Source organism: Amia ocellicauda, chromosome 11 (assembly GCF_036373705.1).
Source record: "Amia ocellicauda isolate fAmiCal2 chromosome 11, fAmiCal2.hap1, whole genome shotgun sequence".
Taxonomy (NCBI): Eukaryota; Metazoa; Chordata; class Actinopteri; order Amiiformes; family Amiidae; genus Amia; species Amia ocellicauda.
The window spans coordinates 30,263,445-30,324,392 of NC_089860.1; the positions used below are offsets into that span (position 1 = coordinate 30,263,445).

A 60,948-nucleotide genomic window follows, 5' to 3' on the forward strand; every position below is an offset into this window, starting at 1 on the left:
AGGTACACTAATATAAGTTAAGACAGTGGGTGTGAAAAGCTTTGAGTTGACCCGTCTTGACTCAGTTCAGTCAAAAGGAATCTTCAGTTCTCTGTTTAAATATGGAAATAAACTCTAAAAAAGTATACATGATACATAAGTAGACAAACAATATTTATGAATCTAACCAAATATATGGTTTCATATGAAAGGTGTTGATACTTTTGATACAACTACCTTAAAACACAATTGTTCCAAGTTTGTTCAAGGCCTTCCTTAATTTAGTCCAAATATTTTCTATCAGTTGCAGATTAGGATTTTGACTAAGTGTCTCCATAAAATAAAAAGATTTTATAAAGCACACACAGAAAAATAATTTTACACCAAATGCTTGGCAGAAGAGATTGTATTCTAATCTTTGTACAGCTCACAACACTTCCTCCAAACTCAGGATGTTATTCTTAACCCTCATCATAAGTCTTGATGTGGTTCTTGGTGAAGGAGCTCTCTTTCTTCCAGGGAGGGAGCTTTAAGAGTCTAGTACATATACAGGTAGGATTGGGTGCTGAATTATCAGATTGGAATTTCTAGGAGGTTTTGGACAAAAGAATCATGGCTTCAAGAGTACATATATACTATAGTACTGTAGATATGTTTCAGTATTCATTGCACTATAATGTTTTCAGCTGCCATTCTGTGTATTTGACATACTGATGAATTAATAACAAATTCTATTTATGCATTTGTAGATTACTTGAGGTTTTCCAGTAAATCAATGTCTTCTTTCTCACAGCTTGTAATTCTTTCCAGTGCCTGGTACACCTTTGAAATTGCAGCTCTGGCTTCCTGTTCCACATCACTGCCTGAAAATGAATAATTCATAGTAAGCCTTTTTATCAGTGCCTTGCTGCATTGATTCAACATCATTATTTTGTTTTCTTACACTTCATGCATACTACAGAGCATGTAATCATAGAGACCATTCCTGAGAGAACTTATTTTGTTTATATTTCTTAAATATACTTTTCCCTCATTTTACCAATATATTAAATATATGAAATTAAAAAGAAACTACTTATTTGTGCCTTAAAAATATTTATTCTTGTTCTTTTTTCCAGATGTTTTAGTATGATTTTTTTCAGGGTTTTAGTATGATGGTATAAGGATGTATAAATTATATACAGGTGCCCCCTCAGGATTTATTTGACATCTAAAGTGGTTCAATTCCTCGGTGCATGAAACTAACATCACCGTGTTCAGAGTTTGATGTCATGGCCATTTCTTCAGATCATAGAGAGAACAACTTCCACCAGCTTCATTAACCACAGTATGTGTGAGTGTGTGTCTGTATTGTTATAATAAAGTTAGTTGAGTCCATTCACTGTCACATTTCAGTGACACAGCTCACTTACAATTGTTAAGCAGATCTTCGATTTCACAGGAAAAAACAGGATGCAGTCTTCTCTTTTTGCACATCTTTGCAGGAGAAGTGTCTTCACATTTTCGTTTCTTTCCTTCTGTTCAAAAGATATGATTAGTATTCCACTTTCCATGAATTACAGGACTCACTCAACCCTAACATCCCAACATGTACAGTGAGGGAAAAAAGTATTTGATCCCCTGCTGATTTTGTACGTTTGCCCACTGACAAAGAAATGATCAGTCTATAATTTTAATGGTAGGTGTATTTTAACAGTGAGAGACAGAATAACAGCAAAACAATCCAGAAAAACGCATTTCAAAAAAGTTATAAATTGATTTGCATGTTAATGAGGGAAATAAGTATTTGACCCCTTCGACTTAGTACTTGGTGGCAAAACCCTTGTTGGCAATCACAGAGGTCAGACGTTTCTTGTAGTTGGCCACCAGGTTTGCACACATCTCAGGAGGGATTTTGTCCCACTCCTCTTTGCAGATCCTCTCCAAGTCATTAAGGTTTCGAGGCTGACGTTTGGCAACTCGAACCTTCAGCTCCCTCCACAGATTTTCTATGGGATTAAGGTCTGAAGACTGGCTAGGCCACTCCAGGACCTTAATGTGCTTCTTCTTGAGCCACTCCTTTGTTGCCTTGGCTGTGTGTTTTGGGTCATTGTCATGCTGGAATACCCATCCACGACCCATTTTCAATGCCCTGGCTGAGGGAAGGAGGTTCTCACCCAAGATTTGATGGTACATGGCCCCGTCCATCGTCCCTTTGATGTGGTGCAGTTGTCCTGTCCCCTTAGCAGAAAAACAACCCCAAAGCATAATGTTTCCACCTCCATGTTTGACGGTGGGGATGGTGTTCTTGGGGTCATTCCTCCTCCTCCAAACACGGCGAGTTGAGTTGATGCCAAAGAGCTCGATTTTGGTCTCATCTGACCACAACACTTTCACCCAGTTCTCCTCTGAATCATTCAGATGTTCATTGGCAAACTTCAGACGGGCCTGTACATGTGCTTTCATGAGCAGGTGGACCTTGCGGGCACTGCAGGATTTCAGTCCTTCACGGCGTAATGTGTTGCCAATTGTTTTCTGGCGACTATGGTCCCAGCTGCCTTGAGATCATTAACAAGATCCTCCCGTGTAGTTCTGGGCTGATTCCTCACCGTTCTCATGATCATTGAAACTCCACGAGGTGAGATCTTGCATGGAGCCCCAGACCGAGGGAGACTGACAGTTATTTTGTGTTTCTTCCATTTGCGAATAATCGCACCAACTGTTGTCACCTTCTCACCAAGCTGCTGGGCGATGGTCTTGTAGCCCATTCCAGCCTTGTGTAGGTCTACAATCTTGTCCCTGACATCCTTGGACAGCTCTTTGGTCTTGGCCATGGTGGAGAGTTTGGAATCTGATTGATTGATTGCTTCTGTGGACAGGTGTCTTTTATACAGGTAAGGCGCTGAGATTAGGAGCACTCCCTTTAAGAGAGTGCTCCTAATCTCAGCTCGTTACCTGTATAAAAGACACCTGGGAGCCAGAAATCTTGCTGATTGATAGGGGATCAAATACTTATTTCACTCATTAACATGCAAATTAATTTATAACTTTTTTGAGTTTTTCTGGATTTTTTTGTTGTTATTCTGTCTCTCACTGTTAAAATGCACCTACCATTAAAATTATAGACTGATCATTTCTTTGTCAGTGGGCAAACGTACAAAATCAGCAGGGGATCAAATACTTTTTTCCCTCACTGTATTGCTTCACATCATCCCATCCTCTCGCGTTATTTCGAAAACCACTCCTTCTATGGGCAAGCTACGCCCCCACACAATACAAAGCGCTGTCATTGGTCATTGGAGTAACATTTTTTGCAGCCAATCAGAAAATAATTATCTATTATCTATCTAAAAACTATTTTTTAATACACCAAATGACCTGCAGATGGAACTTGTCAGTTATTTTGTATGTGGCCAATCGGATTCTTCATTTATAAAAGTAAAACGGGAGACAAATTGAAGCGAAGGGAACAAATGTGTCTCGGTGGAGTGTTACAATCACGTTGATGTTCGCAAATGAATAGAGAATGGTATTTAGGTCATTAATTAGGATATGCAACTACAGCAGCATACTATATTTACAATCAAATAGGTTTAAAAACTTGTATGCTATTTTTACAATCAGACGGGTTCATGGAATCATGATGATTTTCAATGTTTGTCTTGCTTAATTTACATTATTATGTAAGTTAGCTGTAGGCAAGGCTTGTTTTATTGGACAAACAAACCAATGTGACATTGAACGTCCCATGTGAAAAAGTAGTGCATTAGAAGTATACTTGGGTCAAAATAGTATACCCAAGTATACTTTGAGTACACTGCTTTTTAACACTGAATACATGAAATTTCACTGTCAACATATCCTCCCCAAACTCCAGCTTTGCAGCAAAATCCCCAGACCATTCCAAATTCCTTCATCCAAGCCAAATCATTTTTCACTTAAAAAAAAAGTTTTTAATTACCATTATTCATCTCCAGATTCAGTCCTTCAGGCCACACAGTACCAAGCTCATGGATCCAGTAAGCTTCTCTCTCAGCCAATGATTTCAGATCATTTACTTTGTCAATAGGAAATATGGTCAGGTCCACTAGAGAGTGGTCTTCACTGTTGAAATGTTGAGCAAGTAGCTGGTTCTTTTTGTGCTTTATGCTACTTTTGTGGTCTCTGAATCTTCTTTGCAGTGAAGTGATTGTCTTCCCAACATGCTGCAAATTGCACTTTTTACATTGTATAACATAGATAACTGTAGAACTTTTACATGTTAAAACATGTTTGATGTCATGATCGTTATTTCTAGTTGTGCTCTTGAATGTATTAATGCCTTTCTTCATATAGATACAGCAGTTGCAATTGACTGCATTGCATGGATATACCCCTGGGGCTGTTTCTGAACATTGCTGAGGAATTTCAAATCTTGCGGTGTCAATTTGTGTCAGAGGAGTAAATTTACACAGTCCGGTGATTTCCTGTGACTCATCGGTTCCACATGAAGGTGTCCAAGAGTATTTACATGAGTCCTGCAGAGGAGAACACACACAACAATAAACATGCAAAGGTCTTATCTAGGTAAGAAGTTTACTCGTAGGATCCCTTGCACTTAACAAATATTACCAACTTGTGAACCTGGTGCTAAATATGTCAAATTGTATTCTTCAGTTAAATTAATGTAGAGTAACCATGAAAGTGTCCACACAGTAGTGTAGGGAGTTGGTCTCCTTGAGCCAGGGGTTCCTAAAGTGCGGCCCAAATGTGGCCCCCGAGGATGTTTGGTGCGGTCCCCCAAAACCAACCATCAACCACCCATTTTCTGAAGCTTTTCTATATTTTTACCCTTCATGACAATTTTCTGTAACAAATTGCACATGTAATTTGGTGGAAAATAGTAAAACAACAATTAAAGTTAATAAATGTTCGCTAACAGAAATGTATAGGAAATAAAATTGGTGGATCATTTTTTACTGTGGCCCCCCATCCCATGCAACCTTGGAAAAATGGTCCTCCATCACCAGACATTGGGAACCCCTGCCTATCCAACACAGGTGTAGTTCAAGAGTGCTTCCACTATATTCCTCTTAATTTCTGTCTGTGTCCAGGTTAACTGCTTTTTGTATTATTGGTGTTACAGTCATCTTGTTGTATTCTTGTCTTTTCTATAATTTCTCATATTGGTAATAGTAACAGCTTTATCCATTTATCCACTAATTACTTTATCCACTTTTGGCATAACCCTACCTAGCACAACCAAAATTTACACAAACACTTATGCTTCCTATTTTAGTGGTTTTAATTTTACATTTGGTATAGTGAATGTAGTGTTTATTAATTAATAAACCACTCTTTAATTACTTCCAGGGTAGCCTAAACACGTATTTATATATTCAGACATTTATGACAGCTTTCTTCTAGGGACTGGTCATTACAGGGGAAAATATAAAAATGTATTTTACTACCTCCATGATAGAGATCCTAGATCATCAGCTCAGTACAAAGATGGCTCAGCTTCTAGAAATAAAAAGATGAATCCATAAAATTTCTTTTTAAATGAATCCATTTATATACAGTTATGTGCAAAAGTTTTAGGCAGGTGTGAAAAAATGCTATAAAGTTAGAATGCTTTCAAAAATAGACATGTTAATAGTGCCAATAATGCCATTGCAGAACATTATACTTCTTCAGCATTTGGCTGAATCCAAGCAGATAATTTAGCCCTAAACACTTCAGAATTCATCCTGCTGCTTTTGTCAGCAGTTACACCATCAATAAATACAAGGAAACCAGTTCCCTTGTCAGCCATACATGCCCATGCTATAACACTACCTCCACCATGCTTCACAGAGGACGTGGTATGCTTTGGATCATGAGCAGTTCCTTCCAGTTACTAGCCACTGCTGATTTGCCAGACAATTCATCCACAGCCCCGCACTACAGTCTACCCCCCTGATACACTACATAGAGAAATAAATAAACAAATGTATAAATAAAGGCTCCTTCAAGACATCACGATTAAAAAGTAGACTATCAATTTGCCTCTCCAGGGGATCAAATGAAAGGCGAGAGAATAAGGCTGAAGCAAGTGAATAGCAGCTTCTAGAAGCGCGGAGGCCGTGGGCTATAGCATGCCCTGCCACTGCACAAACAAAAAACCCGTGATGTTTTTCCTGTACTTTGTTTCTGACACACCCTTACTTTAATTTCACAGTACACACAGTAAGCCAAGGTATTCCAACCAGGAAACTACTGCAATCAAACACACAGAAGGCCAATATACCACACTGTCCTAATCAGCTTGAAGTTTCAAATAAACGATAATCAAGAGACAATCTTGTTGGTCCATTCTGTACAGTACACTGACTGAGTGGGATAAAACCCTGTTTGCAACCGAGTAATATGCAGCAGTATTGTCTGAAGAAACATGTATTTGAAGGAAAGGAAGGGGGAAAAAAACATGTATTTTAAAGATCTTTGCCCTTGTGTTGGTAAAGGCAGATTTGCTTCCCGAGTTGTAGCCCAGTCTGGCTACTTTCCAGCACGTGTGGGTCCACACGGTCAATATACAAGTCTAAACCTGAGATGCATTTCTATAGCTTTTTCTGTAAAGAACTCTTGACTAATTATTCTTCTCCTTCTTCAGAGTATACTGATACATTTTCTAAATTCAGCCAAGAACAATACCTGCATATTGCAATGCATTCTTATATAATTATATTCAATGTCACTTTAAGTAAATTATTAATTATGCAGCATTTATTGAAAAGGAGTTTGACTTACATGCAAGTGATCAATCAGATCTTCAGCCAGCCACAGTCAGATCTCTCTTCTCCAGTGTTTCCAGTGACAGATCACCGAGTGACAAATAGGCTACAAACACAAATCCGCTCCACACTCTATAGATACCCGTTTGATTTTCAGTTTTACCTTGAAGACATGCTGAAAGTAAAAGTAGCAGATACATGAACTGAACAGGGAAATAGAAACCTAAGTGTTATCACATATTTGAATCCGCAAACTCACTAACAGCCCCACCCTCTGTACAAGAGCAAGCGTGTCGTCAGCTCTCCAAATAATGATGTTGCAACATTGCATTCAAGTGTCAATGGAACAATATGACATGGTCAGTAGACTCCAGGGACACTCAAATCGTTGAAAAACAATCATATTAAATTGCATTTAATGCGTTTACTTAGTGTTGTGTTAGTACAGGTTTTATTTTTTCTTTGTGCCTTAAATTGCCACCACACTTTCCTATTGTTGCCTTACAACGCACTTTGTTTCCAGCATTTGGTTATTTCTCAACATTTTCTTTCAGCGGCCATTGCTGGGTTATTCATCTCTCCATAATTCCTTTCAGAAATCTTAAGCATCTGTTGTTTCCTCATATTTTCCAAACTCACTTATTACATTAATCTGAAATGATCGTTTCCCATAACACACAGATACACTTGTATTGTAGTCTGGGTTTTATTAATTATCCCCCAAAAAAGTCTCTCTCTCTCTCTCTCTCTCTCTCTCTCTCTCTCTATATATATATATATATATATATATATATATATATATATATGCACAGGTAAGACTCAATAGTGAAGTTGCAGAAAAGCAAGGTATATATATATATATATATATATATATATATATATATATATATACACTCACCTAAAGGATTATTAGGAACACCATACTAATACTGTGTTTGACCCCCTTTCACCTTCAGAACTGCCTTAATTCTACGTGGCATTGATTCAACAAGGTGCTGAAAGCATTCTTTACAAATGTTGGCCCATATTGATAGGATAGCATCTTGCAGTTGATGGAGATTTGTGGGATGCACATCCAGGGCACGAAGCTCCCGTTCCACCACATCCCAAAGATGCTCTATTGGGTTGAGATCTGGTGACTGTGGGGGCCAGTTTAGTACAGTGAACTCATTGTCATGTTCAAGAAACCAATTTGAAATTATTCGACCTTTGTGACATGGTGCATCATCCTGCTGGAAGTAGCCATCAGAGGATGGGTACATGGTGGTCATAAAGGGATGGACATGGTCAGAAACAATGCTCAGGTAGGCCGTGGCATTTAAACGATGCCCAATTGGCACTAAGGGGCCTAAAGTGTGCCAAGAAAACATCCCCCACACCATTACACCACCACCACCAGCCTGCACAGTGGTAACAAGGCATGATGGATCCATGTTCTCATTCTGTTTACGCCAAATTCTGACTCTACCATCTGAATGTCTCAACACAAATCGAGACTCATCAGACCAGGCAACATTTTTCCAGTCTTCAACTGTCCAATTTTGGTGAGCTTGTGCAAATTGTAGCCTCTTTTTCCTATTTGTAGTGGAGATGAGTGGTACCCGGTGGGGTCTTCTGCTGTTGTAGCCCATCCGCCTCAAGGTTGTACGTGTTGTGGCTTCACAAATGCTTTGCTGCATACCTCGGTTGTAACGAGTGGTTATTTCAGTCAAAGTTGCTCTTCTATCAGCTTGAATCAGTCGGCCCATTCTCCTCTGACCTCTAGCATCAACAAGGCATTTTCGCCCACAGGACTGCCGCATACTGGATGTTTTTCCCTTTTCACACCATTATTTGTAAACCCTAGAAATGGTTGTGTGTGAAAATCCCAGTAACTGAGCAGATTGTGAAATACTCAGACCGGCCCGTCTGGCACCAACAACCATGCCACGCTCAAAATTGCTTAAATCACCTTTCTTTCCCATTCAGACATTCAGTTTGGAGTTCAGGAGATTGTCTTGACCAGGACCACACCCCTAAATGCATTGAAGCAACTGCCATGTGATTGGTTGGTTAGATAATTGCATTAATGAGAAATTGAACAGGTGTTCCTAATAATCCTTTAGGTGAGTGTATATATATATGGACCTTGCTTTTCTGCAACTTCACTATTGAGCCTTACCTGTGCATGTGCCAGTCATTGCACATTTCCACACTTAACTGCTGAACTATACTTTCCCTGTCACTGTGCAGGGTCCACTGTTAGGTTTTACTTTGTCCTAGAATCACAAAGCATCCTCTCCATTTCTTGATTTCCTACAGTTTTCTACACTCTCAGTGATCTGTGCACAGATCAATTATAACACTTCACCTGTCTATTGTCTATTGTAAAACAGCGCACTATTTTTTTCACACATTTAACTTAAACCTCCTGGGGTTTTTTTCCCCACATTTATTAAATACTTAAGCCGTTTTTTTCCACATTTATAAATATTTATTAAACGCTAAATATAAATATACATGTTAAATATAAATATAAATGTTAAATGTAAAAGTTAACTATAAATGTTAAATTTAAATGTTAAATATAAATATACATGTTAAATCTACATGTTAAATATAAATATAAATGTGGAGTTTGCAAAATATATATATAGCTAACATGCAAATCCAGCCCCGCCCCTTTGGCGTCCCCTTCAATGTTAAAAGTAAGCGATTTTGTCCCCCCCAGTATTTTAGCTTTGTGGGGGGAAAATGACCGCATTCCACTCCCGGTTCACCCCGACGATCTGCTGACCCGGACAGAGCTTTTTCACTCAAAATACAGGCTGTCATTGAGTCACACATACACACACACACACACACACTCACACACACTCACACACACACACACATACACACACAGACACACACACACACACACTCACACACACACACACACACACACACACACACACACACACACTCACACACACACACACACACACACACAGACACACACACACACACACACACACACACTCACACACACACACACACACACACACACACACACACTCACACACACACACACACACACACACACACACTCACACACACACACACACACACACACTCACACACACACACACACACACACACACACACACACACACACACTCACACACACACACACACATACACACACACACACTCACACATACATACACACACACACAGACAGACACACACACACACACACACACACACAGACACACACCCACACACACACACGGCCGATGATCCAGAGCAGTTGTCAAAGCCGAACAGACCGCAGACCTAAAGCTTTTACAGCTGTGTGTAGGATTTGGTCTCAGAGGTGCGTTAGTTAATGAAAAAGTCTTGCCTGCTGGCTGGCGTAGGATGGCACGTTTTGTTACAGCAGACAGACACAGTAGCTATTCTAATTTTCTCCAGCAAATATGTAGCGAGGGCTACTGGGCGGACAATTCAGCTACGCCACTGAAGCCATCGCCGTCAGTTTAGCTTAATTCAGTCCTTTTTATCTGGCACTGGAGTACGGTAATGGAAGTTCATCTTTAACAATACAAGTTTATGAAAACACACTAAATTAAACTTCACGTGAATATGTAAAAGTGCTCTGAGAGTAAAGATTAATTGGATAAATAATTAAGATAAAAGAATATCAAAACTTGCACAAAAACAAGTGTTACACATTGTCTAGCATGAACAGCAACTCAAAACGTAATAATGATCAGTGACATTCGGAAAAATGCATTTGGCTCATTCTGCTAATATCCCACCCTGGCATGGTGGCAAGTGTCGTTGTGTCAGATAGATAGGGAAGGGGAAAATTGTACGGAAAGTAAATAACAGATCAACTTGATAATAATGATATAATGAAATCGAAAAAGGTTACTACATATTTAGTTGCATTTACTTCAGATTTAAAGCCATGCATATTTTGCGTATTCTTATTGCTATAAATATTGTAATCCAACAATAAAGTAATGTGTAAAATACATACTGTAATAATCATTTAACATAATTAGAAATCTACTGTTTCTCAAGCATACACCCCACCTTGTTGTCAATTTCGCATGCAGACTTCTCCTGTATTTCCGTAATTATGTAATTTACATAATTTCCCATTTGTTGACTTCCCCAAACTCCTTAATAATAATAACAATGTAATGTAACCATTTCACATGCATGTGAATATTCACACAGGCATACTGTTTAGTTTTACCCAATATGTGACTAACTATTTCCCTCTTGAGATCCTCAACAAATACTAGATTTAGTGTTTAAATGCTTTAAATGCACTTCCTAGTGAATGGAAGTGAAAGTATTGTTGTACTACAAAACTCAGTCAGTTCCCAATTCCTAAGTTACTCCTCATATTTCCATTTGAAATTAAAACCCATTAAGGCAAAGTAGCAGAATGCAAACAAAGAAACATTGATGGCTGATTTCATTATGAAATGAGCCCTCTGGATCTGTTTAACAAGCTCAGTCCTTATGACAACAGAAACTGTTAAACAAGGGAAAATGAAATCAGGCTTAACAAAGATTATAATAAGAGCAATTTGTCTCATAGTCCCTTTGTAACAACCTCGGGGACAAGGATGGTAGATCCAAATGCAGGCTCACTAATTAGATGGGAGATCCAAAAGGCAAAAACAAGAACAGTCCAGTGGTCAGTCAATCAGGCTAGACTGGGAAATCCAAGAGTGGTAGATGGGAACGAGAAGGCAATGGTCAACACACAGGCAGCTACAAAGATAGACATGATGCTCAGAAATGACCACCACTGAGAGCAATTAAAAAGGGACTCTTCAACATACACACACACACAAACAGACAGGGTCCCTGAACTGACCCTCCCACCCTCCATACACACTTTTACAACGGCCCCACATCCCTTAGGCTGCCCTACTGGCACACACACACTCTCTCACACAGACACCTGCCAGGATCGCTACAGTATTTTAGCAGTGCGCTCAAACGCAGTTTTTCTTGTAGGCTTGTATTGTGTATTTGCTTTTTATTTTTACTTTATCATCATCCGTCATCGTTCTTCGCAGCGAATCGAATTTCTTGAGTTTTGTTTGTAGTTATTTCGTGGTTAATTCGCTCTTTAATTCGCACAAGTTTGATTTGTAGGCTATATTGTTTGTGTGATGGGGGGGTCCCCATTAGGGCCCCACCCATGTCACTAAACCTCCTACGTGACTACACCACTTTGTATTTATTTACCGTGAGTACAAATAACTCACTACCACCCTCTTTACTCACGCTTTCCCTTTGCAGGTCCAATGCATTAGGCACCCAACACGGAGACAGATTAATAATTGTTTAAACTGGTTAGTATGGATCATTATAAGGGTCAAAATTAAATATTTCATTCATACATTCATTCGTCAATTCATACATCAATTAATTAATTAATTAATTAATTAATTAATTATCAATTCATACATCAATTAATTAATTGATCTTTCAATTTCATTTGGCAAACGAACTTCTTTTTAATGCTTGTGAATCAGCCGAGGGGGCGGTTTTTGATCTTCCCGAGGCACCGGTCGCACGCAGGGGGGGGGGGGGAGTCCGTTTTAAAGTACTTAAAAGTGCTGTATTATTAATGTCCAAAAAGCATATGTAATAGAGTGCTGTAACCCCATACACTCATCTTTTTCTCAATTTATGCATTTCTGCGCCACAGACATTGGAGTTTTTTTGTGTGAAAAAACTGCTCCGCCTGTCAAGAGTAGACGTGGGCGACAGGGACTTAACTTCGCTAGCAGGTCCTTTTAACTGTGCGCTGTGTGGTTTTCCAGCTGCGGGTTGCCATTGAGGTGCGCTGGACTGTGTGGGTTAATAGCGAAGCGACAGGACGGGACGGGACGGGACGGGACAGGACGGGACGGGACGGGACAGGACAGGACAGGACGGGACGGGACGGGACAGGACAGGACGGGACGGGACAGGACAGGACGGGACGGGACGGGACAGGACGGGACGGGACGGGACAGGACAGGCTGGCTACATTGTCAACCCTGCCACCCCTCCCGACGCGCCCTGGGTCCGCGCTGCGTGGCACTGAAGTCAGCAGGTGAGGAGCTGTACTGTATCCCCCCGTTGCTTTTGTATTTCTATGCTGTGTTTAGAAAATAGTAGACATAAATGTTGCTCTATAGGTGTTGTTAATTACAATGTTAAACCTCCTATGGTAGTATAAATATTTTGGTGATAGGAAGAAGTCCTTTTTTTAAAAAGGTGAAACTATTGTTTCTTTAGGAAAGCTTACTGAACAGTGAATGTTTTATTTTATTTTAGTCCGTACAAGGATTATTTGAACTGATAAGGGAGTCATTGGCGATACATTCAAAATTTGAACTAACCTCGTTTTTTCCTTTCTATAACATAAGTGCTTTAAAAATAGACAATGAACTGTAAAATGTAAAATAGAGCTTTAAAGAGTTTCATATGTTTATCTCGGAGTCTCACCTGTTCTGTGGGATTTGGAGAGAGAGGCAATGCTGACATAGTAATCACACTTTATGCTGTTGCTATCAGGTCAGGTAGTCACAGTGTGTATAAATCCTGACCCCAACCTTGTCAAATTCAGAAGTCAAAAGAGCAGTTGTTTCTAGTTTACGCAGAATAGGCACATACTAGGCGAACTGGTTCAGGATGAGGACCAAGATCCTTTCGCATCTCAACCGTCCGAGGTAAATAGATGTACCGAGAAGCCCTGCAAAGGCGGGACTGCTATTTCCCCGCTACACACGCTATACACCCATGCATTACAAGTTTCTATCCATGAGAAACGCAGTCACCGGTTTCAAATCACCAGCACCGAAAACGCACATAGAAATCAATGCAATTAGGGCGTTATTTTTTAAGTATCAACCCGTGAGGAATGATATGCACCTTGTTTCTGCAATGAACACATTATTGATGTCTTACCTTCTTTTAAGTGATAACGTTTAAACTTTAAAGGGTTTGACTGGTGAGGATCCCCTGAACGCATGCTCGGTTAAAGTCCTAACTGGGTTCGTCAGTGCGAGGCTGAATTTGGCTTCTTATTGGGGGCTTCCATTCAAAGTGCACACATTTATTTATACAATTGAATATTTAGCAGTGAAATGAACGGGTTAAATCACCGTGCGACACGGATTTCTCTACGGATTTGACGAGGAGCATTTTCTCTACCAGGTTCAAGTGTATTTAGCCCGGCCCAACCTGGCTTTCATTGGCAAAACAGCACGTAAACATGCCACATATGCCAACCTATCTCTACAAGTTAAATAACTAACATTGAAACGGCTTCATCAGATTCGCGCAATTTCCTGAAACTTGTGCACTTTCATGTAAATGATGTACAAGTAATTAGTAATCTATTACTTAAAAAAAAAGTATCGGTAATCACAATACTAGTCTGGCAGGAGTAACTGTAACAGGAATACAAGTATAACAGTTCTGTAATCTGATCACATAACGCCGGTACTTGTATTCCCTTACTCCCCAACCCTGTGTATAGATAATGCCAATAATCCAAAATCTCATCTATGCTGGTGGTATGACATTTGGCATCCCAGGGAATCCTGCATCCCCTGACGGATTGCCCATGCGCAGTAAAATGACACATTAATGACTTTTAGGCAAACTGCATGCTTTATTACATTAAAAGGTAGATTGTTTGCATCCATTTACAGGTGGTTTAAAGATAATGTATGCACATTTTGCCAATTGAAAATAATCCTACACACATTGTGATATGAATTAAAATCTATTTTAGACTGAAGACTGAATTATTGTTCACAGTAGTTATATTACTATGTTTTAATCAGTCAGGGCATTCAGGATTGCTGTTAATATTCTCCATGTTCGTATTTGTATATACTTGTGAATATTTTGTACTTGACCCTTCTTTGATTTTTCAACGTAATGTTTTGTAAAAATAATTGCACTAATATTCCTTCATGTCTGCTTGTACAAATAATAATTGAAAGATGTAGTAGATTTAGATTTTTCTTCTACATGCCAACCACAGGAGTTTTTCATTTTCTCTCCTCTGTGCATAATGGTTTATTTATTTAATGTTCGTTTACTTTATATTAGATAATTTCAATTGTTAATGGTCTATTTGTATTTATTGTATTGTATTTATGTATTATTTTCTTTTGCTGTAGTTGTGTTGTATGTTTAGCACTCTGTAAAGCACTTTCTGGCTACCCTGGGAAGGGCGCTTTACAAAATTGATTGTATTGTTCACGGAGATGATGGAGGGAGCTTCCTGATGTCTTTACTATGAAGGTAAATATTTGAAATTATGAGGTTATGTTTGTCATTACCAATAATTTTGTAACTTGTGTAAATTAAACATTTAAACATTTATCATATATTGTCATACAATTAAAGTTTACCAAAATATACTTATTATGCAGTATTATGTAGTAGGTCTGAAATGTGTTAAATGTCATTGCTGCGATATGTCATTACCATCTCACATTAGATTGATAGTAATAATACAATCAGTGTTATTGTGAATTTAGTTTATTGTGGAGAAATAACAGATCTTTATTGAAGGTCATTCAAGGCATTGTTGTTTGTAACTTACACCACATACACCCATTAACATTATGGTGTGGAAAGAAATAATACAACTAACATGTACAAAGTAAATGTTTTTGAAATTATCAGACCATTCTTGTCATTACCAGGACAATCACTACCCTGAAAATCACATTTTTGGGATAATCAACTCATTTGTGGTTCTAAAATGCCTTGTATATAATAGCCATGCTAAAACACATCAGGTAAATATTAAGGTGACAAAAAATAAAAGGAATTTAATATTTTAAACTGTAAACCACTATTAATTATACAAAAATCTTAAACTATAAAGTGTCATTAAAACATTTTTCAAAGCAGTATCCCTTATCTTTGCATCTAAAGTTTCACTTTATTACATTAATTTTAACTTTGTATATTTAATTAAAATGCTTACAGTTGTGTTTTTCACATGGACTTAATAAAAATGTAGGTAAATATTTGAATGTATTTGTAATGATTGTGTTGGTCAAAATGATCACCCTACTGTGTTCCTAAAGCTTCAACTATCCCAGTCTTGTTTCATCATACATGTAGGACCTCTGGTATTTTATTAGATGCTGCAGCTTCTCCTACTGCATCTACTATTTGTTTGGTGTTGCATACAGTGTATTGGTTCTTGTAATAAATCATTCTGAAGACTGCACTTTGGTGTGCTAGCTCATTTAATATAGGGGGAGCCTGTTGTAGAAACCAAAGACAATTGTATAAGCACTTGATAGGGTGATGAGTGGAAGTTCGATTTCTGCCTGACAACTGGTTAGGAACACCCATATATGGTTAAACCAGTGTAAAATGAAGGCATAGATATTGTTTAATATAAGGGGGACTTGCATGATGTATCAAGCCCAAATTGCTGTGAAAACTGGTTCTTATTAGGCTTTGTTCTTCTGGGTAACAGGGTTGAACAATAACTCAGTTCCGTAGCACAGTGAGACAGTGACCTCGTTCAAAGACACACAGGGAAAGACTTGCTGTTCACAACAGAACCGGTATGTATACTGCACAGAAAGTAACTAAACTTCACAATGATTGACCAAAGGTGAGACTTGTATTAATTTTCATCTAGATTATTTGAAGTAAATATGTATGGCTATTGAAGTTTAATTTTTTTAAGTAGTAGAAAGTGGTTTCTTAAATAATTGGGTACAAGTTTGTAAATTGCATTTTGTAGGTTTGTCAATTTGTATTTGTTACAGGCCATAGTTAAAGATTTAAACCAGTCATAATTCATAATGAATATTATTATTATTATTATTATTATTATTATTATTATTATTATTATTAATAATAGAAAGCCCACTTTACCCCACATCTTCAAAAGTTTTGTGTTCATCTCCTCACAACCAAACCTCTAGAAGTGTATTAGACTAACTAGTTACAGTATGTGAAGCAATTCCCTTACAACTCACAACCATATTATGTATAATAATGTCCCTAACTATTCAAATCACACTGCAGTTTACACTGGTTATTTGGTGACATTGAATAAAAACAAAGACAAATGGCAACTAGACAATACAAAAAACAGTCCACAAATAAGTGTGTTAGAGGTTCTGAAAAAACATTTCAGATTGATGAATCTAAATGAAATATCCAATGAAAACTGTTTTACATTTAAAAGGAAATAAACGTAAGAAAGGCTAGATAAACTCAAATTAACTGCATGTCCAAGGAGCCCAAAACAATAGGCAAAGTAAAATAAAGAAAATAATAAATCCAAACAATCCTTCTTTTTTTTTTTTTAGCTAGCTATACAGTTGGCTTGAAGCACTTGGCAATTGGTAAAGTTTTTTTCTTCCACTTACTGCTATGGGGAGTGTACCTACTCATAGTGGAATCCCTAAAGGGACATATACTAAATATATTTGCTTATGTTGTATTGATATACCTTCAGACCAAAATGTAATGGTCAGAATGTGATTGTCTTTGTTGTTAACTGTATTGTCAGCAGCACTTTTTTATCTATAGTCCCTATCTATCTATCTATCTATCTATCTATCTATCTATCTATCTATCTATCTATCTATCGATATGTGTATATACAGCTCTGGAAAAAATTTAAGAGACCACTTAACGTTGATTTCTGAACTTGCAGTGAACTTGGAACTCCGCACAGAGATGGGCAGAAAAGGTTTTAGGGTTGCTGCTCCTACTGCATGGAATGGTCTTCAACCTGACTTAAAAATGCAGGAGCTTGTAGCACTGGGTGTGTTTATAGCTAAATTGAAAATATTGGAGGAGGGCCTATCTGGTTATCAGTGCTTTTGAAGTTGTGCATCTTTTCTTGAATTGTAGCTGTGTTGTTTGGTTTTTTGTTGGTGCTGGATGGTGTGGTTGCTGTGTTTTGGTTTCTCTATGTTGTGTTGTGTGTTTTGGATTGGTTTTTGTTTGTTGATGATCGTTTTGGCCAGGACACTCCTGTAAAAGAGATTTTTAATCTCAGTGAGTTATTTTCCTGATTAAATAAAGGTTAAACAAATACATCTTTCCATTCTAATTTTATTTATGTTTGGAAATACAAGAAGAGTTCAAATGGAATGGATCCGAGAACAAACGAAAACAGGGCTGTGCGATATGACGATATATATCATGTGACAATAGAAAAACGTCTATCATTTCATATTATGCTCTATCGTTTCATTTTCCTTTTATTAAGATGGTGAAATTATACAACAGTTTTTATAATAATAATAATATTATTATTATCATTATTATTATTATTAACTAATTTACTGTACCAGTAAGCAGAATCGAGACGCGACAGTCAGAGGAGAAATGTACCTGTCCAGCAGATGTTAAATGCGCCACTATAAACCCAAATGTGGTAAATCTACCTGGATCTATACCATTTTACAGCACATGTGTTGCGTTATTACTATTACTTGTGTTATTGTTGTTATGTGACAGTAAATCACACTGTGTATATCCCATAACAACATAACACACATAATAGTAATCACACAACACTTGCGCTGTAATCTGTTGCATTCTGCATATATTTACCATGACAGCCTGCATGTGGTATTTGTTAGTTTTGCATATTTAATGATTAATGAAATACTTGTAGTTTGAATGTCTTTGGTCTTATTTGGAGCTTGATTGGATAAAAACAAGAAAATATCGAGATATGTATTGTGTATCGCCCCAAAATATCGAGATATTATTTTTAAGTCATATTGCCCAGCGCTAAATAAAAATATGAGACATCATTGAAAGAGTGAAAATGTTAAAATGGCAATTGGCTGGACACATTGTAAGAAGAACAGATCAAAGATGGACAAAGGAAGCTATCATATGGATCCCAGGGGATGAAAAAAGACCTAGAAGACCACATAAAATGAAGGATTGTGAACCCCTGATATAGATACATAAATAGACAAACAGATATGTGTGTGTACAAGTTTGTAACTCGTGTTTCATGGGTACTAGTACCAGCAGTGTGGGGTAGTTATTAGAGCTGTGGACTGCTGTGTGGAGGATTGTGGGTTCAATACCGGGGACACTGCTGTTGTACACTTAAGCAAGGGACTTTACCTAAACTGCTCCAGTAAAAACGGCTGTATAACTGTGTAATTGTATATATAAAATAATGTGATATATTGTAAGTATAACTTTATGACTAAGTTGTAAAGGAAAACCAGTCCTCATTCTATGCATAATAAGTCTTGGTGTGGAATGTGAGTGTCAAGAGAAAGCAAACCTTCAGGTCATTGAACTTTTCCAACATCTTTTTCTTGGCTTTCCGGAACATTATAGATTTTGATGTTTCAATTTGTTCTTTGAGAGTTTCTCTAATCGCTTGTAAGGCGTTCTTGCCAGTTTTCATTTCTCCTTCTAAAATAAAATGCAGGGTTTCGCTTGTATTAATAATAAATACATGGTTATTGCTCTAATATTAAGACAGCAAATCTAGAATTCAAACTGCAGGATTTAACACTTGTATACTATATGATTTACAAGAATATATCCTGAGAAAGCAAACCTACTCACCTGAATATACTCATAAATATATGATTCACATGTTCATGCACTTTAGGCCCCTTAGTGCCAATTGGGCATCGTTTAAATGCCACGGCCTACCTGAGCATTGTTTCTGACCATGTCCATCCCTTTATGACCACCATGTACCCATCCTCTGATGGCTACTTCCAGCAGGATAATGCACCATGTCACAAAGGTCGAATAATTTCAAATTGGTTTCTTGAACATGACAATGAGTTCACTGTACTAAACTGGCCCCCACAGTCACCAGATCTCAACCCAATAGAGCATCTTTGGGATGTGGTGGAACGGGAGCTTCGTGCCCTGGATGTGCATCCCACAAATCTCCATCAACTGCAAGATGCTATCCTATCAATATGGGCCAACATTTCTAAAGAATGCTTTCAGCACCTTGTTGAATCAATGCCACGTAGAATTAAGGCAGTTCTGAAGGCGAAAGGGGGTCAAACACAGTATTAGTATGGTGTTCCTAATAATCCTTTAGGTGAGTGTATGTTCCCAGCTAACACACAACTCTGTAGCAACGTAATTTACTAGGTTATAGGCACATTTTCTATTCCAAATTAAACCTTCTGGTTAATATACGTGAACGTATTAAGTTTAGCTCATGTGCCGGATTCACTTTACACATACAGTATTATGTGAACTGTAATGTTTTAATCTTCAGTTAATACAAGTATGATGTACTTCATTAATGTGAAATCAGTCCTCTTATTTCTGTGGGTTTATAGTTTGCAAAAACTATTTTCTATATTTACATTAGTTATTGTTTCTATTAACTGAGCAACGCACTCTGCATGGTAATTGCTTTAAGAAACACTTAAAGTAGGCTATTTTTGGTTTATAACCTATATAATTAGCTATCTGTCATACAGTATACAATTCAAATTCATTACCGTTACCATTAATTACCATTAATGTGAGTTAAGCTCCCTGTTTGCACAGTGTTTATTTGTAATGTAAAAAGTGATTTGGCAAAAGAACTGACCTGCATTCTATATTAACAAGTAGGTCTGGTTTGGGATATGAAATTAGCCTATAGGACCTATGGAGCTCCATACAGTGTACTTATACTTGCTTATATGCTTTCAAAACTCAACTTGTCAGAATATAATTTTAAGCGTAATATCACATGGTTTTGTTTGTCCTATCAAACTAGCCTTGCCTAAAGCTAACTTCGATTGCTTTTAAATATATATAAATATATAGCGAATTATTGTAAAAATAATATACAAGTTATTCAAACCCGTCTGATTGTAAAAATAACATACGATTTATAAAACCTGTCCAATTGTAAGAATAACATGCTGCTTTACAGTTGCCTCTCCTGATTAAAGACCTCAAAACTACTAGCTATCCATTTACTAACATCAATACAATTCTTAGAAAGAAACACACCAGGAACCCCGTTCCTCGCAGCTGCTAACCGAGAAAGACAGAATTATAGTATATTTAAATTAATAAATAATAAATAATAAAAATGGCAAATAAATAATATGGTTCCTACTAGTGGATTTTAAATATAGGTTATTCTCCTTATCGCATACATTTTCTAGTAAATATTTTCCCTTTGGACTTTACGGTCAGGGTGGAGAAGTGATGGACTGATATGCAACGGATTACTGTATATGTAAATAAAATAAGTGACTAGTGTAAAGGGTCTTTGTGTAAAGAAACTGAAACTGAGCTGAGGCAGGGTGCAGACAGCACAGGACAGTGTTAGTTAAATACTCAATAAATGAACACACAAGACAAATATGAATGTAGCAACTCGGTGGGTGGTAGTACTAATTGTAAATCCAGCCAGACGAAAAATGCAGTTTTGTGCTTTTTTTAAAAGATAACACAACACAGAGAGGCTCTTGCTCATGTCCTTGAGGTCCAGAGGTGAAACGGCAGTGTTTGTGTCACGTTATATACCACCAGGAAACGGGAAGATCACTGTTTTAGTGACTCACTCGAGGGTTTATGGCAGCTTTGATAGAAAAATGTTTCGATGAGGTTCCTATGGTAATGAGCTAAGCCCCTCCCCCCTTGGGCAGTGCTTCTGACTAAAAAGCAACTGATTCACTCCTACAACCACGATTAACACACAGTGCATGCAGCTAGTTTCTAAAACATCACTTACCAGTTCCAGCACTTCTTCTGTGGCTCTTTTCACACAGTTTTCTTCAGCTTTTTGGCACCCTCTTCTTGGCCTTTCTTAAGATTGTCGGAACCTTTTGTTTAAACCTCTGTAATTTTTTTTCTCTCTCCTTCTAGGTCTTTGTTTAATTTCTCATACAATGGTTTATCCTTATAGGGTTTATAAAACAAATGTCAATAGTTTTCCATGGCATGGTTAGAGTATAGTAAACATTGTATACTGACTTTCACTAGGGTTACACATAAGCCTGAAGAAATAAATGTATATAGAGATTACTGTAAATAGAAGAACCTGATGAAATGCCCTAGCTCACATGCCTGTTAGGCACATACTTCTTAATACTGTCTGTTCTAGAAATAGATTTAATGTAGTGGTTAAACACCACCCCTACTATAGAAAACATTTACCTTTTCCCCACTGCTTTCCTTTGCCATGTGAAGATATGAAAGAATCCTAGCAACATCAGATACATAGTCTTTCACTTCTTTCTCAGAGTGGCGGATGTACAGGGTCTTGATGTGCTCTTTAAGTGATGACAGCTCTTGAATGAAAAATTTAAATAGAGAAAGTGTATATTTCATGTATAGCTTCAATATGTATTCATTTAAAATAATAATGTTTTGATTTAAACAAAGTAAGTGAGCTTAAGTCTATCAACTCTTGGGCCACTGAAGCAATGAACAGTGGAAGTATTGTGTCCATGATATTGATTCACCCGTCACGTTCCCTGCCAGGTCATCACTGGGCAACATACACATACACACCACACTTACGCAACTACAGGGCAACTTAGTGTAGCTAATCAAATGAAGCAGTCTTTTATAGCAAGAAGCAAGAAGTCCTCAAATCATGCATTTCCAGATCATGCTTCTTTGTTGATCAATATCTCTTCATACCTCCTGTAGGATTTACATCAATTTTCCTTTTCCAGGTATACTCTACATCCCACCCAATCAAACTATAAAATGTGTTTTTTTTTTGTTTTGTTTTGTATGCATATGAAGTGATTCATACCAGTTTCACAGAGTTCCAGATGGTTGCATTTTTTTCCTTATTATTCCAGAACTCAGTTGCACTAACCGTGTACTGTACGTGTCAAAAACATTATCAGAATCCTTTTTACTTTCACCATGAACACATTTCTGGAAAAAAACAACAACAACTTATAATTATCTGTTCTGGAGAACTACATGCATAGTAGTAGAAGTAGTAATGACAATATTTTTCTATTATTTATTTATGTTTTATGTGCACCTCATTGATATACACCGATCAGCCATAACATTATGACCAGTGACAGGTGAAGTGAATAACACTGATAATCTCGTTATCATGGCACCTGTCAGTGGGTGGGATATATTAGGCAGCACGTGAACATTTTGTCCTCAAAGTTTATGTGTTAGAAGCAGGAAAAATGGGCAAGCGTAAGGATCTGAGCGACTCTGACAAGGGCCAAAGTGTGATGGCTAGACGACTGGGTCAGAGCATCTCCAAAACTGCAGCTCTTGTGGGGTGTTCCCGGTCTGCAGTGGTCAGTACCTATCAAAAGTGCTCCAAGGAAGGAAAAGCAGTGAACCAGCGACAGGGTCATGGGCGGCCAAGGCTCACTGATGCACGTGGGGAGCGAAGGCTGGCCCGTGTGGTCCGATCCTACAGACGAGCTACTCAAATTGCTGAAAAGGTTCATGCTGGTTCTGATAGAAAGGTGTCAGAACACACAGTGCATCGCAGTTTGTTGCGTATGGGGCTGCGTAGCCGCAGACCAGTCAGGGTGCCCATGCTGACCCCTGTCCACTGTCGAAAGCGCCTACAATGGGCACGTTAGCATCAGAACTGGACCACGGAGCAATGGAAGAAGGCGGCCTGGTCTGATGAACAACGAGTTCAAGGTGTTGATTTTGGATATCAGAAATTTAATTCTTGATATAAAAAATTAAAACTAAGTAGCATCCGGTTCTATTTTTGATATAAAAAATGCATACTAATTAACATCCATTGACGTGTAACTTAACCATTTACACTCTGCCCCATTATTTTCAGATCATTATAAAGACATGTATCAAATATGTTTATCAAAATATAAAAAATAAAATAAAATATAGAAACTAGAGACCAAGAACTTTCAAACGATGTCTGACTCGCGTATGTAGGGTCTTCCTAGCTTGATCAACAGGCTTGATCAACATTTCTCACAGTGTACAGGACTCATTTGCATCTGCTCAAGTTTGTGTTTGTACTCTGTCAGTCAATTAGCCCTTAAGGCCACAACTTGTTCTTTCATTTGATATACGATTAATGCATATGGTACAAACTATCAAGGAAAAGAAAGGAGTACCCGCACACCCGCAAAACATAAAAAATATATTTTTTAGCCCATGCTTCTCAGGTTTTTAACACATTGTATCAGCAATTGTATTCGTGATATCAAAAATGCATACTAATTAACATCCGGTTAAGGATTAAATGTCACAACGGCGTACCATGAATTGCTGATATCAGCAATTGTATTCTTGATATCAGCAATTATGGATTAAATGTCACAACAGCTTGTCACAATCTCCAGCCCTGGCTCCACAAACAAATGTAAACCTGGCATCCACATCTAATTCCTGTATTCACTATATAAACACAATTACATTGTCTATGTATTATCAAACTTACAGATGCTGATAATTTGTTCTGATTCAGGAGAAAAATATGGATGTTCTTCTCTCTTATTTTTTTTCCTTTTTTAGGATTATTTCTTCTTCCTTTAACGAAAGGGGGAAATAAATAATGTATTAATAATAATAATAATAATAATAATAATAATATTATCATCATCAAATTAGTTTAGATAATTGTAATTAAAATGTGAAGACTATAATTAAAAACATCTATGAAAACATTCTGTATGTATCTTTTAAATGTTCTTAATAAAAGGTTTGATCAGAATCTATAACCAACACGTGCAAAGTGTCAAAAGGTGACCAAATATAGTTTATTATTTACTTGCGTTATTGTTTGTATGTCTCAGTGTTTTGTATGGTTAACACAGTATTATAAAAATATTATTAATATTATTAATAATAATAATAATAATAATAATAATAATAATAATAATAGTAATAATAATAATAGCATTTCTAACTGATTGATTGTTTGAGTTTTGCACTAATCATTTCCTTTGGACACCAATCGAGTTAATCTGGCTACGAGGAGGACCTTAAACGGAATGAGTTCTAATCATGATTGACAGTGACGTATTGCAGGACTGGAGAGCATTTCATCCACTAATCATAAGCCGACTCCAATATGGTTGAATGTATATGAATGATCCCGGTTGGCAAAACAACCAACAATTAGGTCATTTGGGCTAATATTTTGATGCAAATTTAACAATGTGCACAGTGGGGTATTAATACAAGAGTATATTATTCGGCCCTGAGTGAACATTGAATTGAATGCCCTTTTAAACTGAGCTCTGCCCTGCTATTTGGATCACAACTGACTTTAAATTGAGCTCTATCCTCTAGTTTTAGCCTGCTCTTTTTAATTGACCATAACCGATTTTAATTTTACTTTTTTTTAACTTTGATTTATTTGCATTGGATTTTAGTGGCGAATTTTAGATATTGGTCTGATTTTTCTTTTGGTTAGAGAACTTTGAACCAGTGCGAAGTGGAAGGACACTTCTTTTGAATCATGTGAACTTGCTGTGGACTGATCGGGAGTAGAACTGTGGCTGCATGCAAAGGGAACACTTTTGACTCGTATAAAGACTGTTCCCCTTATTTCATTATTTTATGTGGGCCTAATTGATTTTATGTTTGTAACATAAAAACGGCGTAATCAATTAAATACATTGCTAGTACTGAAACGCTGGGTGTGATCTCGCCTCTTGACAAACCTTGAAGACATTTTGTAGGAATGCCGCCTTTTTGTTAATGTTACAACAGTTTTTAACCTTACACCTTCATCTGTGTTTGTGGCATTTCTTGTCCACTTTTTTTTAAGGTTTCTCATTAAGCCGACATTAGATAATTTAATCCATAAACTATCCACATTGACAAACGTGCTTAAACCACACAAAAGGAAGTAAACATTGCACTCAATTTTGGACAGTGGTTTAAAAACAACATCAAACTAGAATCACCATACTTGTCCGAGAATACCAGGCTTCTTGCTGTTCATTTATCAGTTAATACAATAGTTAATAAAAATAAATGCATTCATTTAATAAAATAAACTGTCAGATGAGAAACTGCGCATAAGGAATACAATCTGACAGTTTTTTGCTGAATATGAAAGTTTATTGTGGTTTAAGCACATTTTGCAATTTGGATAATTTATTTAATCAATTATCTGAAGTTACACATGCATTGATTTAACTGTTAACACTTGAGAACCGGAAGTGTACAACAAATGCCACAAACACTTAAGATGATTTGTCATTATTGTGTGTATATATATATATATATATATATATATATATATATATATATATAACCAGTTTTTTTTAATGCAGCAGCTTGACTTACGTTGGTTTCCCTCAGAAAGAAACCAATATGCTTATTATGCAATAGTTAAAAAGGTTTGGGCAATTATCCAACATTTGCGATTTTCAGATTTCAGATTGTGAATAATTACACTTATTTTTTTAACTATAGTAAAATAATGGTCATGTTAAAAATATGTAATGCAAAGCATGTTATCTGAAAGAGAAATGTGATCAGATGACCTGTATTGCTCTGAGTAAAGCTCGCATATTAACCATAGCACAAAATCAAACTTGCAAATACAAACTAGACTGTGTTCTCTCATCTGTTACACATGGATATATTGTAGAATTGACCTCTAGACAGATTCAGTTCTTGTATCCAGTGAGACTCTCTGACAGTCAGCATTTTCTGGTCAGTAACTTGCTCAATAGGAAAAATCGACAGGTCATTCACAGAGTGGTCTTCACTGTTGAAATGTTCTGCAACTGGTCAATTATGTTTATTCAGTATCTCACTTTTGTGATTTCTGAATCTTGAGTGCAGGGTGTTGATAGTCCTCCCAACATAGTGCTTGTGGCATCTTTTGCATTGTATAACACAGATGACGAGATGTTTTACAAGTAAAAACACTTGTGATTTCATGAACTGTATCACTAGATTTCCCTTTAAATGTTTGAAAGCCATCCCTCATATACTAGCAACATTTGCAATTGGGTGTTTTACGTTGATATATCCCATACCTGGATCTGTACTGTAAGTACAGTTCTATGTTGTGCTGGAGAAGTGACCGGTTAACACAGTGCAGTGTTTTCTGATTGACCACGTCCACTTGGGAGTTCTTCCAGCGTCTTCAAGTCCTGCAGAGTAGTACATTTAACAATGAGACTTTCTTTCCTGGGCAGGTAGTTAATTAATGTGATTTTTAAATATATTATAGAAACAGCTACTGAAGAATCCAGTATAATTATCTATATTTTAATTAAACATTAAAAGTAATATTGACATGATAACAAGCAAACTGTTATTTTGCTAACCAGGCTGTTTCTCAGAGGCTGGCCTCTCAGTGCCTGTGGGTTTTCTGTTTTCCCACTTAAGGCCGGACGTTTCACAAAGCAGGATAAATCTGTTTCAATGACACAGGAACCCAAAGACCAGAGACCTGACCCCAAGGCAACACTTCTTGGGAGCATGTAACTGGACCCTGCCCACAGCACTACATGTCATGCTTTCTATAAATGCTGTTACATTTTGTTCAGGGAGACTCCACTGAGGTTGGGGGGCTTCCATGTCGGGGCCTTCCAGGCTGGGCATGTTAAATATATTATTCTCTGTACTTCGTCTGCTTTTTTAAAGAAGGGTGCAACAGCTACATTAACTTTAACATTCAAATGCCACATAATATAGAGGATTAAGTAAGGATGTTCTTTGTACACATTTGTTTAAGAATGCTTACATTGTCATTATCCACTCAATACGTCAATCTCTCCACCAGGTTCCTGTATCTGCACTTGAATCCAGATCCCATCTGTAATTCCAGGAGTACTGCTGCTAGTTATATTTTCATTCAGTATAAAAATTAACCAGTCCTCCAAAAAACAAGGAAGCAATGATGGTGGATTTGATCAAATCAGCTCCCTGATGTTCAGCCGCTTTTTACAAGAGAATTTGACATGCACCAAGATGAGACTTCTCTCTCTTTTTTCCCTGTACTCTTGTGTTTCCGGCACACTCAGGAAACCACTGCAAACAAACACACAAAAGGGCGATATGCCACACTGTCTAAATCAATTTGTAGATTGAAATAAATGATAATTGAGAATCTTGTTGGTCCCTTTTGTACAGTACACTGACTATGTGGGACAAGAACCTGTTGAGTAGTATGCAGCAGCATTACATGAACAAATATTAGTTTGACGGACAGGGAGGGAAAAAAGCATTCATTTGCTGTTCTAATGGTGCAGGTAGAATATTTGCTTCCTGAGTTTTGTGTTGTTCTAAGTGCACAGAGTTTGAAAAGCACTTGAAATTAACGTGTGGCAAGTCTGGTTACTTGAAAGTGATCAGATATAATATACTGTGTACATACAGAAATTACAGTGATGAAAAAGTGTGGGGGCGGGAAATGTTTTTTTGCAGTTTCTCTCATCATATTTGTTAAATCCAAAATACAACCAAGCTAACTTCATGCATAATTAAATATTTGTACTGGGTTGTGCCTAGTTAATATAGGTTTTGTTTTTTCTTTATGCTTTAATTTGCCTTTTCCATCCCACTTAACTATCGTTATTATTATTATTATTATTATTATTTCTTGGCAGACGCCCTTAGCCAGGGCAACTTACAATGCACTTTGTTTCCCACTCTTATTGCTCAACCTTTTCTCTCAGGGTCCATTGCTGGGTTAACTCTCCAAAATTATTTTCAGAAATCGAAAGCATCTCCTTTTATTTGTTGTTTCCTCAAATTCAATACCTATTAATTTAAAATCATAGTTTTCCCACACACTTGTAGTGTATTCTGGGTGTGAACTAAAATATTCAGTAAATAATTCTGGATTTTATATACTGGTTGCGATTTATACACAGATTAATCTGTATATAGTATAGTATAGTATAATAGCATGAGTTTTACTTACATGAGTGCTTGAGTGATGAGATTCTCAGCCAATATGTTTACTCTATTTTAACTTCCATTAATTTAAACTGATTATTTTTTCTACGTTATTCCAGATACACTTAGATATGTATCTCGGGGAAAACAGAAGAGAGGGAGAGATGTCCCTATAAAATCCAATCAGTTCCACACTCCACGATATTTGTTAAATTGTCATTCACAATGAAAATGAACCCTGGCTCCGTAGAACAAATAAGCGATTAAAACAGATTTTACGTTGAAATAAGCATTCTGCAGCTGTTTAAAAAGCTCAGTCCCTTTCAACAAACAATCTGTGATGCAGCAAGATGAGATATCCCTTCCCTCTCTCTGTTCTGTTTTTGGCACGCCTTTGTTATTAAACTTTTTGGGCTGAATGCATGAAATGCACAAAACCAAGTTTTATTAAAAACAGGCTTGAAAACAGACTGCAATAACTGCAATGTCGCTTGTAGTCCCTGATTCCTCAGAGGTCTGCTTACATTCTTTAACCATTAGAATATGTTTTTTATTTTTTACTACACAGAGTTGCCAGTTTTCAGGGCATTGCATACATATGTATGCTTCTCTCTCTCTCTCTCTCTCTCTCTGAAACAAACCTCCAGTTAACCATTTATATTCAGAACAGAAAAACTACTGCAATCAAACAGGAAGAAGGGCAATATGCCAAAATCAAACCTAAATGTCCAATAAGGATTCTGCGTCAATTAATTCTTTAATTTAATTACCTAAACTAGGTAATTTTATTATTTTGTTTAACATGCCCCCAGTGAGAGGAAACAAACACTGGAAAACACTGACAAAGCTCTTCATGGTTCCTCTTAACTTCTAGGAAATGTTGCTAATGTAGTATCTGCTTCTAACAAATTTCAAAAGACGTGCGTAAATCTGTGTGCAAAATTGATTAATTAAACAGAATGAAAAATTTAAGATTTTGCATGTTTAATAGGCTTCTGCCATTAGAGTTAGTGCTCTTGGTTCTTGTGTTTAGAGTTTTGAAAATTGTGCCAATGGTTTCATAAACTTGATTGTAGCGACTGAAAAAAACAAAATGTAATTGTATTTGTTGGTACCGAGTGACCAATCAAAAGACAGGACTGGAATCTATCCGCAGGCAGATTTTAACAGTTCAGGTAACACTGACATTATATATGCAAGGACCTTACTAACCTAGATTTGTTGAACACAGAATACATTTATCCATAAATACATACATACATACCAAAACAAAGTAAGTCATTGCTCTTAGCTATTCAAGGCATTTAGGAGGACTTCAAAACAGGAGACGCTTCTTCACACAGAGAGTCGTCACAATCTGGAACAAACTCCCCAGGGATGTGGTTGAAGCTGAAAATTTGGGAACACTTAAAAATAGACTGGATAGGATCCTTGGATCACTTAGTTATTAATGGACACCAAACGAGTACGATGGGTCGAATGGGCTCCTCTTGATTGTAAACTTTCTTATGTTCTTATATATAAGCCACTTCAAGAAATGCTGCATTTTGACATCTGTCATTTGCGGGTCTTTTTTCTGAGCTAATTGATATTTCCAATTGCATTGAGACATGTGGCCGGATTAAATCAAATCTTTGACCCACCTGCTAATAGCAATCAAAAGCCTTTCTTGGTTGTATCAGAATAACATTAATCCCATATATAATGGTGATATTTGACTCATTACTCAGCTGCTACTGTGAGAATCATCCATTCATAAGGAAAACAGTGTAATTGCACCATTAACAGACAAGATTGTTTATTGGATTAACACAGTACAAGTTAGCAGTAAACCCTTAAACTAAAAAATAACCTGTAGTTCTTCCTACAAAGGATCTATATTTCTCCATCTATGTACAAAAGCATGACGGGATCTGTAAAGCTGTGTTGTGTCTCTGCCTCCTCAAAAATAAACAACTCTTCATTTCCAAGCCACTGGGTTTGCCTCATGCAGGAATCCATTTATTAGAGAAATTGTACAGGAAGGATTGTTTCAATGGCTTCTCTGGCTGATAGAAACCTAAAAAAAAACCACAGGTTTGGAAAGCATGCTGATCAGGTTCATATACACAAAGAAACCTATCTAATGTGGTTTCACTTCATCAATATCTCTCCCCTTTATTTTTAGGATTCACAAATTGCCTTTTAATAGTAATTCAATCCCTGCCCGTTTGCGTCGGCCAGAACAGAACCTATCAGGCTGCGGGACAAAGACCTGCCTGCTTACTGAGGATTAGCATGACATTTTGACCCTTGTTCTAGCCCAGCTCTGAAGTGCTCAATGTGACCAATTATGATTGTAACTATTACTCGTTAATGTGTTTTCTATAGGTCTTGCATCTCAACCTAAAACCTGCAGGGCCGTGACTCTCCAGGACCGGGGGCTGCAGAATAATGTCACAGGACATATTTCACTCTTTCGCTTGGATTTTAAATAGTATATATACTTTCAGATACTGCTCAGGGCAGTCAGAATGTTGTACCTGGTCCAGGCAGATCCTTTTCATGTGTGCCTCCAGTCCACCGGCTTGTGTTGGACAAGAATACCGCACTTGACATGTAGTGTCTGGCCGGTCCTTCATAGTTAACAATGTCATACTGGCCCGGCCCAGGGAGAGGGGGGGTCTTGGGGACTGGTATTGGAGGTGCGGATATACACAAATAATGCCTCTTCCTGTGTGAAAAATAAAAGAAGATGGAAATGTAGGGGTTGAAATCTCAAATAATAGCAAGTAGGCATTGTGGGTGAGTTTAAAAATGATCTAGGCATGCAGCTTATCTACAGTGGCAAATCTAAGCAAGACCTAGTGGTTAAATGCTCAAACTGCACCTGTTGTCAAACACTTGTGTAGCTCATAATAATAATAAAGCCCCAGTGAAATATGATGTCTGATGTATACATTATCAGTGGCTGTATTATATCAGCTGTTTATCTTCCTGCAAATATGCACAGATAGTTATTTTAACTGAGCCGATAAACAATTAAACATAAGAAAAAACTGTTGGGAAATTTGGGAACATCAAGGAAAAATGTGCTGGGCAGGATTTGGAAAAATGGGCCCCACACCCACAAACCCTGAGAATGCTTCTGCACATGTGCAGTGCAACAGGAAGGGAAGAGCAAAAGACTGGGAAATGACTCTCACGGAAAGGTTGTCCTCTTCACGGGTTCGGGTGCCTCATAGGGACTGTAGGCTCCAGGGCCAGGACCCAAGGCTGGTACAGTCAACTGGATCCGCTCAGAGTTGGACTTGAAACAAGAGACTGGAACCTTTGGTGCTTCCTTTGTGAGGGCGTCATTCACTTGGTAATGGCCTGAAATGAAGATCCAGCCAGCCAGCATGAAAAGATGACATTTTCTTCCAGCGTTCCTGAATGTACTTGACAGACTGCAGGTGAATAATAATAATTCACCATTCAAGTCACCCTGATCTACGGGGGGTGCTATATATATTAGGAGGCACTGAATCTTTGCCAGGATTTACCTTATTACACAGAGACTCACAGTAAAAGTTATTTTATATACTCAGCACTGTCATTTAAAAGAAAAACTGAAGCAGAAAAGGCAGAACCAATCTTACATGGAGAAGGCATTTTTAGGTTTCCTTGAGGGGCAAACTCTCTTCTGGTTTTTGATAAGAAGACTGACTTAGCAGGGACAGTGCTGTTCTTCTCAATCCCACTGAAAGACACCTACAACACACAATTAAAACCATACTGAAATTCCAGAAACTAAGCATGGCCATTCAATACAGACACAGGCAGAGAAATGATCAAGGTATTCCAAGAATGACAACTAAATCAATAACAAAGACACGTTTCCTTACAATTACACATACAATGCAGAAACTTGGATGACAAGACCAAATAAGGCACAAACACTGAAGGAAGATTCTAGTTGCAAACGTATGCAAATGCAGATTTTCCACACTCACACCCAAAGCTCAGAAATACACCATGATATGTTGAGTATAAAATAAACCTGCACACTTTCTAAATATCAACAGACAGTTTAAAGCAGTTGTCTTGGTCCTGGAAATCTCAAATCCAGTTAGTTTTGAAGGTACCCTAGATCTCCAGTTTCGCAAACTGGGAACCCATATTCAATCGATCTTTATGTAGTACAGCGCACTCAGCCAAAGAGCGCTTTACATTTGATAAGTTAAAGTAAGGGTGACCTATATACCAGCTAGATGGGGGCTCCTCTCCAGGACTGGGGTTGGAGCCCCGTGCTGTGATGTGTGTGTGGTTATGATAGGAGCTTCACTGCACAGGTAACTTGCATTGTAGTGGTTGGGGGCTGGTGTGGCTTTCTTCACATCTTCCACCTTAACAGCAATCGGCTGCTGAAACATGCTGGAATTCCCCAGACTGAAGTTCTTTCTGGACAGCATTGCAGTTGGCACCGTGTAGGCATTCGGAGCGGGAATGATCCGAACAGCATTCCTGGGCATTCTGGCCGTCTGAGGGGAAGGAAGCAGACAATTGTCCCATAGTGCGGTTTAATTGTTGACTGTACAGCCATGATTGTGTATGTTAAACCTGCACCCGTATAAATATATGATATATGTTTTATATTGCAACAGCTTTTGAATACACAAAATCTATATAAAAAATATATAATCCAGCCAAGACACTTTTAGAATTGATCACACGTTGATGCATTGTGTAGTCATATATTCCTCCAGTGAATTATCTCTCAGTGGAAATGTATGCCAAGTATCTGTCCTGCGTTAATCAGAAATGTGAGGTGGCCCTTAAGTTCCAACAAAACAAAAAAAAGAACATGAAAAACATTTACAAGACATGAAAAATATTTTTCATGTTTTTAAATTTTTGTTTCACTTCAAGGCCACCATAGAACTGCCCTCTTTTTGCTGTGAAAATGCTGAGTCAGAAACCATGGGAGGTCCAAAACACACCTCCAGCATTCTAAGAAACACACCTCCATTATTCTTACAAACATGCCTTTACCTTAAATAGCAATACAAGTTGACAGTAAACAATAATTTGACCTAAACCACATTACAGTCCTAAGTCTGGATTCAGAATGATGTTACATCTTATGTTGCATTAGCTTGGTCTGCACATATCTATGCTATGGAGTAATGGAAAAAACAATAAAAATGGACCAACTTTGGATGCCAAACCTCCAGTCCCTTTCTTTGAGAAGGAGGAGCTGCAGGTCTCAGCAGGCCAGTGTGTGATGTAAGAGCCTGGACCTGGATTTTCATTCTGAAACATTACAAGAAATCTGAAGACAATATCCATAGCATGCATTATACGCATATTAACTTAAGTTTTTAATGAGTAGTTTTTACATAGACATAATAAAAGTTTGACCAAACACCAAGCCCACAAACACATTCATCTAAAGTAGCCTGGCCTTTAACATCATGCAGGGCGTGCTGTAGACGATCACACAACTAACTGACTATTCTAGTATTTTATAGGAAGCCAATTTGCTAATGCACCAATGCTCTAACAACAATTTAAGTACATTACAATTAAAATGTTTCTCATGAAAACTAAGTTGCCATGGGTAAAGGCAACAGCTAAGACAGCTATTCACATTGCTTATAAAACATGTACAGTGATAGAATACAGGGTTTTAAGTGTCCAACTATGCCCTAATCAGGAAAGATAGTTAATCAACTCAACAGGCCAAAGTGCCATTTTTGCTTTCTTCTCTTGCCTGCTTATTATAGACTCCTTTGTGCAGTGTAATAACTATCTGATAACCTGATCTCATTCACCTGAGTGTTTTCAGCAAGGAACCTTTTGGTTTGTGAGGAGAAACCTCTGTTCTCTGTGTTGCAGATGACCACTGTCTGGTATTTGGTGGGAATGGAGGACACGTTCTTTATAACTTTGTGACCTAGAAGAAAGAAATAATCTCTTACATTGAGACATTGTTTTTGGTTTAACGAAACCCGAAAGCTGAAACACAACAGAAACAGTTCTGTGGGGTTTCATTATGAAATGCAAGAATATAACCAGCCTAATTTATTTTGTCTAACATCCTCTTTTGGATACCTCTGTGCAGTTTGCCTGATATGTTGCTGTGAATCCTGTTGCTGCTGAATTGAAAGGAAGGCTCAGCAGGGTGTGTTTCGGCTGCCATTGCATCTGTCCCAAAAAATAATATTAATCAATAAGCAATTCTCAAATTATTATAGGAAAGATTACATCTCACATTCTCACCAGCCACACTGGTGGGTAGTGATTCTTGCTTTTTCTGGGTTTTTTTTAAATGTGTCACACAATCTAAACTTTTTTATACACTTAAAAATAATAGTGTGACTAAACTACTGCTCATCTAATAATATAGCCTAAACTACACAGGGCTAGAAAATGCTCAAGGAAACCCTCCATTTTACTTAATGTTAATGCTGATGTGCATGACAGCATTTTTTTTTGTACAGGGGAAAATGTTTATGTCATACTTGCACAGAATGAGTGGAAAAACCCAGCCACTTTCAATAACCACTTCATGCTGTAAAAGGTAGCTGTGAGTCGAACATAAATGCGGTGAACACAGGGCGCAAAGCAGGGTGCACCTGACACAGCACGCCAGTCCTTTGCAGGGCAGCGTTCACACGATTGTTACAGGGAAACTTAGTGTAGTAAATCAACCTAAGCAGCATGTCTTTCACATGTGGGAGAAAACTGGAGGACCCATGTATATTTAAAAAAATTAAACCCTTTTACTAATATCATAAACCTTTTAATATGCAAATACGAGGCCAACAAGAAATAGACAGGCAAAGTGTGATACAAGTCAGTAAGTGTCATAGTACAGTAACAAAAAACATTGTATGTGACCAAATACATTTCTTTCTGGAGCAAAGTGCATTTATGCGACCATATAGCCCATATAGTACCTATAACTGCTCATTATGTTATCAGTACACCTCCGATCTGTGATTTATGTGTTTGTCAGTCAGTCAGTGTGTAGAGGAATTTTAATTAAACATAGACACTATTAGACCTTCACCTGACCAGAATAAAGTATTACTGACGTTTTCCTTACTGATGTTTCAGGCCTTAAACTTAACCTTGGACCCCCAGAGATTAATTTGTCCTATAACAGTATGCCATCCGACAGATTTTTTTTTTCTCTCCTCATTGTTCTCACCTAATGGATTATTTTACATTTTGTATATTGTTATATATCTGTGAAGTTCTCAACCTTAGAGAGAGCGCTATACCAAATTGATTGATTGATTAGTCACTACAGTTGTGGTGCAGTCCAAAACATGGAGTGGAGTATAAGCATTATACTTTGTAGGGAAGCATTACTTTATCTACACAGGTAATGTTTTTGAATGTTATGTATATGTAATTATCAGTTTTTAATAAAGAATTTGCGACTATCACTGTTTTTGTTGCAGATGAATGCTAGTAGGATGTGTGCTGGTTTAGTGTAGGGAAAACAAAGACAGTAACCATCAGAAATCCTATTAGTCAAATTGAAAAAGTTGTTTTAAACATAAATGAGGCGAGTGAAAGTGGAATGAAACAGAAAATGGGAAGTTTCGATTTAAGCGCTCTCTTTAACACACAATATTGAGCGCTTCTCAAGATACATCTAAAAAGCTCAAACCAGTCAAATGGCTTTTCTCCAAGTTTACTCAATATAACCTACAGTCTAGCAACATTTCTTGTAGCTCGCATGGTTTAATATAACATCAAAAACTGCTTACAACATAAGAAGCAGATTAGAGCCCCTCAACACGCATTATTCAGCATGAGCTGTCAAGCTGACCATGCAGATGTGGTTTTGATGCACACAATGTTGTGTGGTGATCTGCATTGACTTTTTAATTGTTTTGCAATGTAGAAATGCATTCTCTTGCTAAACTCTTAATCATAGGTCTTGTCTTACTGGGGGATGAATACATTTGGAGTCCAGTATCAGAAAACAATACATCTTCATTTTGAATGGTTTAGTGGTAGCCTACTTAGATAGTTGTCTGTACACATTAATTGAATTCAATAAGAATCACAAAAAAGCACAATAACAGGAGGAATATCTTAAAAAAAAAAAAAAACTATTTTGCTAGGTTATTGTCAAAGCTACAACTTAACAAACATAATGTAGACTAAATAGCTCAAATTAATCGAGGGTATACATTGTAACAGTTCTCTTGATGAAACAGATTCTCACCGGTCTTCCTTCTCTTGTCCCAGAACTTCTTGGCCACAGAGTTCTTGTATTTGCACAGGTCGCCTTGACTACCGTGCAAAGTGAAAACACGGACTGGAGTCTAATAAGGACTACAAACCTGCCAGCAATAATGTTATTTTAGCTACACTCACATCAGAAATAACGTTTTGTGTTATAAGACAACATCTTTCTCATGAGCATGTACAAGGTCACGTTAACGGTTATTTTTATCAGAAATAATAAAAAAAATGTAAACCATACAGAATCTGCCTTAACACCATTAACAGTTATTATATTGTTTTAATTAGAAGTAAGGTATTACATTAAAGTAATTTCTTTTATGTAACATTATGGTGCATTTTTAACATTTATTATCACGTTTAAATAAGCAATATGCAAGTGCAAACAGTGTCGGTACTTTAATCCAAGATTTGATGATGCTGGTTTACATTTTTGTGGTGCAATGCAATTACAATTAAAAATAACCTTGGCTTAACTAATGGTAGATTAGCACTAAACCTTTTCTTTTTCACCCATAAATACATTTTAGTGCAATCTAAGTGGTTGTTGTATTCCGTATTATACTCCATTCCGGGTTTTCAACGGTGTTTAATCTGAGAGGAAGATCAATTTGAAATACTATATTGTAATATCACATGTCATTTCAAATATTTATATAAACGTATCACTTCATCAAACACACAAAGTACAACTGTCTTCATTGTAATCCTGCTGTCTAAACAGGCCATGCCATCTTAATATCTTTGAAGAAACAATTCCAGTTTTTTAACACAGCAGGTTATCATGCTGATACATTTACGATCAACATAAAATACCTACTGAACCTTAGCAAAAGTGAATAATTGAATAGTCCTCATGTAACAGAGCAATTAAAGGAGCAGTGGTGCCAAGTCGATTTAATTTGTTGTTGACGCAGAAGTGATTCATAACAATAATCCGGCCAGCTCATGTTAGATAATATCTTGTATAAATGGGTGTACAGCGGTCAATGAGCTGCGTGAGATTAAAAAAAGCATGCATAGAGATTTATTTTCATATACAGTCCTATTTTAATTAGGCCTATAGCTGATATTACCACCCTTAAACTAGATAAAAGTATATCAATTCGCTAATGCACATTCACTCTTGCTATTTTCGCACATGTTTCGCTTTGTAAGGTAACATCTGCAGGAGAACTCGATTTAGGTCGCGTTGTTGCAGCGCAGATTTCCGCAGCTCTGCGCCCTAGTTACTGCGCCGGACGCTGCCCTTTTCTTTTCTTCTTTCTTTTTTTCTGAGGTAGTTTTCGGAAAATGCTTGGTCATCCGAAAGTACGGAGTGCCTGTCATACTATGAATGAGATCACGGCTCACAGTACTCTCGGGAAGGCAGCAGATGTCGCAAGTCGCTGCTGCACTCCGCCGGCGAAGTTTGCGCAGGGGCGGGCCTGCTGGGAATGGGAATGTGCGCCTGAACAGCCGCGCTACCTGAGGAATTGCAGGAACATGGCTGCGCTGCGGACGCAAGGTGTGCTGACCTGAGACGCGCACCCTTTGGCCCATTTGTGTATCTCTGCAGAGACACTGGACGGGACATGGAGGCTTCCGAGCAGAGGACGGACCTCCACAACGACCCGAAGAGAGAGCACGGCAGGGTGTCCGCCGGCAGCTTCTGGCAGGACCCGCTGGCTATAGAGTTGAGCCACTCCAGCAAGAGCGCGGTCTCCCCCCGCAGCCGGACCCGGGCCGTGACGGTGGTGTTCATCGCGGTGGAGGACGCGTCTTTGCCGCAGACGGAGGGCAACCTGTCGTTGAAATGCCTGGCAGAAGCCTGTGCCAGTGCCCACGCCGCGCTCCTCACCATCCCGTTGGAGAGGCTTGCGCTGGGAAGCACGGATATTCTGGACAGCTTCTATAACGCAGGCAAGTGCAGACCTGCGTAAAGCTGTAGACAGGAGTGACACTTTACACCCCCACACATCATTGCCTGAGCATTTACAACAGTCACTACGCATTACTTTATCTACTTTTCATTTACTTTAATGTACTTGTTCCATCAGGATTGCTTAAACCAACTAGATGACTTGAATGTCTCCACTAGTATGTCTAATTACTTGCTGAGTGCATTGTTGTTGTTTTAATGTTTTTTTTTTTGTACATGTTATAGTAAAAAATGACAAGTATTCGTTTACTGAACATAATAGATTTACTTACTACGAAATAGTGTACATTTCTAAGAGTTACTTGCAGAATGTGCACTAGTTTTAGAGTAATTATGAATTTAAGAATAAACAAGTATTATTTTGTTGTGTAGCTTGTCAGATGCATAACAACAACCATATAATATACTTCAGAAGATAATATGTATAATGATATAAGGGTTACTAATTAAAATGTACTGTTTTATTATTATAGATGTAATAGAAAGAATAGAACTAGTTACCTTATCAAAAAGCTCCAAAAGTAGTTCCATGATGCATGAGCCTTTTCTGGAAAATTCTCACTGACACAGTGGAAGCTGTTCAGTGATCTTTTCTTTCCTTCTTCTTTTTTTTTCCAGATGTTGCTGTGGTGGAGATGAGCGACTCGTTCTGCCAGCCTTCTCTCTTCTACCACCTGGGTGTGAGAGAGAGCTTCAGCATGACCAACAACGTCATCCTCTACTGCAACAGACAGCAGACTGATCTCCAAGCATTGAAGGTGAGAATGGGCATTGAAAAACTCTTCAAAGCACCATTTGCAAGTCAGATATGTAATGTCCAATTAACAAGCACAGAGCCAATCAGCTATGACTAGTTATTCAGAAAGGTAGACATTTTCACATTTGTTCATTATTTCTTTATTTGCCATTACTATGCTTTTTCAGCTGAGTTAAGATGCTGTGTAAAGACTGGTTTGTGTGTGAACTGTCGTGCAAAATGATATAGTTGTATTCAATTAAATGCTATTTCAGATAAGACTCAGATACTGAAGTTCCACTGAAGTAAATCTATATTCTCTGAAATAGAATAATAGTCATATTGCAACGGAGCTGAGGTGGTACATGAATGTGACCACATTTCCACAAGAGTGTAAGCCAAGTCAGAAATGAATACTGAGAGATTACAAAAAGCTTTTTCGCATTGTTGTTGAAGGCAAACAGGTACATGTCCATTACAGAGATGAGCATAAATAGTTGTAGAGACAGGATGGGTAACGCAAAGTGTATAAAATATGAATGTATTCTGCAAAACTCCAGCTGAAAAAAAAATAAAAAAAAATGAATGAACAGCTTTTATGTACAATGACACGACGCAAGTTGTGCTTCTTATGGTAACCCTAATTCATAAAGGGTATTCAAAAACTGTTCTTTTGTCAGTATTTAAATTATTGAACAGTGAAACATGAATCTGAGTAAAACTCATTAGCATATTGAGTGTACATGAAATGATTTTGGGTGCTGGAGGATTTGCTTTGGCTTCAGCGAAAGGTAAACAGTGATAGTACCTGAACAAGCAACCTAATGATTCACTTGCTTTGTTGATTCAACGGATGCACATACCCTTTGATCGACAGCAATACTAGTCTATTTTACATAAAATGATCAGAGGATTTACTGCAGTATTTAGTCAAGTAAAAAAGAATTGGCTTGTAAGCTGAGATGGGAGGCAAAGCATAATATTCAAGTCACTAATTCTGATTCTTTCTCCACTTTAATTTTAAACACTGTTTCTCAATTAAGTGACACATCATTCAAACTGTGCAATACCTTGTGATTATATTTTTAGGTTATATAAGTAGATGCATCTGTCATACTTTCCTCTAAGATTGCTTCTCCCTAGAGAGTGATTGATTAGTAATCCTGATTAAGTGCCAAGGGAGGGCCTTAAAATAAGAACTGATGTTTTCAGTTTAGAAATGTTGTGTGTTTTTGGAGCACTCCCTCTTTTTAATGATTTTGATGTCCATAAATGAAGTTTAATATAATAATATAATATAAATGTGTTTGTTAGGCCAAGTGATCTTCATGTCTCTGCGTCTGTCTTCCAGGAGCAATGTGGAAGCTACACCTTTATTCCCTACATGGTGTCGCCCCAGGGGAAGGTGTTTGCCTGCGACATAGGCTTGATGAAGTGCCTCAACGAGATCCTGCAGCCCAGCTTCATGATTGAGCCTCTGTTCACCCCGCTGGTCGATCGTCTGGTGAAGCTGTTAGATAGCACTCACATTCACTCGTGGTAAGCGGCATTGTTTGCTTATAGATGCACTCACTGTCAACTAGAACTTGAGGCACGTATGTTCTGTCGCCTGTGGGCTAATGGCCTGCTCACAGTGAATCAGTTAGTACCATTTTCATAGAGTGGAGAAGTGAGCCCTTGGCCTTGGATGAAAATAAGAATACAAATGTTTTTAAGATAGAAAAAGGCTTATGTAGGAGGCATGTTTAAAGACCGAGTGTTAGTGTATGAAGTGGAATTCCTCATACCAGGAGATGTGAAATTTCCATCAGTCGGAGTTGGCATGTCCTCAGAGCACACTACCAGTGATTACTGTTACTGCTGCCACAGCAGAAACACAGCGTGGCCATCAAATGCCTAAATGGCTGTGTTGACAAAATAAAATGAACCAAAGAGGCGTTTGGACTTATTTGGTAAACAAGTCAAGACCATAGATGTACTGTCAGGCATTTTTAAAGGTGGTTAAGGGCTAGTTACAGTTTTAAATGGTTTTAGTTTATTTCTACACACAAATAAAGTAAAAGCAAAGAAACAAAACATCAAGGTCCAAAGCAGGAATTTTAAAATGAATACAGCATTAAACTAAATGCATGAAGACTATAATCCAACTGTTTCCACCTTAAAAGATTTAATGATACTAATTATGTACCAGCATGTAAACGCAGCCAAAAAGTTCCTTTAGATTGGCATGTTTGTGGCTTGGGATGGTGCATGGAAGCTTAGCGTCTGCTAAAACAGGAACATCCCAGATATTTCACTTTAGCCACATATTTCACCTTCTTTTTCCACTAGCTGAGTACCCATATATAACCAAGATTTGTGTCAGCAACTAGGAACTTTTAAGACTTTATTTTTGGCCTGCCGTTGAAATCTGATCTAAATATTTTGTCAGTGAATATTTCCGAGAGACGATCCGGCACAACATTCGAACAGCGAGGGAGAGGTACAGTGGGAAGGAGCTGAGTCTGGAACTGGGCCGGATCCAGCAGCGACTGGACAGTGTAGAACTGCTGAGTCCAGACATCATCATGAACCTGCTGCTGTCCTACAGGGATGTGCAGGTACAGCGATGACCTCACACTGACCTCATGTGAACTCTACTGCTGAGAACGGGGTTTATATTTCCACATCAATGTAACTCACTGCTTTTTCAACATGTACTACCAGGATTTAACTGCCTGACTCTTCTCAGTCCCTCTATTTTTATTCCGTAAACGGGAAACGCGGAGTAACTGTGGTTGGTAGCTATTTAATTTCCTGCCATGTATTGTTTATGTTGGAAAGCAGTGTCAATGACTAAGCCTTCCCCTGTCTTCTTGCAGGACTACGACGCTATTATTAATCTAATTGAGACCTTAAATAACCTACCGACGTGCGTTGCAGCTATGCAGCAGAACATAAAGTTCCACTACACCTTTGCACTAAACAGGTACTATCCAAGGGTAACAAATGTCTGTTTTATTCATACCTGTCTTTATTGTGTTGCCCATAAAAAACCTAAAGAGTTATTTTACCTGAAGCCCTCCTTTATTACAATCTACAGTTGAAATGTGCATTATTTTATCACACTAATACAATGCTTTCTTATGCTTACATCAGAAATTGTGTTCTACCACACTTTAACCGCACCTGAGCCACCTTCAAGTGGCTTTTTCTGCAGCCTGCCATAATAGGAGAGGGAAGTACAATAGGGATTAATGATCGTATTGTATTATTATTTGAATACATGTGCTCTGCATATAAGTTTGGCCTGACAGTACCTGCAGAGCTGCACTTCGAATTTACTGATGTTGTTGTACCACATGAGAAGTTATTTCTTTTTATGAAATCAAGCCCTCAGTGTCTCACAGACCCTAGTTGTGTGAACAGTGTTTTCAGTATTGGCACATTTTGAAGGGTAGATAAACCACATTAGGGTTACTGTACAGCAGTTCTCGTGCCCATTCCTTCGTGGTTTCTCCCCAGGAGGAACCATCCTGGGGATCGGGAGAAAGCCCTGTCTGTCATCCTGCCCGTGGTGGAGTCCAGGGAGCGCGTGGCCTCGGACCTGTACTGTCTCTGCGGCCGTATCTACAAGGACATGTTCATCAGCTCGGGTTTCACTGACCACGTTAAACGAGACCAGGCCTGCTACTGGTAAGAAAGGCCTTCGATTTGTCCTGTTGAGTTTTTTAGGCCCTAGTGGACCTGCACCAGCCGTGTCAGTCAGCTCTGCAGTTGCTCTAAATAATTCTAATATAATGTCGTTTTGCTAGATCTGAAGTTTAAGGATATGTAAAATCATCTTGCTCAAAACTTCAACCGACTGGTAATGTAAGATCAGAATTTGAATTATCAGTCAATTATCACTGATACTATTTATATTTTTGTTTGTTGGCACCTTTATCCGAAGATTGCAGAAGGAAAACATATCTAATTTAAATAGATCACACAAATCCATCTATATTATATTTTAGAGGCTGTAACTTTAGAAAGGTACTCATATCGACAGGATTTTCAAGTTAACATTCACCCATCACTAAAATGTAGGAGAAGATTTGTGTTTTCCCCACTTTGTGTTCAGCACCAGGAAAACTGTCAAGTCTAACTTGTCTCCCTTTCAGTTTAACTTTTGGTTTATTTTCAGGTACAGTAAAGCTTTTGAAAGTGAGCCCACCCTGCACTCAGGAATCAACAATGTGGTTCTCTTAATGGCAGCAGGCCACGACTTTGAAACCTCAATTGAGCTGCGAAAAATCGGTACGTAGTTTGACACCCCTATGTTACTCGGCCTGTATAAAACCACCAAGGTAAAGCACACGGTGTAAAACTGAATGTGTGGAATGAACGCGTACTTTATCCTGCAGTTCTGCTGCTGTTTTAATTTGATCTGTGATACATAACATAAACACAGCCATTCCTCTGAAATATTTTCAATAGACGTTCAGACATGCATCTGATACACACAAGATATCAATTGTGTGCTTGCAAATAGTCTGTGGTTTCTTTCTCTTTCATTTATATATAACACAAGAGCATGCAAAAGCTCCTGGACAGGTTCCAGTTCTGTTTCGATCTAGTCCCAGGGCCTTTGAGTTTGAAATGGAGAGAACAGTGTGTTTCTGTACTCCATACCTGTATGAACTGTTTCTCCATTCCATTTGCAATCTGGTATCGCAAAATTGGTTGGTTTCTGCCATGTATTGTTGGTTTACATTCTTCTGATTACACTGGAAAACAACATACAACAGAAGAGCAAAAAAAGGTCTAATCCATTGATCTTCCCTGTGTTTGTGGCAGGGGTGAAGCTCAGCAGTCTTCTTGGCAGAAAGGGTAGCCTGGAGAAGATGCAGTTCTACTGGGATGTGGGGTTTTATCTAGGAGCCAGCATCCTGGCCAAGGAATCAAAAAAAGTCATTGAGTCCTCTGAAAAACTCTACAGGCTCAATGTACCAATATGGTATGAAACATGTTACATGACACCCGTGTCCTTTGCGTGGACTTGAATGACTTTATTTTATATTTTGATATTAATTTAATATTTGAAAATTGATCTCTGTAATTGTTTTTAGACACTGTTGTAAAAAAAAAAAACATCTGCTGCTTTTTAAATGCAAAAAGTTTTTAAATAATGTCTTTGTTGCTCGTAGGTACTTAGGATCAGTTATGGAGACATATCTCATGTTTAAGCAATTCTACAAACCCTCTGAGGAGAAGTCCCCCAAGCAGGAAATCGTGGACTTCTGGATGCAACTGTTAATGGAGGCGTGTAAACCCACAGTGTGCAACGACAGATGCCCTGTAAGACGATCAGATGACAATCTCTCTGCATGCCCGTTTATTAGTATGGTTGTCTATTGATAGATGGAAACATGTGTCTTCTGCCTGCATAATGTTCAGCTGAAATGAAAGATTTGATGCTTTTGAGCCTATATTCACATAAGCACTGACTGCTCTGTGCAATTCATTCCCCTGTGTCTTTGGATTGGCATTTAAACAGGTAGTGTTTTAATATGTGCATTTTCTTGGGCACACACCTCTTTACGTGGTAAATAATCTGTCTCTGGAGTATCTGTGTTATTTGTGAATAAGCAATGTAGTTACAAAAATATCATATAGTGATGTTACAAGGCTTATTTTATATAGTGCTTTACAGTAATGTGGGAATGGCTGTAAAACTGCAGAACTGGATGCATTAGCAGTTAGTTTAGTCACTCCATTCATCACTGCCTGTTATTCACTGTGGTCACTGGGTTGGGTGTGAGGTTGTAGTGAAGCTTTTAAGGACTCTTAGTTGTCATGAAAAGGTGTACAGAAAGGGTAATTGTGTTCTGCTGTCCGTAGGTTCTCATATTAGAGCTCACTAAAGTGTTTCAGCCAGCTGTCTTGAGTGTGATTGAAGAGGAAGGCAACACGACCATAAAGCTAAAACACATTTCTCCTTCAGAAGAGGTAAGGCATGCCAGGACCTCCACACTTGACATTAAGACTGAGCAAAGCCAAACAAAGCCAGCATTTTATAACCATCAATCTCCTTTCCATAGGAAACTTTATTAAATCATATGATTTCATAATTTACTTTTTCTTAATCTATCAGACTTTCTATCTTCAAATTCATTTTTGTGCAGCCTTTAATCTGGAAGAGTGCCAATTTCTGTTTCTTCTCTCATGGCTGTGCAGCATATTTTCAAGCGAATCATGACTTGGTGAATAACAAAACCGAAGAATTGAAGCAATGGCGGTCTGGTATTAAAATGCGCTTTCCGGTGTGTGAGAGCGATGTAACAGCTGTTGTGTTTTTCTTTCCAGAAAGGGTTGCACCACTGGACATTTCCGTCCTCCGCAATCCGAGGAGTGAGGTAGGAGCTGCAGATACAGTCTGTTTGTTCTTGATCATTTTGGCTCATTCCCTGTTCTCTATCAGGCAAATATCTGTGGAATTTTCTATACAGACTGAAGTTATTGTGAGAAAATCATGTTACTGCCACTTCAAATCTTATTGGTCTCTGCACCATGGTTCAATGACTCCTGCTGTCTACATACAACCAAGAAGGGAAAAAAAAACAACACACCCCACTGAATGAGCCATTGGTCTTGGGCTACAGAACTATAATGTTTGTAGGCCTGTTGATTTTCTTGCATGTCCTACGCAATGACAAATAGCGTTTTTGCTACGTTACCTGTGTCACTCCGCTGTGTTCTTCGCAGGTCCAGATGAAGTCCTATTAAATAAGACCCTCTCTGTCAAGCAGCTATTATCAATAATATTTTGCTGTTTGTTTTCTGTTTGGCAGGATACAGTAATTACTAATTTGTTAATACATAAAGTTATAAATTAATACACTCCCAAGGCTCTAACACTGGCACAGTCCTTGATTAGAAGAGTATACTAACAATACAGCAGTACATTTGTACAAACCCCCCACTGATGGGTTTGTGAACAGTTATAATCTTGATTTAAATATAGCTTCTTCTGCCATAATCCAATGTGGACTTCACCCTCAGAGAAAGGAGTGGTGTCGGGTTTATTTGAAATTTGTATTTTGTTTTTCGAGTTCAACGCGGCTGCAATGAACATTTAAAATAGCTTTGATGAATGCAGTAACCTTTTGAATTAATTATTCAATTTGATTTGTCTGATGGGAAAGATCTGCAGCTATCATAATCTGAACAAGAACAATGAGCTGTGCTTTTGGCAAGTGTTTTTGCAAATCCATCTTATAATCGCATAAGAAAGCTCCAGCAGGTTTTCACTCAGTGTAAATGCCAGGCAGCTGTTGACTAGTTGTTGTTGTTTTATATATCCTACATGTGCTTGTGTCACCGTGCAAAAGTTCATCCCATTTTATATTTGCATGTCTAACAAGGGACCAGTGACTAAGTGACAAGGAAAGCAGTAAAGCTAAAAGAGTATTTAGCAGTTCCACTTGTTTTACATGTTTTAAAAGCAGGACTTTTATGCCAGAGATTGTGAATTCCCTGACTGTGGAAGCACATGTTTCACTTTTGTTTCTTTCTTTTTGAAACTCATCCATGAGAAAGTTCACAGTATATCACAGTACTGAAAGAGATACTAGTCTTTTCTAATGTCTTTTCTAAAACATGACCTCTTTCTGCGTTCTCCCCAGCGTTTCAAAGTTCGACGAGCGCTGCTGTTTCCTGTATGTTCTGTATAATTCGGATGATTTCCAAATCTATTTTCCAAGCGAGCTGCACTGCAAAGGGTAGGTGGCAGGAAATGCGTCTTAGACTCAAACATAACCATTGCCAAAACTGTGGGTGTGTTAATGTGTAAGCTATTAACTATCTACCAGCCAGCTGAACTTGCAGGCATGAGTTCCTTGCATTATTTTTGTTGTACATAAGAAAATCAAATGTATTTAAATTCCATAGTTTTTTATAGGGTGTTTTATACAAGACATATCCTCCCTCAGCTGATTTCAACATCATTTTCTAGATTTCTCTCCCCGATACAAAGTTACTGCATTTCATCCCAATCTTCAACTATCTAACCTCTGTTTATGTTTCATGTTAAAAGCTCCTTCGAGAGTTTATGCAACACAGGGAGTTGGCTACCTGCAGTACTTATTTTGTCGGTTAGCCTGCTTTATTAAGTACTAAAAAAGTCTGAGTAGGAATCGAGTGCAATTTGAATTCAGCAGAAAACCATAAACACAAACAAAGATATGGACTGTGCATCACATGATCTGCAGCTTTTGCTCAGTCACTGTGTTCCCTTCCTGAAAACTTTCGAGGTTTATAGCCGGGTGAGCTTTGCAGTTTAGCTCTTGTTTAATCGATCCTTATCATGCACTGTTCTGAATATTAATGTTTAATGGTTGGACATGGTTTTTATTCTGTATGAGAAATAAAGCAGTAAAACATATTTTGACTTTGCCTCCCATGTGTTATGCAGCAGTGTTGGGATACATTTCAGTGGACCCCTGCAGGCAGTTTTAGCCAGAATAACTGCAGTGTCTGTGAAACGCAACCACTAGGGCACTGGGGTGGGGTTCTTTTCGAGTCGATCTAGTTGTAACCTGCTTATTATAAAAAAAAATGTTTAATTAGTAGACCCTGGATAAGGGTGTACAGTTTCCACAATGAACATTTTACTGCATTACAAAAGTGCCATGCTCATGCTTCTGTGCATTGCTTCCTGTGTTCATGGCAGGTTCTGTGACGTGGTGAACTCTCTCGTCGAGCAGAATGAAGCCAGTCTTGAAGACCCAGGGGTGCGGTCCAGTGAGGTATTGGAAGTGAGTTGAGGAGTTGATGATGGCATGTTTGGAATGGCTTTATTTTTTTTTTCCTCATTTTGATCTCCTAAAAAACATGTTTTTTCGAGGTCTGTGTGAAGATCATTATAGCAGATTTTGTGTTATGCCCAATGGCCCAGAAAGCTGTTAACTACCATGGGAGCTTACAGATTGCACAGTAGGGTGTCATAAAATTGTACATGTCCGGGGAAAATTTGCATCCTGTCTCTGGAGTCCACAAGTCTGGCTAAGGGCAGATCTCGCAGGCCTCTCCCGCCTTCTTTGCCCGTTGGTAAAACCCATGTAAGTAACTGACCAATGACAATGAGATCCACAGCTCAAGGTGGCGCAGTAAGGAGAGTTTTATAGACAGTTCCTATTTGTGTTTGCCACAGCACAAACGCCCAATGCCTGGTTCTGCTTTGTGAATGTGAAATATCCTGTGATGAAAGAGCAGCCAGGTTGTCAAGTAAGCCTGCTGTCTGGGTTAACAGTGCGTCTGGTTTTGAAATCAAAACTGAGCAGTCTCGACTACTCGGAGGGATTGACTTGAATTGTTTAAACGCTCACACCCAAGAAGACTAGGATGTTTCCACTGATTTCTCATGCAAACTGTGCTTTATTTCCCCTGCAGTTTGCATATGAATATGACGAGGCAGATCAGAGGGTAGTGCTGGGAAAGGGGACGTACGGAGTCGTGTACGCCGGCAGGGATCTCAGTAACCAAGTGCGAATTGCCATCAAGGAAATCCCAGAGAAAGACAGCACGTATGTAACTGCCAGCTCACTCCTTTGGCTTTTAAATTCACCAGTGTTGTCTCTGCAGACTTCTCGTCTGAATTGTGTACTCGGTATGGTTCAGTGATACCTGGGGGCATTTGTTAAAAGATGAGTGCTGATCATCTCAGGATGTGTACAGAGAACAATTATCTGTTATAAGGCTTCTGCAGTCTTTCTTATATCTGTAGCCCAGGTTAGGATGCTGCGCCTGTGCACTGAGCTCCTGAGCAAGTTATAAAGTCAGGTTGTTCCCACAAAGTTAAACAAAAACAGATCCTAATAGTGATGGACCGTACCAAAGGCCCAAAGTAAATAGGTATCCCATGCTTGTGTGTTTGGCTTTCACTTCCAGCTGTCCACAGAATTTGCATTTTCCACTGCTGATGATGTGTGTTGTAATTTAAAATAAAATTATTTGTATCTCATCCACTGGAAATACTCCCTTGTTTTGTGCAAATAAGGAAGTATTCCAGTGGATGAGATACAAATAATTTTATTTTAAATTACAACACACATCATCAGCAGCAACACTCCTAAGAAGGGTTTTGTGCAAAAACATAACCAACCCTTCTTAGGAGTGTTGCGTGGGCTCAATGCTGCCCCTCTGCTCTCAGGTACTCTCAGCCGCTCCATGAGGAGATCGCCCTGCACAAGCGCCTGCAGCACAGGAACATCGTGCAGTACCTGGGCTCTGTCAGCCAGGACGGCTTCATCAAAATCTTCATGGAGGAAGTCCCTGGAGGTACGACAGTCCGCCGTGGGCTCTTAGTGTCCGTTCATATGTCTCTTCGTTTTTTACACGCTCGACGCGCTTCTGCAGCAGCGAGTTACTGAATTGCTGAGCAGGTATAAGACAGGTAGACCTATCGGCTTACTCAGAGGTTAGTGTGTTTACGAGAGCCTTGTTTTGTGTGCATGGTCAGACTCGGCCAAGCTATCATATACCCAATATTACCAAAAGTAGTATAACAGAAAAAGTTCACAATGTATTGTATAGTGTTTTAGGCACATCTAGCTATTGCATTAATATGCAGGTAGACGTACAGGCCCTCATCTAACAATTTCCTCAGTACTGGTTTGGTGCTGGTCAAAATATCCCATTGTGGATTTTGTGCTCTACATAGCATGCAGTGCATTACCAGTGGAGGGAGGCTTTGCAGATTACATGAGAATAATGGCTTAGTGTGCTTAAGAGAAGGGATTTTCAGTTTCAGCTTCTCTCATTTAAAACCAGTTATACCAGTTACCTTATACCATGTGGAACAACAATGTGGGAACTGAAAACAGTTGTTCTTTTTTTTTTTTTTTTAATGGCTCGTGAATTCTCTTCTTACAAGAAGTACAGGGACTTATGCAGAATTGGCAGTTGTGAAATGATGGCCTTGTTACCGGAAGCCTGGTCCTTCTGTGAGCAGGAAGAAATGCACTGGGGAATTTGTTTTAAAACCTACCCACACAAAGTGCTGGATTGCACAATATGCTGAATTCATCTGAAAAACAGTTCCTGCATTTCTTATGGGTTTTTATATGCTTAGTACATGATACAACAACAACAACAGCTGAAATAACTTGTATTCTTCTGTTTGGAAAATGTAGTAAGTGGTAAGAGAAACAAACAAGTATTTATACATTTTAAATTGGCTAATTTCAAATATTTGAATTTTAAGTTAATTTATTTGGATACTCAATACAACATGTTTAATTGTAAAATACTAGTTTGTTCCAAGGGGAAATTCTACTGAAGCTCTGTTTGTGGTGGGATAATGTTTTACCTTATCAGAAATCCTGTGGGTCATTGAAAGGTTAAGATTTCACTGTGGTAACGTTTGATTGACAGCTAGGATTTAAGATGACCTCATGTGCCAATCACATGCAAACAACTCAGAGAGGTCTCAAAGTTCAGATGAACGAATCTTTTTTCCAAAAATACAAAGAGTTTACTAGGAAGGCAAAAACAGCAACTTAAAATGCCAATTGATAACAGGCAGATAAAGGAGTGAGTAGTTCGAAGAGAGATGAGATTATATGATATGAGAGCTCCTGTTCTTGGTTACATTTTTACAGAACTTGTTTCCTCATGAGTTTCTAGCAGGTTTGTGGAGTGTCTCTCGTTCGGTGGAAATAATTAGTTTGATGAAAGACAAACCTTTAATGACGTGGTTTCAATTGAATCCTTGTAGATTAACCTTTTACTAGTATTTTTCACATTCCAAATTGTCAGCTACTAAGATTAAAATTCCTAATGGCACTTTGATCGTTTCATCTACATTTGGTTTTGAAGTACAGTGTCTTCTTTGTGCAGGAAGCTTGTCTTCGCTCTTGAGGTCCAAATGGGGGCCTCTGAAGGACAACGAAGCCACCATTGTTTTTTACACCAAACAGATCCTCGAAGGGCTCCGGTATCTCCACGACAACCAGATTGTTCACAGAGATATTAAGGTAACTGGCAAACCCTCACCACAGACACCCCTGGATGGGTTATACAAGCCACTTTTTTTAATTCTGTTACAAATGTCTGTGATTTACACTTTGTAGTTTTCTATACACCTCTCTTTTAAAGCTTTGGCAAGGCCTTGGTGCACATATCACAGTCTCCATGATAAATGCTTTGAATAAGTTCTGAACACAAAAGGAGACTTGAGGATTTGTGCTATATTTTACTATATTTAAAATATTATGTTCATGTTTTATCTTTTTTTAAATTGTTTTAATTACTCAAAACCATTTTTGTTATTGCAGTATCTGAATCTGTAACTTCTTCAGCTAAATAGAAACTGCATCATATAATTTCTGCTGTTTAATTAGGTTTTTTTTTCTCTTCTCCCTCAGGGTGATAATGTCTTGATTAACACTTACAATGGTGTCCTGAAAATCTCAGACTTTGGGACTTCCAAGAGGCTGGCTGGAATCAACCCTTGCACAGAGACTTTTACAGGTGGGAGGACTTTTCAAAGGGCAAATTGTGCTGATGCTCCAACCGAAATAAAGCTAACTGCAGGGCTGTAAAGAATGAAGCCCTAAAATGTATCCTCTGTTTAGGTACTCTGCAATACATGGCACCAGAGATTATTGACCAAGGCCCAAGAGGCTATGGGAAGCCAGCTGATATCTGGTCACTGGGCTGCACTATTATTGAGATGGCCACAGGGAAACCTCCCTTCCACGAGCTGGGCAGCCCTCAAGCTGCCATGTTTAAGGTAGGGGTGAAGCTCACAGTGGCCTGTTATTTATATGGAGTACACTGGAATTCACAGTATATCCATTGTCTTATACAGGTATATTGAAAACATTGCTTATTGCTATTGCTTATTTCCACACACAGCAGTGTGGACACGGCACAATTTTTTTTTTTTTTCAAGCTGTGTCATACCTGTGTCTTCTGCTCCAGGTGGGGATGTTTAAAATCCATCCCCAAGTCCCAGATTGCATGTCTGAAGGAGCCAAGGACTTCATACTGTGCTGTTTTGAGCCAGATCCAGACAAAAGGGCCTCCGCTGCCAAACTGCTGAAGGACTCCTTTCTCAAGACCCCCAGCCGCAGGAAGGCCAAGTCTCCCGCTGAAGCCTCGCCTTATGACCCCGGGTCACCAGGTATAGCACTGGCTTCACCACAAAAATTTACCTTTTAATAGAGAGTGAGAGTCCTCTGATCATTCAAACCATCTGTTAACATTTGTGTATTAAATATCCAAAGCATTTAGCTGCTTATGGCCAGGGCTGGGGTCTGATCTTTATTTGTACATTTCTTCCAGGTGAATATCAGAGAAGCATGTCTGTGCCGGTGTTGGTGCGAGTGGAGGACACCTGCACCAGCGAGGAGATCGATCTGTCTTGCTCCTTGGACCTGCGGAGGACCCAGGCTGTTCGGCAGAGGAGAGAACCCACTGACAGCACACCCAGCACCAGCTTCCTCCCGTAGGTGCCACCCTGGCTCTCATAGTAGGGCAAACTACAGCCAGCCACTTCTGAGCGCATGCAGCTGCAGGGTTAAAAGTCTCTTCTAAAAAACATGAATCACTGTTATCATTGGGCTTTACTAGTCCAAATTCTGCATTTTCTCTTGTAATTTAAGATATAGGTATCAGACCGTGGCTCTCCAGGAAATGGCTACTTATGACTTGCTTCTTTTATATCAGGAAATTGACTTTCTGTGGGTTACAGAACTAATTTCGCATACATATATGAATGGGTTGTTTTCCTTGGAAGCAACGGATGTGTGTTGGTGTGCGCGTTTCATTGTTTTTGTCTGTGTCATTGTGCTGGTTATGCAATGTTTTTGCAGCACTAAAATTGTAACTCAGCCCTGTATTCTGCTCTGGACAACAGGCCCAGTCTTGCGTGTGTTTGATGGTATCCTATCAGACTTTTTTCATTACCAGCAACGATTCATCATGGGCCTTTTCATCCAGTATGTTTTTTGGCTACATACTCACAAGCTTGCAAAGTGGCTACAGGAGACCGGCTGTGTCTGACAAACAATACGATGACCGGTTCACCATGCACACAAGATCCCCATTTTTCTACATTAATATACTAACTTTCACTAGCTGGTTAATACCTGCATTAAACTTAAGAAAGTGAAAAGCCAAAACAGTGTCTGGCGTTTAGGTATCATGGCTGTATAACTGGTCACTACAATAGTCATTTCTAACACCTTTACCATTGTTGTCAATGCCATGAAATGGAATCATGTGACAGACTGTGGTTGTCGTTGTCCAGTGATACGTTTTTGGTGAATTTGCTGCTGATGAATGGTCATAGACCCGTTGTCCCTCATGTCGTTCACGAACACGGTTGTCTTGTTCCCTCTATTCAGCGTTCCCGAGGAGCCCTTCTATGACGTCAGCAGCCCTGCCAGCCCGGACGAGAACATGGGCCTGTTCATGTTGAGGAAGGACAGTGAACGGAGGGCCACTCTGTACTGGATCCTCACTGACGACATCGACACTGTGGTCAGCAGCGTACAGGAGGGCCTGCGTCAGGTACGCCACCGGGCAGACACTCTGCTGTCTCCGCTCAACATGCACAGTGATTCTTTGACTGCTTTTTTGTTTGTAAAAAGTGAAACCTCTTGACCTGTTTATTCTTCAGAGATATATTGTTAATAAAAGATATCTGTCCTGCCTTGTTAGTTACAGTCCACATTTCAACCAATGTCATATTTGTTGGATAAAAATAGCTATTGATTCATAGTCTCTTTTTTTGTAAGAATTGGCAAATCTTTCAGGATATTTTGGAAACTTAGTAGATGTTAAAAGGGGAAATTATATTTTGGGTTTTGTATGGTATATTATGATCTGGGTTGGATTGAGAAATGCTTCACCAGCTAACATACAGGACACCTCCTGTTCTCTAAGCAGACTTCTAAAGGGCCGCAGTTCACAGCCGAACACGTCCATCAGCTGATCACCTGCTTGGGAGAGAACATCCACTCCCCTGACAAGAAGAAACTCAACCAGAGTCTTCTCAAGTTCAGGGCGAACCTGGTGGGAGCTGGAGTTCCCCTTGATAACCTGCAGGTGGTGCTGTTCAGCTTTCAAGATGCTGTGAGTTGTTAGTCTCCGTCTGCTAAAGATATATTAGGAATTCTATATATTAGATATATTAGATTCTATGGCACAGTTGACCAAGCCATGCAATAGAATCCAGTGTACTGTAATCATCTGAGAAACTGTCTGATGTTGTCCTACAGGTGCTCCGGTTAAAAGTGTGGATTGGAATGGCTTGAGAGCCATGATTGGCTAGAGCCCCTGACCTAAAACTGGGACCTGTGTAATATTGTGTTGTTTTAAACCACATGATGCAATCACATTGTTTCAAGACATACTATGGATCTGGACATAACCTCGGAGGCACCAATATATCCTGCTGTACCATTACAGTCTCTCTGGATAGTCTTTCTTGATATCAGTCGCTTTTTTCTGCAGGTGAAGAAGGTCCTAAAGAAGCAGAACGTGAAGCCCCATTGGATGTTCGCCCTTGACAACCTCCTGAGGCGGGCAGTGCAGGAATCCATCACTGTGCTCCTCCCAGGTCTGTAAGAGGGGTTGCGCTGTGGAAAGCTACACCACTTGGAAAGTGTCCTTCTGTCTCTGACACATTTGAGTTTTTATTTTTTACATGATTCTAGTGTTTAAAGTTTTTTTTTTTTTAGCTTAAATGAAGTGTAAGAGTTTTGCAGAGTGAACATGTTCATTGTTTGTTTCTCAGTTTGAGTAACTTTGTGAAAAAAAATGAAGACTGCGCTCTTACATTGAAAAGTGTCTGCGTTTCAGAGCTCAAACTGCATCTGCAGTCCTCGTTTGAGTCGGAAGAGCAGGAGTTCACCACCCATGAAAGTCCTCAAGAGCACCAGGTGGAGAGGGCAGGTTCTCTCAAGGACCAGGATGTAGTTGCCACTGAAAGTCATGACGTAGAGACGTCAGGGGTGAGCACGCTCAGCTCCTGCACACTGAGTGACTTCCGCTACAATAGCTGTCACTTGGTTCAGCAGCTCAGACAGCTCCGCATGGAGACCACTCGGTAAGTCTGCTTCTCTCTCTGGGTCTTTCAGGATCTCATGAAGGGTGTGATCTACTGTCTTGATTATCTTTAATCTTCGCTTGTTTTAGAATTCATTTGTAATCTTTGAAAGAAAAACGCTTCTCATTCTCCATGCCTGGTGGTATGGGTGGTATTGAATAAGGCTCAGGCACCAGCAGAGGGCGATGTAGTCATATTCTTGAGCCAACCTTCTGTCTCCTTTCTGCTGAATGCAGCTTGACTGTTGTCCTGGATTGTGTTGCAGCCTGCTGACCCAGCTCAACGAGAAGGAGATGGAGTACCAGCATCTGCTCAGGGAGTCCGTGCTGAGGAAGCAGGAGGAAATTGAGTTTCTCAAAGCCAGAGTGTCGTCGGAACCCATGGGTGAGGCCTGCTCCTCGCACCGTGCTTCTCCGGCATTTGGGCTTGGCTTTTATTTTTAATTTGAGGGTGAAAGGAGGAGTTGGGTGGATTTGTGTTTTAAAGTGAAAATGGCAAATCCGTCGATCACTTCTTTCAATACATCCCCACATCCGTTTTCTACCAGTGACTACTGAGATATTTCCGTGGATGGGTTTTGAATGCTAGGGATGCTTGCATAGACTCTTGCATCCCAAGCAAAGTCTTTCACCTGGTCTGCATACCAGTACATTATTTTCCCTTTGATTATTATTTGTTACATTTGATTTATCAGAGTGTAGGCCCGGATAATGCCATGTACCTGGCAAAAGGTTATGGAGTTTTGAGCGGACCTTCAAGCTGCCTGATCTGTCCTGTGGCAGGGGATTGTACTTTTTAGAGCAGACAAAAACCTCCTTGTTGAAGCAGCAGGAGGGGTCAGGGTGATGAGTGAGTTAGCCTGAGGGGGACTAGGTGTGTCACAGGGCAAAGACAAAAGACCCTGTTATCTGCTGAGCAGTATTGTACAGTCAGAACAGATAGACACACACACAGAAAGAGCGCAAACAGATCTGTAGATGAAGGCATGACTAGAATAGTGAGCAATACAGGGTGCATCTTCACGTACCATATGTTTTTCACAATATTAATGAAAACCTGTGGTTTGAATCACTGGGGGTTTATATATGTTAACTTTGAATCAAATCACCCAGGTCCCCCTTAAACCCCAATCCATCCAGAATATCTGTCAATGATTAACCCCCCATTGAATACCTCTTAGGGTAATTGGTCTGGTATTTGTATTTATGTATTGTTTAAAATCTCTAATATGACCATAGTGTATCTTTAACCTTTCAAATTGTTTGTTTTTGTTTTAAATAACTGGCAGGTAAACCAGACTGTTTTTGTTTTTTACAGTAAGTCATCTGCAAAAATACAACCGCCATTTTGAAGAAGTTAATGTGGGTGGAGCGCATTACTCACTGGGTACAGAAAAAGCTTTGCACTGGAGCTGATGTTTTGTCAGTGAGAATTTTACTTTCAGCGTTGTACTTAAATACTGTTTGAAAACAGTATTGTTTGCACATACAATGGATCTTGTGGCAACTCTGCTTCTTAACTGAAAATTGACGATGCGTTTTTATAGTGCACCGCTGAGCTGGATCCTCCAGGTTCTCTGACTGCCTGCTGAAGGTTATGGGCAGTTTTTCAAATACACGTTCCCACAGTGTTCGAATTCACTTTATAAAGTGCTATTCCCGTATTTGTGCTGGATAGTTTTCCAGTCGTGATATGTGCCTCATGAGGTGACAGAGTATAGCTGCAGGGGAGATCACCATTGATGCTTTGCCAGCTCCTGTCTGGAGGAAAGAGGGTTCCTATGGCTTTGTAGAAGCAGGTGGAATTCATTTTTGTTTGATCTTTTACACGCTCCCTTATATACAAACCTAGCTGAGCAATTGCATTTATGTATCCAAATGCCTTGGGGTTTCCCTCATCTGGTGATGGATTACCTTGTTTTTAAATCTGTTGCCAGCTGATCCACACAACACAGAAAACCCTGAACCCATGTTCCACGGGCTCTGACAATCAGGCACTGGCTGTTATCCACTCAATACCTTCCTGAGGTGAAGCCAGAGTGCTCTGTGTGGAATAGAGACTTTGTGAAGTGAGGGGGAATTTAGCCACTGTGAGACCCTGCTGTCAGTAATAAAATCGGTCATCTCTTGTAGATATTTCTCCTCGTGCCTCGTGCCACCAAAAGACTGATCCTGATGATTCTGCGCTGATCCAGTGGTTACGGTCCATCCGCACTGATGAGGACACCATAGACAGAGTAAGCAAGGTCTAGAGTCAATACACAGTGCCATGGTTTTGAAGGCTTTATAGTTATTTAAAGAACGTTTTTGTGCAGTCTAAAGCTCTGTGCAGAGTTCTATGTTAAAGTTTTAGTTTTGTTACATTTGAGGATTGTAATCACCATTTTCCCCATTGTTCCCCCCCCTCCCAGTTACTTGCACATGGGTTCACTCTACAAAGCCTGGTTTACATTGCTTCAAGGGATGACTTGAAATACTCTGGGATAAGGTAGGTCTAAGACCCAGATCAAAACATTTTCTCATCTTAGATCTCCGCCACCTGTAAGCCATGCAGTGTTTAAAGCAAACACAGCAATCGCCAAGCAGCCGCTTCTGTCCTGCATGTTCTTAGGCAGGGTCTGTGCGCCACACTGAATGGAGGGTAATTCTTGGAAACATCAAAAGCAAGCGCTGAGATTCGCCATGATTGTTATCCAAGTTACCATATTGTTCTTTTCTCAGGGGCAGTAAGCTTTGTAGAATATGGGCAGCTATCAAAATGCAGAGAAAATCCCACATCAAACACCATGGACTGCCAAATGCTTCATATGAAAACACAACTCTTTGACGCATCCTTCTGGATCCATCTATCCTTCAGCACAGCAGCTGCACTCCAACTCCACACTTCAGCTTCCAAATCGGAGGGAAGTGTTTTGAAGCGCAGTCCCTCAAATGCCTGCAGATCCTTCTGGTGCAAAGCAGGGTAATTCAAGGTACTGACATGATGATTAACATGATGATCAATCAAAACAAGTTTGATTTAGTTCCATGCAGTATCCTGGTCCTATTTCAAAGGGATGGTTTTTAAAAAAGTATTATGTCCTGAAAGTTGCTGGAGAAAGAAAACAACATGTTCTGACTGACCTGTAAGCATCAAGGTTGTTTTAATTTTTGTTAGAAATTGATTGACAGCTATGTTTGTCCTACTGTAGCTGCTGATTCAAGATGTATTGATGGGGGAGAGAATAAGTGAGTTTACATATTTATCACTGTGGTAACTGGAAGGAAATGAAGCCTTTAAATAGAGTTTACCGTATGGAGATACTGTCATAGAAATCAATAGCCCCTCCGACTTTGACTGTAGTGCAATCCGTTTTTATGCACCGTGGTACTCTAATCAATCGGTGTTGCGTCGATTAATTGCTGAGAATCATTTCTGAGTGTAACCCACACCTTTTAAGCTAAGCAAGAGAGAATGAGAGGCGTTCCCTGCAGTCTCAGAGGGGAGGTGTCAGGTCAGAATGGAGGCAGTGGGCTGAGGTTCAACAATGATGCTACATAGAGGTAGCACCGAGTGCAAGTGGGAATACAGTAAAAGCAGGACAGTATGTGCATTAAGACTGAACTAGGAGTCTGCTTTTGGCTGCTCTGCACTTTGAGGCATTTTGCATCCAACTGTGAGCTCACGGGTCCCATTACAATAAGCGCTCTGAGTTCAGGGAAAGGGCAAAGGGAAGAGCTCCAGTTTTCCTTGGGAATTTCAGGGGCTCCTTTGGGAAGCTAGAGTTAAAATGATCTTCAGCCAACCCAGGCGTTTCGCACACACACACACTGTATGTATAGGCAACTTTAAAACAAATCACGCACACTAATTGCTTTCTTCCAATGCACCATGACAAGCATTTATTGGTCAACTATAAGGGGAGGGTTTGAAGCCAGGTCATTCTGATTTGTTTTGTTAGTAGTGCTTTCAAAAGGGCCTGTGTCTTGTATCGGGCCCTGCTCAGGGGCATCTGTAGGGAAGAAGGGAATTAAAATGTAAAGCAGGGTTGAAGCAGTCGTTTGCCGAGATGCTTGCCACTGGATGCTGAAAGAAATAATGTAGGCAGTGTGTATCGCCTGCGACTAATATATGTAGCAACAACGTCCTCAGTCTGGAAGTGTTCCCCATATTTATGTTTCTAATAAAACCCTGTCAGGAGACCCAATAGGCGTGACTGGGTTACATTTATGTACTGCCTTTTGCACAGATTTGTCAATTGAAACAGGCATCCAGGACTCAGGTGGTTAAGACAGCATAGGTACACATGTCTTGTAAACAGTCTTCACATGCATCCAGTATGTAAAAGTGGTACCAACTGCTGAATTTGAATGTCTTGTATTTCTGTTCTTTTTTATCCCCTCTGTAATAATTACATGTATTAAATCTGTTGCTCATCCTGTCATATTACTGTACACACACAATGTCTGAACTATCTGACTACTAATGTGTACCAGCTATATTTTAAATTTAATATTTTGTTTTGATACAGAATATATATTGGACAAGTTCTTATATTTTATTAAAAAAACAACAACAACAACATCAAAAACTGCTGTTGACTTGATGTGTTTTAATACTACGTCTGTGTTGTATGTGGTTTTACAAATAAGTCAGAGGGGGTGTATGCTTGCAAGGATTACTGTTTGTACATGTGCACTCCACACTGCTTTACAGTAAGTTATGGCAGCATCATTGTTTCCTACTGCATGTCATAAAAAACAGAAAACTTAAGTAACTCATGAAGCACATGACTGACGGGTGTCACTCTTTCAATAGGGGGTCTAGTAAGTGTCAGACAAGATTTAAAGAGTTTGTCCCTGACTTCTTTGTGGATGAAAGGAAAGAAGGTTGTTATCTCATTACATTCGATTAATTATTATTGATGTATCAGCACCAGCATTCAATGTGCTAGTGCTTTGCTGTTATTGTGTTTTTTTATTTTTGTGTCTGGCCCTATAAGGAACTACTTGATCTATAGCACTAGCTTAAAAAAAAAAAAAAAAAAAAGTGATTTAATTCCTTCTCTGGATTAATCCCCCATTATTGGAACTTTGGTCCAGATTTTGTAGTGAAAAATGTCACAATTCTTTTTTTTTTTATAGCTATATTTAGTAATCTCGATTTAGCCATGTATTAGGCTGGCTATCATTTATCACATTTTCTTTTGGGGTGGTCCTGCTGTTTTTTTTTTTTTTTATGTGCATCTCACTGCACACTTCTGAAGTCCGATGCCTGGCTTGTGGGACAGTTGATATGGAGGCTAAGAATTAAACCCCCCGATAAGAATCCCCAATCCAATAGGAAGTGAGTCATCGCTGTGGGGGGCTGGCCGGTGCCGCCCGCCCCGTTAGGGGAGAGGAGCGCTGCCGTGTTGGAACAGAACATTCCAGACGTGCCTATATTCTGTTTTTGT

The 60,948-nt window shown here is 38.9% G+C and overlaps 3 protein-coding genes across 5 annotated transcripts in view; 1 reads left to right on the forward strand and 2 right to left on the reverse strand.

The window, feature by feature from the left end:
* Positions 1–6,969, reverse strand: part of LOC136763401 (nuclear GTPase SLIP-GC) — a 20,421-nt gene extending 13,452 nt beyond the window's left edge. For 2 of the 3 annotated variants that reach the window (XM_066717385.1, XM_066717382.1), the window contains exons 1-5: positions 6,727–6,969; positions 5,409–5,460; positions 3,920–4,475; positions 1,392–1,496; positions 734–842 (exon numbers count right to left, since the gene is read on the reverse strand). In XM_066717385.1, the coding sequence (XP_066573482.1) occupies positions 734–842; positions 1,392–1,496; positions 3,920–4,475; positions 5,409–5,414 (776 nt within the window). In that variant the 5' untranslated portion in view covers positions 5,415–5,460; positions 6,727–6,969. The remainder of the gene's footprint in view (positions 1–733; positions 843–1,391; positions 1,497–3,919; positions 4,476–5,408; positions 5,461–6,726) is intronic. The other variant, XM_066717384.1, reaches the window with a different exon arrangement.
* A 23,362-nt stretch (positions 6,970–30,331) lies between these two features.
* Positions 30,332–38,158, reverse strand: stpg1 (sperm-tail PG-rich repeat containing 1). Its single transcript, XM_066717387.1, has 9 exons — positions 36,760–38,158; positions 34,626–34,718; positions 34,346–34,467; positions 33,726–33,824; positions 32,873–33,052; positions 32,171–32,282; positions 31,736–31,904; positions 31,073–31,263; positions 30,332–30,609 (listed from the first exon to the last, which is right to left on the reverse strand). The coding sequence occupies exons 2-9, from the start codon at positions 34,711–34,713 to the stop codon at positions 30,536–30,538; spliced, it is 1,035 nt and encodes a 344-aa protein (XP_066573484.1). The 5' UTR covers positions 34,714–34,718; positions 36,760–38,158; the 3' UTR covers positions 30,332–30,535.
* Positions 38,159–38,353: 195 nt separating this feature from the next.
* On the forward strand, positions 38,354–60,081 carry LOC136763402 (mitogen-activated protein kinase kinase kinase 5). Its single transcript, XM_066717386.1, has 28 exons — positions 38,354–38,681; positions 39,319–39,458; positions 40,788–40,975; positions 41,868–42,036; positions 42,298–42,404; positions 42,941–43,111; positions 43,602–43,714; positions 44,255–44,414; positions 44,605–44,755; positions 45,299–45,406; positions 45,764–45,813; positions 47,083–47,178; positions 48,129–48,213; positions 48,848–48,981; positions 49,608–49,735; positions 51,296–51,432; positions 51,823–51,928; positions 52,033–52,190; positions 52,382–52,583; positions 52,745–52,907; positions 53,809–53,974; positions 54,353–54,538; positions 54,920–55,025; positions 55,268–55,514; positions 55,780–55,898; positions 57,647–57,750; positions 57,925–58,001; positions 58,235–60,081. Exons 1-28 carry the CDS (start codon positions 38,354–38,356, stop codon positions 58,338–58,340), a joined length of 4,005 nt encoding a protein of 1,334 aa, XP_066573483.1. The 3' UTR covers positions 58,341–60,081.
* The last annotated feature ends 867 nt before the right edge of the window (positions 60,082–60,948 follow it).

Coding starts and splice junctions, on each gene's coding strand:
- stpg1 (XM_066717387.1), bottom strand. CDS start 34,713: ATGGCAGCCGAAACACACCCTGCTGAGCCTTCCTTTCAATTCAGCAGC. Junction 32,283..32,872: donor CAGCCCCCAACCACTACAAT/GCAAGTTACCTG, acceptor TGTGTGTTGTAG/GTGTCTTTCAGTGGGATTGA. Junction 31,905..32,170: donor CCTAAAAATGCCTTCTCCAT/GTAAGATTGGTT, acceptor TCTTCATTTCAG/GCCATTACCAAGTGAATGAC.
- LOC136763402 (XM_066717386.1), top strand. CDS start 38,354: ATGGAGGCTTCCGAGCAGAGGACGGACCTCCACAACGACCCGAAGAGA. Junction 40,976..41,867: donor AGCACTCACATTCACTCGTG/GTAAGCGGCATT, acceptor ATATTTTGTCAG/TGAATATTTCCGAGAGACGA. Junction 58,002..58,234: donor TTGAAATACTCTGGGATAAG/GTAGGTCTAAGA, acceptor TTCTTTTCTCAG/GGGCAGTAAGCTTTGTAGAA.